This window comes from Pristis pectinata, chromosome 4 (assembly GCF_009764475.1).
Source record: "Pristis pectinata isolate sPriPec2 chromosome 4, sPriPec2.1.pri, whole genome shotgun sequence".
In the NCBI taxonomy this organism is placed as follows: Eukaryota; Metazoa; Chordata; class Chondrichthyes; order Rhinopristiformes; family Pristidae; genus Pristis; species Pristis pectinata.
This window is the reverse complement of record NC_067408.1, coordinates 24453598-24525686: the sequence shown is the minus strand read 5'-3', so window position 1 is coordinate 24525686 and position 72089 is coordinate 24453598. Positions and strand designations below refer to the sequence as shown.

Sequence of the window (72089 nt, the reverse complement as noted above, 5' to 3'; positions counted from 1 at the left end):
CAAGAAATTTCACGAATATGTAAGTGATAATAAACCTGGTTCTGATTCTGCTTTGTGGAGCAACAATGTTCAGTCTGCTGAGTGACTCAGATCTTCCTGATGCCTGCCATTTTAATGCTCCATCCCACTCCCAGCTAAACTACCTGTCTGTGGCCTCCTACACTCTAATAAGGAGGCCCAATGCAAGCTTGACGAACAGCACCTTATCATCTGTTTGGGCATGTTATGGCCCTCCAGATTGAACACTAAGCTCAACACCTTCATTTTGCCTGTTTGCATCTGAACTGACCAGTTCTGCTGTAGGTAATATAATTGTGAGATTGGTTCAAATTTTCTCTCTCCATTAGCACAGCTTGACCGGCAGAGCTTTCCCTATATCTCTGCAATTTGCAATTTCTATGTCCTTTATTCATGTTTTCTCTCTCTTTAGCTGTACTCATTAACTTATCAAATAAATAACAGGTTGTCCCCGTGGTAACCCTAACCTAAGCCTACCTGAGATATACCCTTTGTCCTAACCATCCCTCCCTCACCATCTCTACAACATTTTTTTGATTTCCCAGTTCTAATAAAAAGATTTCAACCTGAAACATTAACTGTTTCTCTTTCCACAGATATTGCCTGACCTGCCGAATGTTTCCAGCATTATCTGCTTTTATTTTATAATATACAACTTTGTTTGTGCCTTGTTAGTTTGTGTCAATTAATAATGTTAAAGTAAATGCATAGCTTATTATGTAATTAACTGCATGGGCATTCCAGCAGTAAACCTGGTGAATCTTCAGTAAATAGTTTCTTGTGTAATAACTGTTAATTCATTAGCACACTTACCAACTGTTTCTGATGCCATATGTGGAATGGCTAGTGGAACAACTGTGGTCATCCGCTGAACTTCCATTATTGTTGCTTCTGTGAATGGCATATGATGTCTGTCTTTGAAGGAAGGAGATCTGGACTCACCGATAACAGCCTTGATCTCTCTATGAACCTGTTCTGCAAAAAGAAGAATTTTTTTTACAGACTAATCCATCATGCCTTGTATGCTTAGAAATGGTCATGCTCAAAGGTTTGTCCCAGTTAATTATGAATATGATAAAATTGAGTAAAGGCTTGGAATTCATGTATGTTATGATGAATTAAGAGTCAAGTTCTGCCCAAAATGTAAACTTCTAATGAGGAGAAAGGCTCTGAAGTACAGTCATTAGGACTGTCTATGTTTGATCATTATCTTTTGGGCATATTTGATCTTGTATGGAAATTGACTAAGTTATGTTTGCTCTTTTCAAGAAGTAAACTCTAAACATGAATATTGTAATCGGTTGCATGAACTTACTTCATTCATTTCATTGACATGACAGTCAGCATTGTTCTGCCAATCTAAGTCTCCAAAACCTGCTGGCTTTCCTATCTATTCTCAATCATCAATTTACAACTCAGATTCACTTCTACAATCCCAACAAACACTAAACAAATTTTTGACCTAGTATTTTGAAAGAATAACTTAACTCAGCTACATTCTCAGCACAGCTTTAAAGTTAAACTTTAGATGACCTTCAGAGGTCAGTCAAACTTTCCTTTAGCAGTTTCACAAAACTTAAATTGAGTTCTCTCCTAACCCTTAATGATTTTTGTGCCCTCACTTCTTAAAATAATTCTTTTTCCATCTGTTTTGTAAGAGTCCCGTGCCATGCACCATTTCCTCATTAAAATACAGTAGCAACATTTGCTCTCTGTTTCTTTCAATTTCACGCAGTTTGAGAAGTAAGTATGACTCACTCTTTCAGTGTTCCTTTCTTCCTCTGAGAACCAAATCTCCACTTCAAAATCTATACTCCAGAGTCTGCAAACCATTTATGGGGAAAATAGTGAGTGAATCGTGTAATTCATGGCTGATGCATACTGGGGGCGTCAATGCACTGTCACCTTACTAATATTTAACACGTATCTATGTGGTGTCTTAAATATTGTAAATAAACCCGAACTGCCTTATAGAGGTATTAGCAAACAAAATTTGACACTTATTTATAACGTTAGGTCCGTTTGTTCAGAAATAAGGTGCATTTTAAAAGAAGGGAAAATAGATAGAAAGCTGAGGCTGAGAACTTTAGGGAGGGAATTCCAGCGCCCAAACCTTGGCAATTTAATTCAGTTGGCAATGAATGGGCAAATTAAATTGGAGGTGTTGCAGTGACCAGATGTAGAGGATTACAGATATCTCTGAGATGTAGAGCCGGAGAATATAAAAATAATGTTAGAAAATCTTTAGATGAAATTTGAAAACAAGGATGAGAATTTTAAAATCAAAGTATGGCCTAACTGTTTAATATCAAGTATAGGATTTAGGACAAAGGTAGCAGAGTACAGAGAACATCAAATGCACAGGATAGTACAAGGGAGATGGGAAGTGGAATTATTAAGTCTATACATAACAAAGACATGGTTGAGGGTTTCAGCTGCATGAAGTAAAGTAAGGGTGAGTCAATGTTTTGATTGCAGAAATGGATTGCCTTGGTAAATACATGGATAAGTGATTGAAGGATCTCTTGCTGTCAGATATAATACCAAGGCTGCAAACAGTCTGGGTCTGCCTTAGATAATCACCATAGTGAGGGATGGAGCCAATGGCTAAGAACAAGCATTGATTTCAGTTAATGGCCCAAACTTGCGAAGAGAAGCTCACTGCCCACATTTGCACTGAAGTCCTTCAAACTTAACTTATGTCGATCCAGCAATATAAGTTTACTAATATGTAAGTCTGGGTCCAAAACTATGAGGCTCTTCCCTTGTGTGATGTAATGCAGTCATGTGGTCATGCCAGAACGAGACCCAGTCATGAAATGTGCCACAAAAACTTTGAGTAAAAGCACAGCTTTGCGTTAGATGAAGGCTATCAAGTTTTTTTTAGAATGTTTCTAAATATTTATGATATTCAGAAACAATTGCAAATTAACTGCAATTAACAGTAATTTAAAACAAAATAAAAAATCACAACTCTTCAACCACTTTTACATTAATCAAAGAAAATTACTGAAAATGCACTTAGCTGAAAAAAAAGTAACTAATGCTATACTTCACTAGAGTATTATTTCAACCTATGGCAAAAGTAGGTCAGCGAGCTTTTATTTATTTAAACATGTAAATGTATCACTTGGTTTAGGTGTTATGATGCCACCATCATCCTTAATGAACCCTCCATGCTTAGCTATACCTTCCATCACTCTTATCATGGTGGAGATAACAGTTTTTGACACATGCACTTAATATCATCCTTCCAGCTAAATATATACAAACATTACCTTAATGAATCCCATTATTAAGTATGGCTAATCAGTACCTTGAACTTCTGGATACAATGCCATTATGAGAATAGCCCACAACAAAGTGTTGGATGTTGTATCTGTCCCTGCTACAAAGAGGTCACCAATTATGTAAAATAAATAATCTTCACTGAAGCTCGTATTTTGGTTTCTTTGTATCTCACGGTCTACCTCTTTTAGATAAAAATCAACAAAATCACGTGGGTTTTCAGGATTCATAGTTTCTCGGTGCTCAGCAATGATTTTTTTCAGGAATGAAGTTACATCCTTTACTGTTTGGGCAACCTCCTTGAAAGGGCCAAAAGGTAAATACCGAAGTAAAGGAAATACATTGATGAGCATTGCAGGGCTGTTTGATGCTAATTTCATTCCTCGGGCAATCAGATGCAAAATGGATCTAAATTCTTCATCATCATAGTCAAACCGTTTTCCAAGGCACATCGAGCAAATGATATTAGATACAGCATTATTAATGACATGAAAAGGAGAAAAGGCTGTTCCCACTGATTTCAAAAGCTCTGACTTCACAAGTTTCAGTTCCTCTAGGATTTTAGGCTCTAGATCAAGTTTCCCAAAACCGAAATGTCTCAGAGTTGAAAGGGAAAATCTTCTTTGCTCCTTCCAGACTAAACCATATGGCGCAAAGACTATTCCTGAAAATAAACACAGATGAGCATTTATTTATTACTTTAAAGAGCACTTGAATATTCCTAAATAGTTTACCATCCTAATTGATTTTATAATCATACATGTTCTAAAGCTGGAGGAAGTATGACCATGTACAAAAAATAAACAATCTTCTAGAGGAACTCAATGGGTCAATCAGCATTCCTGGGGAAAAGGAATTGTCAATGTCCTAGGTTGAGACCTTTCATCAGAAATCAGAGTGGAGAGGGAAGATAGTCAGATAGCCAGTATAAAGATGAGAGGGTGAGGGTCAAGACAGGGGCCATTAGGTGATAGGTGGGACCAAGAAGGGGTGATGGATGATGGGCAGATGGTGTCAAGTGAGGAAGGGGAGGAGTTGGGAGACAGAGGCACATGGATGACAGGTGGAAGCAGACAAGGAAAAGTAAGGCAGATGGAGTCAGGTGGAGGGAGGAGAGGGCGAAGGTGGAGACAGCTGCTGGAAGGTGATAAGAGGCTACTAGTGCTGGAGTCAGAAGAGTGAGGATGATAATGATGAAATATCAGGGGAGAAATGAAGGACAGATTGAACCAGATGGGGGAGGGGATCCAGTGGGTGAAATGTGTGGATATTGGGTGGATGGAACCAGAAGGGAGACAAAAATAAGTGATGGGGGGATGGGGGGGTGGGGCTGGAGGTTATGGGAAAGGGGAAACTCCTAATCTGGATGCAAGGTCTCGACGCAAATCATTGACGATTCCTTTCCTCCTACAGATGCTGCCTGATCCACTGACTTCCTCCAGCAGTTTGTTTTTTGCTCCAGATTCCAGCATCTGCAGTCTCTTGTGTCCCTGAAGTATCACCCCATTACATTTCATATCCTATTTTAAAACTGTTCTTTTAATGGGAATTTGTGAAATAAAATTCTTTTTAATTAGATTAGATTTAGTTCAGTGAATTGTTCTCAGCAATCAACAACTCAATCACAAGTGGGGCACATCACGTTACTGCATTAGGCCTAAATCCCTCTCCTCCTTCCCTATCCAAGTGCCCGTCCTTTTAAACATTGTAATAGCATCTGCCTCTACTGCCTCCTCCAGCAGCTCATTCCAAATATTCACCACCCTTTGTGTGAAAAACGTATCCCTCAGATCTCCTTTAAATTCCTCCCCTCTCACTTTACACCCATGCCCTTGAATTCTGGACTCCCCTGCCCTGGGAAAGGAGATTCTATTTATTCTATCCATGCCCGTCATAATTTTATAAACCTCCATAAGGTCAACACTCAGCCTCCAATGTTCCAGTGAGAATAAACCCAGCCCATCCAATCTCTCCTTGTAACTACAGCCCTCCATTCCTGGCAACATCCTGGCGAATCTCTTCTTCATTCTCTCTGATGCTACCACATCTTCCTGTAGGGTGGCAACCAGAACTGTACATAATACTCTATGTGCGGTCAAACCAATGTTTTGTACAACTGAAAAAGTCATCTTATAATCATTTATTCTTATACGGGAGTAGATATTATTTGTAGCTTCCATGTTGGGAATCAATAATGAAATTAGTCTTGTTGCATCATTTTGAATGAAAATTTCTCCTAGTCAAACCAGCACTTCAAATTATACAGTGTCTGCATGAATCAGGCAGTCAGTCCCGCTGGGAATACACAGACTGCTATTCTAATTTTTTATGTCACCATTCAAAATAAACTATCGTCTGGGGTCCCCAGAAGGCTGTAAAGTCATTGCTACAGTCTGTTTACAAAAGGTAAATAATTTCTTTGTATTTTTGTTTCTGTGGAACCACAGAAGAATACAGCACAATACAGGCCCTTCAGCCCACCATGTTGTGCCACCCTTCAAACCACACCTAAGACTATCTAACCCCTTCCTCCCACCTATCCCTCCATCTTAAATTCCTCCATATACTTATCTAACAATCTCTTGAACTTGTCCAATGTATCAGCCTCCACAACCACCCCAGGCAGCGCATTCCATGCACCAACCACTCCCTGGGTGAAAAACCTCCCTCCGACATCTCCCTTGAACTTCCCACCCATTACCTTAAAGCCATGTCCTCTTGTTGTGAGCATTGGTGCCCTGGGAAAGAGGCGCTGGCTGTCCACTCTATCTATTCCTCTCAATATCTTGTATACTTCTATCATGTCTCCCCTCATCCTCCTTCTCTCCAATGAGCTCCTTTAGTCTCTCCTCATAATCCATAGTCTCCAATCCAGGCAGAATCCTGGTAAATCTCCTCTGCACCCCCTCCAACACCTCCACATCCTTCCTAAACTGAGGCGACCAGAACTGGACACAGTACTCTAAGTGTGGCCTAACCAGAGTTTTGTAAAGCTGCACCATCACTTCGCGGCTCTTAAACTCGATCCCACAACTTATGAAAGCTAACATCCCATAAGCTTTCTTAACTACCCTATCTACCTGTGAGGCAACTTTCAGTGATCTGTGGATATGAACCCCCCGATCCCTCTGCTCCTCCACACGCCCAGAATCCTGCCATTTACCTTGTACTCCACCTTGGAGTTTGTCCTTCCAAAGTGTACAACCTCACACTTCTCTGGACTGAACTCCATCTGCCCCTTGTCAGCCCAGCTCTGCATCCTATCAATATCCCTCTGCAAGCTTCGACAGCCTTCCACACTATCCACAGCACGACCAATCTTTGTGTCATCTGCAAACTTGCTAACCCAGCCTTCCACCCCCTCATCTAAGTCGTTAATAAATATCACAAAAAGTAGAGGTCCCATCCCTGTGGGACACCACTAGTCACAGCCCTCCAATCTGAATGCACTCCCTCCACCACAACCCTCTGCTTTCTACAGGCAAGCCAATTCTGAATCCACACGGCCAAGCCTCCCTGGATCCCTTGGCCTCTGACCTTCTGAAGAAGCCTACCATGCAGAACCTTGTCAAACACCTTACTAAAATCCATGAAGACCACATCCACTGCACTACCCTCATCAATCTTCCTGGTCACCTCCTCAAAGAACCCTATCAGGCTTGTGAGGCAAGATCTTCCCTTCACAAAGCCATAAAGCCATGCTGGCTGTCCCTAATTGGTCCATGATTCTCTAAATGCTCATAGATCCTATCTCTTAGAATCCTTTCTAACAGCTTACCCACCACAGATGTAAGGCTCACTGGCCTGTAATTCCCTGGACTATCCCTACTACCTTTCTTGAATAAGGGGACAACATTCGCCACCCTCCAATCCTCCAGTACCATCCCTGTGGACAACGAGGACTCAAAGATCCTAACCAACGGTTCAGCAATCTCCTCCCTCACCTCACAAAGCAGCCTGGGGAATATTCCGTCATGCCCCGGGGACTTATCTGTCCTAATATTTTCTAACAACTCCAACACATCCTCTGAATATCTACATACTCTAGAACATTTCCCTCACCAACACTGTCCTCAGCATCATCACGACCCCTCTCCTTGGTGAATACTGAAGAGAAGTATTCATTGAGAACCTCACCCACTTCCACAGCTTCCAGGCACATCCTCCCACCTTTGTCTTTAATCGGACCTACCTTTACCTTAGCCATCCTTCTGCTCTTCACGTACGAGAAAAAAGCCTTGGGATTCTCCTTAACCCTACTCGCCAAAGCCTTTTTATGTCCCCTTCTCACTCTCCTCAGCCCTTTCTTGAGTTCCTTCCTTGCTACTCTATATTCCTCACTAGCCCTGTCCGATCCTTGCTGCTTACACCTTATGTATGCTGCCTTCCCCTTCCTAAGTAGTTGTTCCACCTCTCGCGTCACCCACGGTTCCTTCACCCTACCATTCCTTCTCTGCCTCACCAGGACAAATTTATCCCTAACATCCTGCAAAAGATCCCTGAACATCGACCACATCTCCATAGTACATTTCCCTTCAAAAATGCCACCCCAATTTATGCTCCCAAGTTCTCGCCTTATAGCCTCATAATTCGCCTTTCCCCAATTAAATATCTTCCCGTCCTCTTTTCTCCTATCCCTGTCCATGACAATTCTAAAGGTTATGAAGCAATGGTCACTGTCCCCCAAATGCTCACCCACCGATAGATCTATCACCTGTCCCGGTCCATTACCTAAAACTAATCTAATATGGCATTCCCTCTAGTTGGCCTGTCAACATACTGTGTCAGGAAGCCGTCCTGGACACACCTAACAAACTGCGCCCCATCTAAACCCTTGGCACTAAGTAGGTGCCAATCAATATTTGGAAAGTTGAAATCTCCCATTATAATAACCCTGTTATTTTTGCATCTTTCCAAAAACTGCCTCCCAATCTGCTCCTCAGTATCCCTACTGCTACCAGGGGGCCTACAGAATACTCCCAGGAGGGTAACTGCCCCTTTCTTGTTCCTAACTTCCACTCATATTGACTCTAGAGAGGATCCATCTACATTATCTACCCTTTCTGCAGCTGTAACAGTGTCCCTGACCAGTATCGCCACCCCTCCTCCTCTTCTCCCCCCCCCTCACTATCCCTTTTAAAACACTGAAAACCAGGAATATTCAATATCCATTCCTGCCCTGATGTCAGCCATGTCTCTGTAATAGCCACAATATCATAGAACCATGTACCAATCCAAGATCTCAGTTCATCTCCCTTATTCCGGATGCTTCTTGCATTTAAGTAAATGCACTTTAGCCCATCCACCTTACTACTTTCACAGCCTGTACTCTGCTTCTCCTTCCTCAAAGCCTCTCTACCTGTCAGATCTGACTTTTCCCTATCCCCCTTCTTCCTCTGACCTACTCCTCCGGTTCCCTTCCCCCTCGCAATCTAGTTTAAACCCTCCTGAACCACCCCAGCAAACCTGGCCGCAAGGATACTGGCCCCCCTCAGGTTCGGGTGTAACCCGTCCTCTCTGTACAGGTCCCACCTTCCCCAGAAGAGATCCCAATGATCCAAAAATCTAAAATCTTCCTTCCTGCACCAACTTCTCAGCCACGCATTTATCTGCCATCTCCTCCTATTCTTACCTTCTCTATCGCGTGGCACTGGCAGCAATCCCGAGATCACTGCCCTCGAGGTCCTGTTCTTCAGCCTTCTGCCTAGCTCGCTAAACTCACTTTTCAGGACCTCATCCCTCTTCCCACCGATGTCGTTGGTACCAACATGAACCACGACTTCTGGCTGTTCTCTCTCCCGCTCTAGAATCGTGTGGACCCGATCAGTGACATCCTGGACCCTGGCACCTGGGAGGCAACATACCATCCAGGATTCATGCTCACTGCCACAGAACCTCCTATCTGTTTCCCTGACTATCGAGTTCCCTATCACTACTGCCTTCCTCTTCTCCTCCCTTCCCTTCTGAGCAGCAGGACCGGTCCCAGTGCCATAGACCTGGCTACTGCTGCTAGGCCCTGGCAGGTCATCTCCCTCAACAGCCTCCAAAGCAGAAAACCTGTTACTGAGGGGAACAGCCTCTGGGGTCCTCTGTTCTATCTGCCTGTTTGTTTTCTTCTTCCTTTTCCCCGCCCTGACAGTCACCATTCCATCTACTTCCTGGACTCCAGTAGTACCTGCTCTAAGGGGGGGGGGGGGGGGGGGGAGGGGGGGGGGGTGACCGTCTCCTTATGTACAGTATCTACAAAACTCTCCCCCCTGATGCTGCACAGTGTTTGAAGCTGCAACTCCAGCTCATTGATTGTGAGCCGAAGTTCCTCCAGCCTCAAACACTTACTGCAGATGTGCCCATTGTGGACCGCAGCAAGGTCCCCGAGCTCCCACATCAAGCAGCTGCAGCACACCACCATGTCCTCCATCTGAACTAATTCTTTATTCCCCCTAGTTTTTCCACTTAAAAATTTAAAACAGATAGCAGGTAAATCTACCTACCAGCTACTCACCTGCCTTGCCCCTTTAGTGCCTAAGCCCCTTGAGCCAAAGCTCGACCACTCTGCTCCCTCTCACTCCGCTGCCCGCTCCGACGCTGCCCGCTGGATATGGCGGTTTACTTTTTAAACTGCCTGTGCCTTACCTGCCGATGTCACGTGCCTGCGCAGTCTAGCCTCACTATTCCCGATTAAAGACTTATAAAACAACTTAAAAAAGAACCTTATAAAATCTAACCCTTATAATAAAAACCCTTATATAATAAATAATATAAGAACAAGAAGTAATCTTCCACATTCCATGACTGCAAACTTATAAGATGCACCTCATGATAGGTCACAGACGTAAAATGTCAATTTTTTCGTCACAGATACTACCCAACTTGTTGAACTGCCCAGCATTTTTTGTCTATATTTCCACAGCAGTTTGGCTTGAGAAATATAGTCCTCAATCCCAAGAAAGATCAGTTTAACATTTTGGATGACAATATAGCATTCCCTTAGAAATGCACTGAAGTCTTAGCCAAAAGTATATAATCAAGCACCTGCCACACTCTCCACAAATAACAGCACGGACTTTGATTTGTAGGAAACATTGTACTTATGAAATGAATGTTTTCATCTGAAATACAAATTAAAAGAAACCTCAGGAAAGTTATAGAATTTTGACCACACTCCACATTGTTGGTGTACCAAATGCTGCCCCAATAACACAAAACAATTCTACAGAGCAACATCCATATTTCCAATATCTTTGAAAGAACACCACACCTTCAATCTCCCCAATTCTTTATTTGATTAGAGCTACATGCATACTTTCCACACTATTTTTCTAATCATGAAGGAGAACTAGCCTCTTTTGGAAACCACAGTATCTAAACAGTGACATTGCTCATGACTTGTATGTCTATTGCATGGAGCAATAGCTCTAGCTATGACTAGGATCTGCCCCCGCAGTACTGTGAAATGAAATGTCTTTAAACCATTATTACACCAAGTCATTACAGAATTGGTTTCACGAGAAATTGATTCTAATCTGCTCTGTAAATTACCCCGAAATTTTATACAACTCTAGCCTTTATCAATTTTGATTTTTTTATGGAACCAGTCAATGCTCTGAGGCAAGAAGTTTATGAGGGGAACATTTTTTTTCCCTTTAGGTATTTGTGGGAGGCCACTGGAGTTTTGATTTTCTTTTTTACATTTTGGATTTTTTTTGATTGGGTGAATGGGGTTTTTGCTTTTTTATTCTTTTGAGAGCCTTCCTTGATTTCTCCCCCTACCTCTCAGCTTCTTAAGTTGACGGTGCTCACTTTTGTTATACTTTATGGATTCAATTTATTTGAAGTAATTTATTCAAAGCATTGAATATCATTTGCTATAATCATTGATAATCTGGTCGGAATTGGCATGCTGACTACGTTCCTGGTATCTTTCACTTTGATTTCAGAGCTCCTCCATGGGAGTAGAGGTGCTAAAAAATGTTCATATGTGTATGACCTTTGAGTTTCAGTCTTTCAGTCAGTATTACTTTGGCCTTTCACTTAGTTTCTCCCTACAATGGTTTAACTGTGATTGGAACTAAAGACTCCAATAAAAATTAAGTAATAAAATATTTATGACTTATTATTTCTCCTCAAATCTTTTGCTGCAACTTTCAGTTGAATTTCTTTTCTGTTTTATTCTTTCCTTTTTATCTCAAAAATACTTCTTGAAGACCAATAATCTGGAAAAAGACAAATGCACAATCAACTGGAAGGATTGTTCAAAAATCATTTACTTTTTGGAATCTCCAGCAGCCTAACCAGTAAACTATGGTCATTGCTACAAACTGTTCAAAAGATGTACTAAATGCCTTTATACCGTTGTTTTTGATAATAAATCCCTTGTTTGTATTTGGAATGTGGATTGACGTACATTCATTTTATTAAAATGGTAACAAATGACAGTAAGATTAAATTTTCCAAGGAAAAATTAGATTGGTTTTCTCTGATTATAGACGTACTAACTAAATCATGAGAATGTGCAGATTTAAAAGCAAAAAGGATAAATAGATTTTTGCTGAGAAATTTCACCTCTTTATGTCATATGCATATTATAGTCTAACGCATTTTGTCTGCATGTAATGTTAAGGATTTAGCATACTCTCATTAGGGGGAGCAACGACATCTGATAAACACACCTTGATGCGTGGTATCCAACTTTGCAGGCATCCTGATGCCTTTTATAGGCCATCTACAGGAACTCAATTCTGTCATTTGTGCAGAACTAGTATGTGGTCAATTTAAAAATCAAGATATCCAAAGATACAAAAGTTGTTTCGTTAAGTCACCTGAACCAAAGAATACCTGAACTACATTCTCAATGTAGCCAGTTGTGCTTTATCCACTAAACTTTCTCTATTTATTCACATTGTATACTGTTATCTGTCAGTACTCCCTTTAACTTGATTAAAATCCTATACACTACTCTCACTCATCTATTTTACCATCTACACATTGTTGCTGCAGCATAAATCATCTACAAGATACATTCCAGCAACTTACCAATGCTTTTTTTTAAATACAGGAGTTCCCAAAACACACACCTTTTCTCATTTGGAAGGTCAATGAAAACAGGCATTCAGGAAGGCTAACACCTGCAATATTCCCTGCAAGTCTCACATAATTCTAATGTGCAAAGATATCGCTATTCCTTCACTGCCACCAGTGCAAACTTCCCCAATGTGTAACAGCATCTTGGAAGTAACTTCAATGACTCGTACTGCAGGAGTTCCAGAAATTTGCTCACCAGTACCTTCTCAGGGTAATTAGGGATGATATTAAATGGTAGCCTTGCCAGTGACTCACACATCCTGTAGATGATTTAAACAAAACTGCTGACACAGTTATTCCCTGGCATACCCTTTTCTTAACTGGTTAGTATACTGTCAACCTCTAGCACTGTAATTAACCAGTTGGTACAGTCATACACTCCCTCTACTTGGTTGACACTGTGACATCCCTATACTCTCTGTTATACACTCTCCCTTAACCTTTCAATACAATGACATCCATTAACATTACCTTTAACCACCTGGTAATCTCCCTTGCACTAGCACTTTCTTCAACTGAATATGTCAACCACTGATGCTGTATCTAGTTTTTTGGCACACTGCAATAGATTAACACTAACTTCCTGGTACAGTTTAATCCATTGCACATCCTTTCTATAACCAGTTAGTCCACTGCATACAAATTAAGAACCAGAGTAGCCACCTGCCCATTCAATAAGAACATAGCTGCTGTGATTTTAACCTCAAGTCAGCAATCTCTCAGCCCCTTGTTTATCAACTACTTTTCCACTGCTGGCTTAGAATATTCAAAGACGTGCCCTTTGAGGAAGAGAGGTCCAACTACTCACAACCCTCTTTAACCATTTAGAACCCTGACGTGAACCAGTACTTTGTTTCTTTAACTATCATCCAGTGATGCATTATTTGATTGGTACTATGTAATCTACTGGCTCTCTTAAACTGATCAGTATTCTGACATCCACTAGCATTCTCTTTAAACAATAATCCACTCTCACTCACTGAAACTCTCTTTAACTAGAGTATACTGTGACATCCAATACTTCTCTCAATTTTTACCTATTTGCACACCATTGGCACTCTCTTTAGCCAGTTGTTACCACTGACACAAACCAGACAATATTGTTACCCACTGGTGTGCTCTTTAAGACTCTAATTGTCACCTGCTGACACAATTGAATGATAAAGCGTCACTTGTTTTGTTTTAGTGATGGTACTCCATTACCCACTGATACTCTCCTTTAATAAGAAACTATAATGTCACTCACATATACTAGTTTTAACCAGAAGGGATACTATCTCTGACTGGTGTTATTTTTAACCAGAAAGGATACTGTCTCTGACTGGTGCTATTTCTAATCAGTAGCATACTGTCACCCACAGGTGCTGATTTCAACAACAACCCATTGATTGCTCTTAAATTGGATGATTATCAACCACTGGCACCAGGACTCTTTAATCATTTGGTACTCTGGCAGACATTGGCATATCTTTTGAGCAGTGGGCACGTTGACTTTTGTGGCCACTGATCAGATAGTACACTGTCACCTCACTGACATCCTTCTTAATCGGTTGGTAATCTGACATTTACTAGCATCTCCTCCACACTCCCTCTAACCTTTGCGCTGGGTTATGATGGTTATCAGGGGAATGGTTGGCCTGTCGGAGAACACGTCGGCATTGCGCTGCAGTGCGTCTCTGACCACCTCGAACCCATTGAGAACCACCAGGAGCCGGCTGCCCAGGTACAGGCTGGAGACGCTGCCATACGCCTGTCCCAGGGCGGTGAGCAGCAGATGCGGAGGGAGCCCAGCCTCCGAGCCCAGGCCTGGCAGCGAGCCGACCAGGGGCCAGCGCCGCGGGCCGGCGGGAAGCCTGGAGCGGTCCCGAGTCCAGCGTTTCACCACGTAGTGGGTCAGCAGGAAAACAGCGGCCATCAAGAGGACGCCCGACCAGCAAACACCGACAACCGCCATCTCCCTCCTGCTGACGCGCCCGGCCGGTGACATCACCGGCCGGCCGGGGTCAAAGGGCGGGCGAGGCCTGGCCTTCGGCAGGCACAGCATTAAACGTTGACGAGGTACAGCAAATCGGGCAGTAGCTGTTGGAGGGGAAACAGGGTCAACGTTCAACTCGAAGATCCTTCACCAGAACAGGGAGAAAGAAAACATGTTAATTTTAATTTGCAGAGATGCTGAGGAAGGAATGGACAGGACGAAGGGAATATCTCTGATAGAATTGCTGTGGGGAGAAGTCTTCTGGTTTATGGGGCAGTTAGAGAGAGAGAGAATGAACCAAAAGTATGAGATGAGGGCATTTAGAGAGCAAGAATACAAACAAAGGAACAAGAAACTTAAGAAATGAGGGTTATGGGAATATGCCAGTGGGTCAGGGTGTGCTAATGAGGAGAGAAAAACTCAGCCAATGTCACAGATGGATCAGTTACAGCAGAAGTGGCTGGATCTGATGTGGATAGAGAAAGAGGTTATCTAAAGTTATAGAATTTGACATTGAATTTGGAAGGCTGCAATGTGCCCGGATAGAAGATGAGGTCTTGTTCTTTACATCCATGCAGAGTGTGTGTAGGTGTTCTGCAAAGTAGTCATCCAATCAGTGATTGGTTTTTGCAATGTATAGGAGACCATGTTGTAAATCTAGCAGATTGGAGGAAGTGCAAGTAAATTGCTGCTTTATTTGGAAGAACAGTTTGGGTTCCTGAATAATGGAAAGAGAAAAGGACAGGTGTTGTATACCTGCAGTTATAGAGCTGAACAGCACAGAAACAGGTCCTTTGGCCCAACTGGTCCATCCCGACCAAGATTCCCATCTAAGCGAGATCTATTTGCCTGCGTTTGGCCCATATCCCTCTAAACCTTACCTATCCATGTATCTGACAAGTATCTTTTAAAAAGACTGTGTGCATTCACCCTATCTATGCCCCTCATAATTTTATACACCTCTAAGATCACCCCTCATGCTTTTAAGCTCCAATGAGAAGTCCCAACCTGTTCAACATCCCTCCATAACTTAGTCCTTTGAGTCCCAGCAACATCCTCATAAATCTCCTCTGCATTCTTTCCAGCTTAATGGCATCTTTCCTATAGCAGGCGACCAAACTAAACACAATATTACAAAATGCAGCCTCATGAATGTCTTGTACAACTACAACATAATATCACAACTTCTATACTCTATGCCCTGACTGATGAAGGCCAGCATGCCAAAAGCCCTCTTCACCATCCTGTCTGCCTGTGACACCATTTTCAGAGAACCAAGTACTTGTACTCCTAGGTCCCTCTGTTCTGCAACAATTGCATGGGAAAGCGCTGTGAAAGCTTGGTGGAGAAATAAGAGCGGACAAAGCATGTGTGAAGGGAATATGATCTTTCAAATTTGTAAAGGGAAGATGTGTCTGGTGGTGGAATCTTGAACCTGGTGGAAATTCTGAAGGATGATCCATTGACAATGGAGGCTGGTATGATGGAAGTGAGGAGAATGCTATGACTCTGTCCTTGTTCTGTTCATGAGGAGAGAAGGTGAGAGCAATGGTGCAAAAAAAAGAGATGTGTTCAAGAGGACTGTCAACCATGGACTTTAAATGTGTGGTAGCCCTTGCACACCAGCTACCAAGTATGCTTGACAAAGGGAGGACTTGGCTCAAGGCGATTGGAGATCAAGCTCTGCTGTGCACACTTAACACACATGCATGCAGTGACACATAATCTCACTCACATTCTACCGTGCCCCTCTCCCATTCCTGTTTTTATCATGATATACTCAGTGACCAAGCCTCCACAGCTCTCTTTTGCTAGAGAATTCCAAAAATTCACTACCCTCTAAAGGAAGAAGCTTATGCTAGCCTCTGTCCTGAATTGTCAACCCCTTATTTTGACCCCTGGCTCCAGACAGTTCAGCCTGGAGAAACATTATTCCTTCATCTACCCTGTCAACCCTTTGAGAATTTTGTATGTTTCATTCTTCTGAACTCCAGGAAGCAGTCTGCTTAAGCACTCCTCATAGTAAAATCTACCCAAATCTGGAATCAATGTGGTGAGCCTTCGCTGCACTCCCTCTATTATGTATATTCTTCGTTAGGAGGGGGCGGCTAGACCTGTACACAGTATTCTAGATGCAGTCTCACCAGGGCCTTTATAATTGCAGTAAGCTGTCTTTACTCTTGTACTCAAATCCTTTTGCAATAATGGCCAACACACTGTTGATCTTCCTGCATCCGCTTGTTCTCCTTTACCCTTAGTTTTGAACTTCTTTCAGTTACTGATATAAACATATCCTCTCCCCTTCTCCCCCTCAGTTCACTCTGAAGCTACTCTCCCCCTGGGGCTTTCCAAATCACTTGGGTAAAGTACAAAACTTGGTGACCTGTTTAAGCAGATATGACACTCTGCATACTACAAAACCCACCCACTCTCAGGAGTTAAATTTTCTCCAGCATAGAAACAGGCCATACAGCCCTGCTTGCTAAATCAAGTGTTCAAGCTCAACAGTGCTATCTTTTCGCATTCGATTATCCTTCTATTCCTTTCTCTGTTTTGTGCTTTTCCAGATTTCCTTTAAAAGTAGATGTGCTGTTTGCCACACCTACTCCTTGAGTTGGCAAGTTCTATATTCTTACGATTTCTTAGATTAAAAAAAATGATTACTGCCTATATTTGCATTCATGTGTTTTGAACATTCCAGCAACCAAAAACATTCTTTTATATCTACCTTTATCAAACAAACCTTTCCATCACCTCAAAGACCTCTTTAAATTTTCTCTTTTTTTGAGTTAAGAGCCTTGGTCTCTTCAGTCTTTCCTGATGATTAAATATTTTCATTTCTGCTAACATCCTTGTAAATCTTTTTACTGCATTCTTCTCCAATATATACTTTTTATAATATGGAGAATAGAACTACTCCAAAGGTGGTCCAACCAATATTTTGTAACATCTTAATGCAGGTTTCCTTGGCTTACCTTTTCAATGGTCCCATTGATCTACTTCTTGTGATTTGTTTGCCTCTTTTCTAGAGCATTTTGCATCATTGTCATTTGGATTCTTGTTATTCCAATTAATATGTGGCCTCTTTATTCTTCCTTACAATTACATTCATTGAAATTAATTCTCAGTTGCATGCTGATTCTTCAAAATTATTAATATCTTCCTGTATTTTGTTGCATTCTTCTTTTCTATTAACTCATATTCCCAAAATGGATGCCACCTGTAGATTTTGAAGTTGAACTTCCGATTATGATTATGAAACATACTGTTAAAATACAGTTTGCTTTTGTTTATCTTCAAAGAATCATGTATATTTGGAGAAAGTCATCCTCAATCTGCAGTCACTCTGAGTTCCTTGCAAAATTCTGTGCGGATATGTAAACTGAAGTCAAGAAGGGTTATGTCATAGCTACAACCCTCTTTTCAATCACCCTTAACTGAATATTTAATGCTACCTCCTACAACCTTCCCACTGGAGAGTTGTTAATGCGCAAGACAAACTGGAAACTATTCAACCTTCATTGCCTCCACTTCAGAACCTATTTCAGAACTCTGTCATCGATATAGCACACGCAGACAACACATGCACATGTGTACACTCAGAGGCCAAGTTCCAAGTAATTGTTGACTTCTTTATTTCGCTGTATGTCCTACTCCTACTTCTTATGATCTTATCTCCATCAATCCAACCACGTACTCTTATCCTAATGCAATATCATGTCTACCCTCATAGTCACCCTCAACAAATGCTCTCCGTCCACCAAATGAACATTGAGAACATAATATTGTATCCTTTTTGAAAAAGTGTATTCCTCTCGGATGATAGAATTTTAATTAACACCCATTCCTCATTTTACACATTACAACATTTCTGATGATATTTAAAAGTAGATACACTGGGTTAGACTTCTTTATTAACGGCATATGTTTTCTCTTCAGTAATGACATAAACGTCTGGACTTCCCTTAATTCTATATGCACTGCAAAGATACTACCTCACAAAGGACTGCTTCTGGACTGTTTAACATAAAAAAGATCAGAGTAAGGATATTACATGAGAGATTAGAGGTTGTAAGGAATATCATAGTTTAAAAATGAAATGGATTATTTACTTTAAACACTGAGCAAAGATTTCAAACTTAATCGTCAAATAATAGTGCAGAGTGCAATCAAATTTCCAAAATGTACTCAAATTGAGTAAAGACTGGAGATCAAAATTGCAAAGTTAGCATTAGCAAATGCATACTTAACAATCAACAAGCAAAATTATAGTTAACTTGATGCTGTTTTCTTTGATAGATTGGTGAACATAGATAGATATCTAAGAATAGCATTAAAATATACCAGATTGGTACAAATACATGTGTACCTGTAAATAGTACAAACTGCTTCTATCCTGCAGTTACAAGACTATTGAATGGTCCCATAGTACTATAATATGGACTCTTGACCTCACAGTCTACCTCATTATGACCTTGCACCTTATTGCCTGCCTGCACTGCACTTTCTGTGTAACTGTTACACTTTATTCTACATTCTGTTATTGTTTTGCCTTGTACTTCCACAATGCACTGATGTGATGAAATGATCTGTATGGATTGCATGCAAAACAAAGTTTTTCACTGTACCTTGGTACATGTGACAATCATAAACCAATTTAATTTAAATGGGGCATTGAATGCAGTGTAGCACATGATGGACCCCAAGATGTTGAATCCTTGGAAATGTGTGTCAAGGGATGGAACTGTACTACAAGTCATGAGACTATATCTTTTCATTTATTTTTGAAGGAAAAGACAACTTCTTAAAATGTTTCTAAGCAATCTGAATGCATGAAGCATTGGATTGTACGAGATCAACAGAAAGAGATTGAATTGTTCAACATCCACAAAAGGATCAGGTTTAATAATATGTGATGTTTCTGAGATTCACATTGAAAATGAGAAAAAGTCCTATTATGGTCAAGACCTCAGGCAGCTGTCTGGATTTTTTTAACAATGGAAAAAGATTTATGCCTCTGGACCTCCCAGTGTGAAATAACTAGGTGAAGTGGTTTGCATTTTAATTGAATTTTATCTTAAGATGGTGTGTTCAGTATCAGTGTGAGCCAGTAGTATTGAAATTGTGATTTGTCCCAAACTCCCTGAGTCTCCCACCACCACTGAAGCCATTATTCAGCTAATTTGATTCAATCTTCGTGATATCAAGAAATGGTTTAATGTATTGGATAGAGAAAAGGCATTGCAAACAGACAACTTTTCAGCTGTAGGACGTAAGAGTTCTGCTAAAGAGCTAGCAGTTCTTCTGGTCAACACTTGTACTTATCTGACAAAGTGGAAAATTGCCTAGGTATGTCCTCTCTGAAAAAAATATCTAACCCAGCCAGTTATTGGCCTGTCAGTCTGCTGGGCCTGTTTTCATTCTGTATGACTCTATGACTCTAAGTAGCAAGCAAAGACCATCTCCAAGAAGAGGAAGTCTAACCACCTCTTTACTATGGATGAATTGATTATCATTAAAACCCTGGAAGGGGGGTGAGGGAGTGGGTAGGGGGTCACCATCAACAAGAAACTTAAATGGCAAGCCTCATAACTTTGTGACTATAGCAGCAGTAGGGAAACTACACACTATATTTTGCAGTAAACAACTCATCTACTCCTACCCCTAATTTGTATAATCTACAAGGTAATCAAAAGGTTCCATTAGATTGGAAAGTAGCGCATGTATGTCCTTTATTCAAAAAGGGAGGGGATAGAATGCAGGAAACTACAGAGCTTTAGTTTAACATCTGTCACAGGGAAAATATTAATGCTTTTATTAATGATGTTATAGAAGGTCACTTGCAAAAGAAAATAAGGTAATGATCCAAAATCAACATGGTTTCATTAAAAAGAAATTATTTTTGACCTATTTATTGGAATTCTTTGATAAAGTCTCATGTGCTGTGGATAAAGGGGGATGGGTAGATGTATCATACTTAGACTTCCAGAATGAATTTGATAAGGTACTGTATCAACGGTTAATGAGGGCAGTAAAAGCCTTGGTGGAGGATTGCCTTGGAACATATTTGTGTAGATAGAAGATTGACTGGTTCACAGGAAACAGAGAGTAGGCATGAACTGGTCTTTTCTAGGTTGGCAAGATTTGACGAATGGTATGCTGCAGGGGTCAGTGCTTGATACTTAACATTTTACAGTTTAAATAAATTAATTGGATGAAGGCACCAAAAGCCTGGTTGCTAAATCTGATGATAACACAAAGATAGGAAGGGAAATAGGTTGTGAAGAGGACATAAGGAGTTAATGCATTGAAAACAGATCAGAGAAGGCTTACTGGACTAATGACTGAAATGGATTCTCCTATGAGGAAAGGTTGGACAGGCTAGACTTGTATCCACTGGAGCTCAGAAGAGTGAGAGATGTCTTAATTGAAACATGTAAGATCCCAAGAGGTCGGACAGGATAGATGTGAAGGTTTCTTCTTGTGGGAGAATCTCAAATTAGGATGTCACTATTTAAAAAAGCAACAGTTGCCCATTTAATATGGAGGTGATGCTCATCTGGAGATACGTGCTCAAATCTTGTGCTGTTCAGCTGGCAGAAGTATTTGCAGACATATTCAACCTCTCCCTGCTTCAATCTCAGGTTCCCTCCTGTTTTAAGAAGACCACGATCATCCCGGTACCAAAGAAAAGCAAGGTAACATGCCTCAATGACTATCGACCAGTGGCTCTGACATCCACCATCATGAAGTGCTTTGAGAGGTTGGTCATGGCACGCATCAACTCCAGCCTACCAGACAACCTGGACCCATTGCAATTCGCCTATCAGCGAAACAGATCTACAGCAGATGCCATTTCCCTGGCCCTACACTCAGCTCTGGAGCATCTGGACAGTAAAGACACATACGTTATACTATTGTTTATTGACTACAGCTCTGCCTTCAATACAATAATTCCAAGCAAGCTTGTCACCAAACTCCGAGACCTAGGACTCAACACCTCCCTCTGTAACTGGATCCTTGACTTTCTAACAAACAGACCACAATCAGTGAGGATAGGCAGCAATACCTCCGACACGATTATTCTCAAAACTGGTGCCCCATAAGGCTGCGTCCTCAGCCCTCTACTCTACTCCCTATACACTCATGACTGTGTGGCCAGATTCTGCTCTAACTCCATCTACAAGTTTGCAGATGATACCACTGTTGTAGGCCGTATCTCAGACAGCGATGAGTTGGAGTACAGGAAGGAGATAGAGAGCTTAGTGGAATGGTGTCGTGACAACAACCTTTCCCTCAATGTCAACAAAAGAGCTGGTCATTGACTTCAGGAAAGGGGGCAGTGTACATGCACCTGTCTACATCAATGGTGCTGAGGTCGAGAGGGTTGACAGCTTCAAGTTCCTGGGTGTGAACATCACCAACAGCCTGTCCTGGTCAAATCACGTAGATGCCACGGCCAAGAAAGCTCACCAGCGCCTCTACTTCCTCAGGAGGCTAAAGAAATTTGGTTTGTCCCCTTTGACTCTCACCAACTTTTACCGATGCACCATAGAAAGCAGCTTATCTGGATGTATCATGGCTTGGTACAGCAACTGCTCTGCCCAGGACCGCAAGAAGCTGCAGAGAGTTGGGGACACAGCCTAGCGTATCACAGACACCAGCCTCCCCTCCTTGGACTCTGTCTTTACCTCTCATTGTTTTGGTGTAGCAGCCAGCATAATCAAAGACCCCACCCACCCGGGACATTCTCTCTTCTCTCCTCTTCCATTGGGTAGAAGATACAGGTGCCTGAGGGCACGTACCACCAGACTTAAGGACAGCTTCTACCCCACTGTGATAAGACTATTCAACGGTTCCCTTATACAATAAGATGGACTATGACCTCACGATCTACCTTGTTGTGACCTCGCACCTTATTGCACTGCACTTTCTCTGTAGCTGTGACACTTTACTTTGTACTGTTACTGTTTTTACCTGTACTGCATCAATGCACTTTGTACTAACTCAATGTAACTGCACTGTGTAATGAATTGACCTGTACGATCGGTTTGTAAGACAAGCTTTTCACTGTACCTCAGTACAAGTGACAATAATAAACCAATACCAATAGCAATGAGATGAATTTCTTTTTCCTTCAAAAAGTTGTACGTCTTTGGAACTCTTCCTCAGGGGGCAGTGGAGGTAGAGTTTTGAGTATTTTTAAGGCAGGTGTAGATTGATAATTGATAAGCAAAGGGGTGAAGAGGAGAATGCAGAATTGAGATTACAATCAGATCAGCCATGATCGTATTCAAGGCAGATCTAGCTTAAGGGTCTGAGTGGCCTACTCCTACCCTTACCCCTAATTTGTATCCTCGTGCAGCATAGTCTCACATTCTGCAGCTCTAACAACACTCAAGCAGCCAGAACATCATTCAGGGCAAAGAGCTCACTTGATGGTCGCCCATTCACCATCCTAAAGACTCATTCCTTCTATCCCAGGCAAACCATGGCTCCACTGTGTACAACTGACAAAATGTACTGCTGCAACTTCTTCCACAGAACCTCCCAAGCCTGCAAAACCTACTGCCTAAAAGGACAAGGAGAAAAGGGATATGGGAATGCAACACCACAAGTTCCTCTACATCGAGGACATCTTCGGGAGCCGGTGCTTCAAGAAGGTGGCATCCATCATTAAGGACCCTCATCGTCTGGAATATGCCTTCTTCTCGTTACTACCATCAGGGAGGAGGTACAGGAACCTGAAGACCCAAACTCAATGATTCAGGAACAACTCCTTCCCCTCCACCATCGGATTTCTGAGCGATCCGTGAACCCATGAACAATTCCTTTTTTGTTGCACTATTTATTTATTTTTGTACTTTATAGATTTTTATGTCTTGCACTGTACTGCTGCCACAAAACAACAAATTTCACGTTATGTGTCAGTGATAATAAATCTGATTCGGATGTCACATCCCATTCTGACTGGAAATAGATGACCATTCTTTTAACCTTTCATGGTAAAAATTTGACAACTCCTACCTAAAAGCACCACAGAAGTATGACCAAATGGATTTCAGGGATTTTACATGGCAGCTTACCATTACCCTCCCATGGGCATTACGGAATGGGCAGTAAAACTGGTTTTCTCAAATGTCGCTTATATCCTGTGCATGAATAAAGAAAAATTACTTTTGAAAACCAAATGAAAGGCATGATGCCACAGTGAGGTAAGGTGATATGTAAAATTCAAAACTCAATTCTATGCATCTTTAATTACTGGCCTCAACGTTGCTGAGGGGGGTGCAGTGGATGGAATGCCAGAAGATATATATTTCTCCACAGACAAAAAGGAAGATGGTTTTAAGAAAGTAACCTATTACTGCAGATTAGTTTATTGCCATATACACCAATGAAATTCCTTGCTCACGTGAATGTAAGAGTAAACAGTATACATGGTAATAATAAGTACAACAATAAATACAGCAACAAGCGAAAAACAACAGAGTGGTGCAAAGTATGGAAGTGCAAACTGAGGTAGTGCAAAAAGAAATGCTAAAGTGAGAATAAAGGAAGAGGTAGATTAAGGGTTCAAGAACGTGGCAGCACCATTGGGAAGGGGATTTCACTTCCTGGAATTTACAAACATGTAAAGACATTTCAAAACTTTATAATTAATAATAAAAATGTACATAAAATTTTGAGCATTTAAAATTAAATATATTTTTAACTAAATTAATTAAAAGAAAATACCTCACACATCTCTCCCCTGCAGCTCTTTCTTTCCATTGAAATAAATGGAGTCACTGAACTTGAGGTAGGTCTAACCTTGGGCAGGTGTTAAGGTCTAACCTTAACATAACTGTTAAGATGCTGCTGGCTGCTGGACTCCAATGAAGAGTCTATTGTCAAAGAACAGCTGGGAAATCACTGGCAAGCACCCGTAAGGAAGTTCACGACACATTTCCAGGGTGTCCAGAGTTTCCTGACAGCTATAAAAGGAAATGCCAGCAAATCCATGATTTTCTCATGAAAATCCAAGCGATTAACTTGGCTCCTCTCTCTATTGATGCTGTTCGAACTGAGAATATCCATCATCTCCTATTCTTATGTTAGTTGAGCATTGACTCTCCATCACCAGCAGATAGCAGCTTTGCATATGAATAGTCACGAAATATGAAGGGGTAATAAAGTTACAATGATCAAAAGACAGAAACCAAAGCTTATAGGCAACTATATATATGTATATATATATAAGTATAGAAAATATAGATACAATATAGGACTGATGAAGCCATTAAACAATTTCTCAAGATTGGTTTGGTGTTGTATCAGAGCGCCATCAAGTGGAATAATGCGTTAATACAGTACCTAATTTTAACCTTACTTGAGAGGAACTGAAGCATTGCTACACTTTCCAAGTCATTCATATTGCCATGGGGAAAACCCATGCATATACTTACAAACAGAGGAACAAACTGGGTGAAAAATAACTCATAGTAGTTGTCTGAAAATTCACTATTTTCCCATAACCCAAAGGTCACCAAGACTGTTTATGAAATTCATACTGTTATTTTGGCTAAAATCAGGTTACTCAGAACAGATCAGAGCTGTAACTTAGAGAGAGATCCTAGCTTCATTGATAAACTTACTGACCCATTGGAGTGGTCAAATAGTGCTCTGCTAATAATATAACTAAAACTGATTTCTATAGTTATGATTTAGTTAAGCTGTTCAGTGGCTAGGCACAGCTCAAATGCCATCTATAAATTCGCCGATGACACCACTGTTGTTGGCAGAATCTCAGATGGCGATGAGGAGGCTTACAGGAGTGAGATAGATCAGCTGGTTGAGTGGTGTCGCAACAACAACCTCGCACTCAATGTCAGCAAGACCAAGAAATTGATTGTGGACTTCAGGAAGGGGAAGTCTGGCGAACACACATCAGTCCTCATTGAGGGGTCAGTGGTGGAAAGGGTGAGCAGCTTCAAGTTCCTGGGCATCAACATCTCAGAGGATCTATCCTGGGCCCAAAACATTGATGTAATCATGAAGAAGGCATGCCAGCAGCTCTACTTCATTAGGAGTTTAAAGAGATTTGGTACTTCACCAAAGACTCTTGGAAATTTCTATAGATGTATGGTGGAGAGCATTCTGACTGATTGCATCACAGCTTGGTATGGAGGCTCCAATGCACAGGATCGCAAGAGGCTGCAGAGGGTTGTAGACTCAGCCAGTTCCATCATGGGGCAGAACCCTCTCCGCCATCAAGGATATTTTCAAGAGGCAGTGCCTCAAGAAGGTGGCACCCATCATTAAGGACCCTCACCATCCAGGACATGCCCTCTTCCCATTACTACCATCAGGGAGGAGGTACAGGAGCCTGAAAACCCACACTCAATGTTTTGGGAACAGCTTCTTCCCCTCCGCCATCAGATTTCTGAACGGTCCATGAACTCCACCTCATTATTTCTCTTATGCACTATTCATTTATTTATTTATTTTTGGGGTAACTTATTCTCATTTTTATGTCTTGCACTGTACTGCTACCGCAAAACAACAAATTTCACGTCATATGTCTGTGATAATAAACCTGACTCAGATTCTGATTCTGATTCTGGAGGTTTAATGTTGAGGGTGCAGTGAGAAACAATGGTTGACTGAGATGAAGGTGATCTCCAGAAAAGATTACTAGGAGGGCAGAAGAACCAATTTAAGCATGTTTCAAAGCCTACTTGCAAATTGTAACATACACATTGAGATGTGGGAATCCTTGACCCAAGAATTGTCAAAATTGATAAAGAGCAACTGAGGTCGCAGAGAGAACCTTGAATCTCTTTGTGGGAACCATGCAGAAGCCCAGTGAAAACAGTGGAAGGATTCAACATTGAATTCCATGATTGCAGATAAAGTGTCATTTCAGCCATTTATTTCACATTTTCAGCATTCCGCTTTTTTTCTCTCTCTTTGTTTGGAAATTCCGAGTAGCAAACCTCCCTGTGGGGATATTGGTGCTCCTCCAGTTTAGGTGCAACCCATCCTTCTTGTACAGGTTCCACCTGCCCTGGAAGAGAGCCCAATGATCCAAGCTCCTTAACCACGCATTTAACAGTACTATCTTCCTATTTTTTGCCTTGCTAGCACATGGCACAGGGAGTAATCCTGAGATTATAACCCTACAGGACCTGCTTTTTAACTTACTACCTAACTCCCTAAATTCTCTTTACAGGATTTCATCTCCCTTCCTGCCTATATCATTAGTACCAATATGGACCATGACCATGCACACCCTCCCCTTTCAGAAAGTCCTGTGCCCACTCAGAGATATCCTTGACCCTGGCACCAGAGAAGCAACACACCCTCCTGGAGTCTCACTCATGGCCTATCTGTGTCCCTGATTAAAGAGTCCCATAACTCTATTGCTCATCTAGTCCTTGACCTACCTTGCTGTACAACAGAGCCAGTCATGGTGTCACTGACCTGACTGCTGCTATCATTTTCTCTTGAGAGGTTATCCCCCTCAAGTAAGTCCATTTAGACAACATTTGAAACAGGCACCACCTATCCAGTATGTAACTCCCCAAAAGTGTAACTAGTTCTTGCAGACTTGACCTCCCCTGCACCAATCAAGTGATTTTCTTTCATCAGCACATTGCTTCTTTAAGTGTTCCAGTAGCTTCTCACAGTTGTCAGGTATATACAGGTTTCCCTCCTTCCCTCTTTCCTTAAGTGATAGAATGATATTTTCAATTTTCAAATCTAGATACATATTCTGAATCTATAGAGATTTGAATAAGTAGTGCAGCTGCATTTTCCTCAACTAATTTTTAGGTTTACTTGTTCCATTGATACCTCATCATCTTCGCCTCCAGTAAAAATGAAAACAGTGCACTCAGTTAACAAGTTGGCCAGTTCCATTTTGGCAATTGTAGTCTCTGGTGCATTTCACTTTAATGGATCTAAATTCATACTGCCTCCTCCTTAACAAGTAATCTGATCCATTAGATGATGCCTTAAGTAGAAAGCAGAGTGCAGCTCGCATTCAGTCCCAACTGAACAGCTTGATTATCTGTTTAAAAAAAATGTGAAGATGATTGTGAGAGAACATTATAGAACACATATTTCAGATTTTAAAACTGAATATTATAATTTTAGTTTAACTAAAACCAAAGAAGCTGGAAATACTCAGCAGGTTAGGCTGCATCTGAAATATTGATTCTGTTTCTCTTCTCACAGATGTGGCCTGACCTGCTGAGTATTTCCAGTATTTTCTGTTTTTATTGTAGATTGCCAGCATCTGCAGTTCTTTTTAGTATCATAATTTTAGCATTCCTCATTGCAAAATATTAATGATTTTTGGCTCAGGGGTTTTGGTAGATTGTGCCTTGTGAATGGAGGAGCAAAGGAAATATTAATCGTTATAAAGAGTGAATTTAGTTTTCCAGCAAAAGACAGAAAATCCATCCTATTACAAGGCTAGCTGAATGTTATAACCAAATCACAGTTAATGAGTTTGAAATGTGTCTGATTTCTGGCAATATCCGAGCAACTGGGAGCAACCATGATCCATGGTTGCATTGTGCACAAGGGCTCAAAATCAAACCAATTCACAATCTTTAGTGAACAGTATTTATTTTGTGTGACAAAGAATCTGACAGAATCAATGCAGAAAAAAGCTCATATAAATTGGACGCTTGAACTTTGTATCCAAAGACTGGGATTTAAGAGCATTTATACCCTGGGTATATATGCCTATGACAAATTTGATAATAAACTTGAACTTGATTGATGTTACAAAAGCATTTTGAAATAATCAAAGTTATTTGGACTTTTTTGTATTACCCCTCTCCTAAAGCAGTAAGAAAATAATCACAGTTCTTTATTTTCCCCGAAATGCAGGTACAAGCAATTTGTAAGATGGCATTTGCTGTAAAACGAGAAGTAGATACCAGTGTGAACATTATTTTAGACAACATAGACTTTGAAGATAGGTGCTTCAGAGGGATGGAATTGAAACCTGCAAAGAAAGAAAAAAAAATCATGATAATCTTTTCCTTTGGGAATTGCCAAAAGAAATGTTGCAGTACTTTGATGATGAGCTCCTGCAATGGAAAGGTAAACTATTGCTCCATATCACACCAAAGAAGACAGGTATGTCTTTTATGCAGAAAGTAAAATAAACATTAACACAGAATTAGGATCTGCTCTCCTGGAAATCACTGCATTTACTGTTGGAGTTATACACAAGAGGAAGGCATGTCCATTGCATTTTCCGTGTAGTGACATTTCTTTATAAAACTGTTTATGATTTCACTACACACAGGTCATTGACTAAACATTCAAGATCTTTATGTATTATGTAGAAACATTTGGGAGTGGAAGGATGAGAACTAAACAGATTTTTTATTGATCTTATATTGATTTAACTTTTTATGCCATTATGCTAAGCTAAAATTAATCACTTCCTAATCACTATTTAACAAGTAAAATAATCATCATATATTGCCTGAATGGAGTATTCTAGCTATTGATATTTGCCTTAAAACCTATCATGTAAATAACAAAACTTCCAGAAGAAAATGCTGAGAATACTTATTTTGTCATTCTCAATAAAATGCTATTTTCATAAGCAATTCCATTTACTTATAGTTCTGCATATGAGCCCACATTCCAATTGTCATAGAACTTGAATTGTAATAACATAGTAATGATATTTCACCTAATGACTTAACTATTAAGCTAGTGAGCGAGATTTTCAGTGACATTGCAGCATTGTGAGACTCTGAATAAACAATTGTGGAAGCTCTGAACTCCAATGGTTGAAGCAGTGAGTAGCAACCAGTGTCTGCTGGTTTCATAACAGGTTTTGAGGTAATGTGAGATGTGTGAAAGATGACTTTTTGCAGTCCAGTAATGCATATGAAGTACTTTGTGGCCCAATAAACCAACAACAAATGTCATTCACTAACAGTAGATCTTCTTGGATTCTTACAGAATATATGAGGCATCAGTAATTGGTTGCAGTTTGCCATCCCTATCCTGACTCAAGACCACAGGTAGGCTTTTCCCCGTGGTGTGCATATCTAGATAGAGTGGTCAAGAGAGGTCAAATGTGATCAGATTGTTACTTGCACCATGGTTTTCTTTATCTTGTCCACAAACTCGGAGTGTTCCAATGTTCATTGACCTCTGACATCCTCAACTGCCCCTTTACAAATATCATACAGGGGTTTGGCCATTTCAGCAAATCTGGAAATAAAGTTCTGATGGTATCCAACCAATCTCAGGAAGGGCAGCAGAGCCATCATGAAGCTATAGCAGCAGACGCCATATGATCACACCTTATGGTCATTCAGATTCAGGCCTGTCCTTGCAATCTGAAGTTGCAGGCATGTATCCACTATAGGCTATATTAACTGAGCCTCATTCAGATTAATCTTCAAACTGCTTGCATTACTGATTTTAAGAGTTAATTGAATAGATACAGATTCTATCCCCTGGTTGAAGTGGATAGCAGCAAACTGTCCATGTATTGCAGACAATGATGGGCAGAGGGAAAGGTTTTAGGGCAGCCTCCATTTCAACATGGATGAGTAGTGAAATCCTTGCAGTAGACACATTCAGGTGTGCTGTTGCCTTTCAGTCATAAGGGCAAAATTATCCCGATAGAAATGCTCCAAAATCCATTTGGAATCTACAGTGGAATATTACGTGTGGAGTGAAAATAATATGCACCCAAAATGTTGACTATGCCTTTGCCTCTACAGATGCTACCTGACCCACTAAGTTCCTCCAGCATATTGTTTTTTTTGCTCTAGATTACAGTGATCTGCAGTCTCTATTATTTTATTGACTGCTCTTCCCATATCTGAGGAAACCTGATCAATGGTATTGCCTCAAGTGGCCCATTTTCCCACAACAAAAGCAGGTCCCATCCCTTGCTAGGTTGAGGGGATACACTTCCTTCCGAGGCATGAATGGGCTCTTGCTTAGATGGATGGTAATGGACAGAATCTCAGGCTTTTTGGAAGCTTGGATTTGTGGCTGTCCACTACAGGGTGGGACTGACAGATTGCCAGAAACCTGCTGAAGGTGGTTTTATAAACTTGTAGCGACTCACCGTCCGGTCAGGTGAACCGGCTCAGCAGTCGGGTCACACGGCGTCGGAGCGACGAGGCCCAAGATGGCGGCGGGCCTCGTCTTCCCCGAGCGACGGGGAGAACCCGTGCGCGGGAAAGACTTGATGACGTAGTACTTATGTCATTGCCGGTTGCATTGGGCGGGAACAGTCTCCCTTAAAAGGCCCGCGCAAGGCGGGAAAATAAACCAGTTCTTGTTTGACAATCCTTCAACTAGCGTCTTGTTTTATTTTGCGGTAGCAACCGCTACATTGGTGACCCTGACGGTCCAAACGGATTTTGGACCTGCGCAATGGATGACAATGCAGCAGCCAACACAGTGGCCCTCAAGCTGCCCACCTTTTGGACACTTTGTCCCAGCATCTGGTTTGACCAGGCTGAAGCGCAATTCCACCTTCGGCAGGTCACCTCCGACTCCATAAAGTACTACCATGTGGTTAGCTCTCTGGACCAAGAGACAGCCACCCAAGTTGGAGACTTCATCCAGTCGCCTCTGGAGGAAGATAAGTACCCAGCTTTCAAAGACCTTCTGATTCGGACCTTCGGCCTCTCCCGTCGGGAGCGCGCTGCCCGCCTGCTTCATCTGGACGGCCTGAGGGACAGATCCCCATCCGCCCTAATGAATGAGATGCTGGCATTGGCCGAGGGACACAAGCCATGCCTGATGTTCGAACAGGCCTTCCTCAAACAGCTCCCCGATGACATCCACCTGCTGTTAGCTGACGCCGACTTCAGCAACCCCCTTGAGGTAGCCACCTGGGCAGATGTCCTGTGGAAGGCCAAACGCGAGAACGGTTCATCCGTCAGCCAAATCACCAAGCTGTGAGCCCAACGCCCGCCTCGTCCAGTCCCAGCAACCAAGCAGCCACACCCCAGGAACACAGACGACGACACGGGCGACCAGCTATGTTTCTACCATCAGAGGTGGGGCGTGGAGGCCCGTCGATGCCGCCCACCCTGCAAGTTTCAGGGAAACGCCAGGGCCAGCCGCCGCTGATGGCTACGGCGGCTGGCTGCCGACAGAGCCTTCTATTCGTTCAGGACAAGAAATCTGGACGGCGTTTCCTCGTTGATACTGGAGCAGAGGTCAGTATCTTGCCCCCAACCGGCCGCGACACTCGTAACAGGCCACCAGGTCCTGTACTCAATGCCGCCAATGGTACGACGATACGGTCTTTCGGTACCCGTACACTTCAATTACAATTCGGCGGCAGCCGTTTTACCTGGACCTTAACCCTTGCCACTGTCGCCTGACCACTCCTAGGAGCCGATTTCCTTCGGGCCCACAACCTGTTAGTCGACCTGCGAGGGAAGCGGTTAGTCCACTCTAGCACTTTCCAGACCTATCCCCTGGGAGAAATCAGCCTACCAGCCCCGCGCCTGGACTCCATTTCCCTTTCTGGCGACAATTTCACCAAGCTCCTAGCCAAATTCCCATCAATTTTGGCACCTCAGTTTACAAATTCTAGGCCCAAACACGGGGTACGACACCACATCATTACCCCAGGGCCACCCCTTCATGCCCGAGCACGACGACTACCTCCAGACAAGCTCCGCCTGGCAGAGTTCCGTCACATGGAGGAGCTGGGGATTGTTCGCAGGTCAGACAGCCCCTGGGCCTCCCCCCTGCACATGGTCCCCAAAGCCACCGGAGGGTGGAGGCCCTGCGGCGACTACCGCAGGCTGAATGACGCCACCACCCCGGACCGCTATCCCATCCCTCACATCCAGGACTTCGCAGCGAACTTACATGGGGCCCGCATCTTTTCCAAAGTGGACCTCGTTCGGGGATACCACCAAATCCCGGTCCATCCGGATGACATCCCCAAAACTGCGATTATCACCCCATTCGGCCTGTTCAAATTCCTTCGAATGCCGTTCGGCCTTAAGAACGCCGCACAGACCTTCCAGCGGCTGATGAACGCGGTAGGCCGAGACCTGGACTTCGTGTTCATTTACTTAGATGACATACTGATCACCAGCCGTAACCGCCAAGAACACCTTTCCCACCTCCGCCAGCTGTATTCCCGTTCCACGATTTCGGCCTCACGATCAACCCGTCCAAGTGCCAATTTGGACTTGACTCTATCGATTTCCTCGGCCACAAAATCACCAGCGACGGGGCAACACCCCTACCCGCCAAGGTAGACGCTATCCGCCATTTTGCCCGCCCCGACACGGTCAAAGGCCTACAGGAATTCCTTGGGATGGTCAACTTTTACCATCGGTTCATCCCTGCAGCAGCCCGTATAATGTGCTCTCTGTTCTCACTGATGGCTGGTAAGGGCAAGGACATCACCTGGAATGACGAGGCTGCGGCTGCCTTCGTTAAGGCCAAGGACGCCCTGGCAGACGCCACGATGCTTGTACACCCTAGGACAGACGTCCCAACCACCCTCACAGTGGATGCGTCCAACAGCTAATCGAAGGCCGTTGGCAACCCTTGGCATTTTTCAGCAAGCACCTCAGACCACCCGAACTGAAATACAGCGCTTTTGATCGGGAACTTCTAGTGCTGTATCTGGCAGTTCGGCATTTCTGGTACTTTCTAGAAGGCAGGCCTTTCACCGATCATAAGCCTTTGTCCTTTGCCTTCTCCAAAGTCTCCAATCCCTGGTCAGCTTGTCAGCAGAGACATTTATCCTACATTTCCGAATTCACAACAGATATCCAACATATCTCCGGAAAGGATAATGTCGTTGCTGATGCACTTTCCAGACCGACCATCCACAACCTGTCCTTGGGTGTCGACTACACGGCCCTAGCTGACGCACAGCAAGCCGATGACGAGCTGCCCAGCTACAGAACTGCAGTCTCGGGCCTGCAGCTCCGAGATTTCTTGGTTGGTCCAGGTCAGCAGACCCTACTTTGCGACATCGCGACAGGTCAGCCCCGCCCTATAGTCCCTGCAGCCTGGCGGAGACGCATTTTCAACTCGGTACATGGGTTGGCGCACCCGTCCATCAGATCAACTGTCCGACTGGTCGCCAGCAAGTTTGTCTGGCATGGCCTGTGCAAACAGGTCAGTGAGTGGGCCAGGACTTGTCCGCACTGCCAGACATTGAAGATCCAACGACACACCAAAGTCCCGCCACAGCAGTTTGAGCCTACCTGTAGGAGGTTCGACCACATACATGTCAACCTCGTGAGCCCTCTGCAGGTTTCAAGAGGAGCCCGGTACCTCCTTACCATCGTGGACCGGTTCACGAGGTGGCCAGAGGCAACCCCCCTGACTGACATCACAACTGATTCCTGAGCCCGGGCACTGCTCACAACTTGGGTCTCACATTTTGGTGTTCCGGCACACATCACTTCAGACAGAGGCACCCAATTCACTTCCGGTCTCTGGTCTGCATTAGCGAACCTGCTAGGGACGCAGCTGCACACCGCCACGGCCTACCATCCTCAATCAAACGGGTTGGTGGAACGTTTTCACCGCCATCTGAAATCAGCCTTGATGGCTCGCCTGAAGGGTCCTAACTGGGTTGACGAGCTGCCTTGGGTCCTGCTCGGCATACGCACTGCCCCCAAAGAAGACCTCCACGCTTCGTCAGCTGAGCTTGTGTACGGGGCGCCCCTAGTTGTCCCAGGGGATTTCATACCTGCCCTTCGAGACCAAGGGGAACAACCCCCAGCAGTCCTACAAAGACTGCGCGAGAAGCTTGGCAACTTGGCCCCGATTCCCACCTCGCAGCACGGTCAAGCCCCATCCTGCCAGCCCAAAGAACTACGAGACTGTAAGTTTGTTTTTGTTCGCAGGGGCACACCTCGGGCGCCGTTGCAACGACCATATGAGGGACCGTTCTGAGTCAACAGGAATAATGGATCCACCTTTATTTTGGATGTTGGGGGCAGGGAACAGGTTTTCACGATGGACCGCCTCAAACCGGCCCATTTAGATCTGCAACAACCAGTCGAGGTTTCAACGCCGCGACGCAGAGGCCGACCCCCTAAGCGGCAGCTGGCACAGCCCGCGGACCTTGGGGACTGTATCGCCGGTTCTGGGGGGGGTTGTGTAGCAACTCACCGTCCGGTCAGGTGAACCGGCTCGGCAGTCGGGTGGCGCAATGTCGGAGCGACAAGGCCCAAGATGGCGGCGGGCCTCGTCTTCCCCGAGTGACGGGGAGAACCCGCGCGCGGGAAAGACTTGATGATGTAGTACTTACGTCATTGCCAGTTGCATTGGGCAGGAACAGTCTCCCTTAAAAGGCCCGCGCAAGGCGGGAAAATAAACCAGTTCTTGTTTGACAATCCTTCGAGTAGCGTCTTGTTTTATTTCGCGGTAGCAACCGCTACAAATTATTCAAAAACGGTTTCATATGTGTCCCTTTATCCACACCACCTGTTTTATTTGCTTGAGGAACCCTCTGGGTAATGCAACAGTGCCAATACTATCAATCCCTGAACAGAGTGGGTATTTCCATCACTCCATATTTACACTGAGCAATTAGTGCTCATGTGCTCCATTCCTTGAGCCAATTGGATGGAATGTTTATACTGGGCCTTTACACTGTGATCCCAGCGGTTGTGGGTAAAATAGACCTGACTGAGGGGTTAATACAGAGACAAATATGGAGCTTGTGCATTTCTTTCAGGTCAGGATGGAATTGCTTAGACTTGGCACACTCAGTGTCAAATTCAAAAGGGCAATCTTTAAATAGGGCCAAACTAATAACTGCTGGCCTTAAAGTTAACTTGATCCACGGGACCAGCTACTTGCTATATAGAGGGAACATCACTCTGGGCATTGTGCCTAGTAGTGGTGGTTTTTACTGCAATAAGGTGGCAAGGAAGCAAAGGTTTTATAGGGTCCATTCTCTACCATCACAGGGTCAGGGTTAGAGACTGGCAGGCTCCAGATCATGGCATACTCCAGATCATGGCACATACCACCACTTCTCACCTTCCAAATTTTCCCTGGAGTTCTAATATTGGTAATTGGCACTGGCTGTGGTCTGTTTGTTGATAGGTTGGCTTAGTATTTCCCTTAATGGCCCACGGACATTGTACAACAGCTCCTCTATCTGTTGAATATGTGACTATGTTTTTAATTGAGCCATCATATTACACGTGCTCCCAACTTCTGTAGCTTGGACAGGTTGTTGCTGTGCTACAGATTACATTGTGGCCAGCTGGTCTCTGAGTTTCTGAACGGTTTTCCCTCATCTGTCATCTAGCTTTTCCTGATTCTTATAGGCATCAGTACATTGTTGCACAGAGTTCATTATTTTTAGTGTTTGTTTAATTGATTTTTTTTCTCCTGTCTCTGTTTTTCAATTAGCATCACCACCTCTTCCAATGAATATCTTACCTTGCACTAATATTTCATGCCTCATCGCTTTTTTCCTTCTGTGGTATTTCCATCCTCTGCTTAAACCAATCATAAAAGTTCCCCCACCATAATTGTTATATTCATAATATTAGACATTTAACAAACTGGTGGGCTCTTCTTGGGCTGTCCACTCCCCAAAAGTGTGGATTGTCTCTTTCTGACCAAAAGACTTGTTTTCCAAATAATCAATCTCAAGTCTCATCCTAATGGAACTATGATCTGTTTGGTCAACCACCTTACTTCCAGAGGAGAAGATCACAGTCCCATCTGGGGTGCCAACTATAACCAACTGGGTTCTTATCACCTTACACTTTATAGGTACAGACTTAAGTTTCACATGAGTATTATTAAGTTTCTCAAATGTATATGAAGAAAATACCAATGGCACTAGGTTATTAACTAAAGTTGTGCACCTGAACTTCCAAATTCCTCCGGGACACTGCTTCTCTCTGTTCTTGCTGTGGTGTCTTGACTGTGGCCTATCTTCTCAGATGTATTTAACCATGTCCTAATTCCATTCAGTTTAAATTCCCCTTGGTAACCAAACTGGTCTTTATGTAGAATTCAGGTAACAACTTTTCTTTGCATTCCCCACTCTCTGTTCAATTGTTTCAGCTTTTACAATGCTACATTCATATCTCATTCCCATCCCATTGTCTTTGTCTTGCTCCTGTTTATAATTATTCTATAAAACAAACAAGCGGCTAATTGCTTAATGGTTATTGCATGGAACTGCCACTTTAATGAAAAGGTATTTACACATTTTCTTAGTTCTGTAGCATCTCCTTAGATAATTAGAAAACCAATGATCCTTACTGCAGTTAACAGAAACACCAACAATATCGTTTACATATTAACCATACAATTCTTTAACCTTCAATTTATTTAGCCCAGCTTCCCATTATATCTGATGATTACAATTTTATAATAAATTTATAACTGTTCACAGATAAAAGATCAAGATGGGTTTCTTTGATACACAGCCCTCATAGGCCTCTGGGATGAAGAATTGCAAAGATTCATACACTTCGAGTTAAAATAAATGTTTTCCTCATCCCTCAATTAAATGAAACTATTCCTGCTATTTCTAAATTCCCTCATGAGGGGAAATCCTCTCAGCTTCTACCCTATCAAGCCACCTCAAAATCTTCCATGTTTTATTAAGATCACCTCTCAATTTTCTAAAGTCCAATGAGTATAGGCTCAGTCTTCTATCACAATACAACCATTTTTTTAAACCAGGAATCAGCCTAATGAACTTTCTTTGAACTGCCTCCAAAGCACATCTATCTTTCCTTAAATAAGAAGCCCCAAACTATATGCAGTACTCCAGATGTAGTTTCAGATTTGTGGCAAAACTTCCTGACTTTTATTTTCTATCCCTTTTGCAATAAAGGCTAACATTTCATTTGCCAATAAAGGCTAACGTTTTATTTGCCTTTCTAATTATTTGCTGTACTTAAATGTTAATTTCTTGTGTTTCATGTGCAAAGACATTTCAATCCCTCTCTAGAGCAGAATTCTCTCTTCATCTAAACTGTATTCTGCTTCCCTATGCTTCCTAGTGAATGAATAACCTCACATTTCCCCAGCTAATTTAGTATGACATAGTGGCGTAGCTAGTGGATCCACCACCCCACAGTGCCAGAGACTGAAGTTCAATCCTGACCTTGGGTGCTGTCTGTGTGGAGTTTGCACATTCTCCCTGTGACCACATGGGTTTCCTTTGGGTGCTTTCCTCCCACGTCCCAAACATGTGGGTTGGTCGTTAATTGGCCAATGTGAATTGCCAACTGCCTTGTCTGTGAGTGGTAGAGTCTTGGGGGATGTGAGTTTATGAGAATGTAGGGTGAGCGTAAATGGGTGATTGATGGTTGGTATGAACTTGGTGGCCAAAGGGCCTGTTTATGTGCTGTATCGCTCTATGACTCAATGAAATTATAGTCCGTGTGCCAAACTCTTCTCCACAAACTTAACTATCCTTTCCAGAATCCTTGTGCCCTCCTTTCTTTCCTAACTGAAAAGCAAAAAGAAAACAGCAGATGCTGGAAATCTGAAATAAAAATGGAAAATGCTGAATTTTCTCAGTAGGTCAGGTTTGCAATGTGTATTAAGAGAAACAGAGTTAACGTTTCAAGTCAAAGGCCCTTCATTAGGCAATAAGGTTTTCAGCTACTTCCAAACAATGCTTGAAGCCCAGTTATGCATATGACAACAATTTGTAACAGTGATACAAGTTAGCAACTGCAATAATACTTCACCTCTGTCAGTCCATTGGTTTATCTCTGGATCTCCTCGGAATTTTCTGTGATTTGCCACTATTCCACATGTGAAAATTTTAAAATATTAACTCTGTTTCTATCTCTTTAGAAACAGCCTGCCCTGCTGAGAATTATTAGCATTTTCTGGTTTTGTTTCCCCATCTGTTCCTGGGACACAAAGAACAGCCGTCCATCTCTGCCTTACCCACCCACTCACCTTCACTAAGGTCCATATCTGCAGGACCCGTACAAATGTCTATGTACAACTTTATCTCTATGCAATTGGAAGTAGTTAATACTGATGAATGTAATATATGTGTTACAGGTATTTGTACAATAGAGATTCAAATAAAACAAAAATGACCAAAATCGTTTCAAAGCCACAAGGGAGGTTGGCAGCCATTCAGCTCTGCCTGCTGGGAGGAAGAACACTACCAGTTTGCATATAGGAACCTTAGCCTGAACCAGTAACTGACCTTTATGGTGAAAGGTTATTGACTTGAAACGTAAACTTTGTTTCTTTCTCCACAAATGCTGCTGGACCTGCTGGTGAGAATGATTACCATTAACTATCTTTTAGAAGTCCTGATATTAACTATAACAAGCAGTGAAATAAATTATGATAGTATCTTTAATCTGAATCTGCAATACATAAGCAGGAGCCAACCATCTGTTGCTGTCTGACATTATACTCTCACCGAAATAACAAATAAAGAAAATCCTTCCTATGGTGTAAACTCATTCAAAAGCAGTAACTATTCTCAGCCTGAAGGGACGTTGACGTATCAGGCAGTCTTCATTTTTATGTTTTACAATGTCACCTTAAACTCCCAATGAATGGCCTCTAATTGTTTTAACACAAACTCCTCTTCTGTGTTATTGCTTTGTCAACACAATTCATACTGTACATTTTCCAGAGGCAATATAAATTGCCCTGACTGCTCAATTGCTAATCAACAGCTGATTTATCACATAATACATTTCCAATGGATTATCTTATACTGGATGAGTATTAAATACAAACATCATCATACCTTACTCACAAAGGATACACAAGGTAGCAGGATCCATCACAATAGCTGCTATTAAGAAGAAAATGCTACTTCTCATAGGAAAACATGTTATACATATCATTGCAATGAATGTAATTAGTGTAGATGGATGTTTGATGGTCCACACGGACTCAGTGGCCCAAAGGGTCTGTTCATCGAATGTATAACTCTTTGACTTTGATCCCCCGGGCAGCAGCATGGACATGAAAGTTCAAATGACCTCCTTGTTTCACAGTAAGATCATCAAAGATCATCAAAGATCCACTATAATATTGTCTTATGTTGTTTTACCTTACTATGTTATATTCCCTTTTTCTGTTGCCAGACAGATTTTGAGGAATCTTTGTGGCAATTGCTCTGTTTCCATTAGATAGCAGCTATTCCCAGCTTTTAAGAGGAAGAGATGAAAGTGGAGCAAAATGATGTTGTGCAGGTTAGTCTGCACCAGAAATATTTTCAAATGGAAATCCAAGAAGAACATAAACGTAAATTACTTTAACTGATAGTGTCCACAGAGACATCAAATTGCAAAATAGGCTGTGACAGCAGACCCCTGTTAAACTAATATAATATATATACTGAGTAACCTAACAGCTTGATATTATTTTTCAGATCAGCTGAAACTACAGTATATGTGCTTTCATTGCAAAAGAGGCATTCCAGGGGCATCAGAAAATAATGTGCTAATTGGATGCTCCTATCAAAATTCCACTAAATCAGGGTCAGAAATGTTAGTCAGTTGTAATTATAGCTTAACTGTTAAACTTAAACTTAACCATTAAACTTAACTGTTCCTGGTCAAAACAATTGTGTTTGGTCTTGATTTGATATATAAAAATGGGTTGAATGATCATTTGTTTAGCTCATATGCATGAATTATAATCAGGCAAATGCATGATCTCTATCTTTGGAGACATGGATAAGGCACTGGAGAAGTATCACAAACACTATAAAAAAAACTCTCCAAATCTATTGGCAGAATAGGCAAACCAATATCAACATTCCCTCCCAGGCCAACAAACCCAGCATCAAGGCTCTGATCACGCACAACCAGATCCAGCAGGTGGGACATATTATCTGCATGCCATTTCAGCACAATGTACAGGCTACTGTATAACCTAATCTGCTAAATAGCATGCTTGGCAATAAAAACATGCTCCTGTGATGCATGCAAGAAACTGAAAGCAAATTTTCACCCAGGGTGCCAACAAAAATGGCACTTTGCAGCCCAGATTCATACCCAGGGAAAAATACATTGCCATCTCAATCTTGTTAACTAATAAATGTTGTCTTTTTCACAGCTGGTTCCCTTGTTCACTGAATGCTTTCAAATTCTACATGACCAATTGGTCCTGAGTTTCATTTCTAGCATCAAGTTTATTCTGGAAGAATATAACTTTACTGGTTGTAAATATGCTGCCATAAAACAAGTTGTTCAATGACAATGGAAAAAGAGATCATGTTTGCACCTTGTTTCATTTTTCATTCTTCTCAAGAATACAAACAAATAATATGGCATAGTCAGGAAGAAAGCTATTGATCTGCAATAAATCTGCCTTTTCCCCAAGGGATCACAACATTTCACTAACAGCTGTGCCTTCTTTTTGAACATAAAAGCTCCTTCAATGTTTTAAGGGCGCCATCCCTTTGGGCTTTGCTTTGCCTTTTTGTGCATAACCTATCTCAGTTTTCTCAGCTGCCAAGTCACCTATCAGTTTTCTTCCAGCTTATTAAGATGTACTTCTTTTCCAGTTCCTTTTGGTTAAAGTATTCATGTGCGAGGACACATGTGATAGGCTGCAGGAATCAAAATTTATATTGCATACGCAAGGTTGAGCCCATAGCATTTTATGATCAATTTCATAAATGAACAATTACTTGAGCATAATCAAGTTGTTATGGAGGTATTATTTCAGACTTAACTATTATATTTGTTTTTAAAATATTAAGGAGTATCTACAATGAAACTGAAAACCTATTAAGCAATTCAAATTAGATTAAAAAATAAGAAAAGCCAGTCCCAGTACAGAAACTCTAGACACCAGAATGAGCTGCATAGACAATTTGTCCTCAGATTCTTCTGTTCCAACAATCAATCCAAAAGAGACTAATTCCTCTAAAATCTAATCAGTCCGTATGGTTACTTTTCTCACACTTTCAGTATAGCATACCGGCAATTGGGTAACAAAGTCACCAACATCCACTCAAATAAAAAAAACACAGCAAAAATTATCATTTTACCGGAAGTAGGATTTCAGAAACCAATAAAATCTTACTCTTTCATACCCCAAAACATATTTTCAGATTACATCATGAACAGCTTTATTTCAAATTACAATAATGAAAGTTATTATCTTTACTAAAAATCAGAATCAATATATGTTTAGATTTGGTTCCTTTCATGATTAATGATTTTTGTGATAAACTGATCATTTGCAAGAGATCACAGATCATTACAAATAAGGAAGGCCATTTGACATATCTTAGTTCATTCATCTAGATAGATCCTTGCATATATTAATTGATTCTTAAATGATTCTCAGGATTCTGCTCTACAACTATTGAAACTTTTATTAACTTGCCTTTGAGCCTTTTTTTTAAAATCCCTTTCATATCCTGAATATTAGGTGCATTTAATTTAATGAATGTATGTATTAATTTAATGAATATAGTGTCATATGTATGTGGACCATATTTTCCAAGAGAAAGATCAGTGTGGTAATTTCATATGTAAATAAGTCATGTGAGTAAGTAAAGGCAAGTCCTCATAATATGTGACATAATCACAAGTGCTAGTAGTTTGTCTGCAGTAAAATAGTTGCCCTTGTTTGAACACTTCTGGTGTCTCCTGGAGATTATTATAATCAAAACACAGCAGCATTACTGGTATGACTCAGGAATAACCTCCAACGCACTTCATTATCATATTGACTATTACTTTCAGAACCACACTAACCTTATACCTAACTGATGAGCTATTTCGTGTGAAAGAATGAGTAATTGACTGAACTGATTCACAGCTTGAAAATTTTACTTGAATTACAATCCATCTCGCCCTTATGTGACACAAAAAGGAGAAAATATAGATGTGATCCAGATGAATATCATTTGACCATTTTTTACTATGATAGTTATCACTGTAAATATCAGTTAAGGTGTCATCAAAAGACCTTTCACCTTTGCGACACGTTAATCTTTTCTCTGCCACTATCATGGAAGCATGCTGTGCTTAAAGCAAATATTTCATTTGTACAATTTCATTAAGACCTCATAGAAGTGATGAAAATTATTAGCTTGCAAGGCTCTGAAAATACAACTAAGAACAAAGATTCATGTCTTTTGTAATAGAATGAAACACATTTGCATTTAATATGGGTTCTGTATCATGAAATGTTATAATGTTTACAATGAAGTAACTAGCATGACATAGATTATCTGGGGAGATTCCAAATTATTCCACTGTTCCAAATTATCCCTTTAGCCTTGACTAAAATTTAAAGAAAAGCATATTCAGAAATAACAAAATTTAACTTGTGACCCTGTGAACTCGACATTGCATTAGAACAGAATTTGGGTGTGATCAGGGTGCAGTGCCCACTGTACTTCCTAATGAACGTGGCAGGAGGAGCACAATTAATTACATTAAATGAAAGTACAGTTTTGTGTGAATTAAAATGTGTTGCTGATTTCCATGGTTTATAGCACAGCATTGCATTGAATCAAAATTCACCATATGTCCTAGAATGAAAAAAAATGAACTGAAGGAATGCTGTTAAAAACATTGGATCACTGTATAAATGAAATGAAAATGAACTGTCGTGCTTTTAAAAGCTCCTAAGAAACAAAGGAATAGTTGACATAAGGCTTTTGTCCTTATGCAGTGTCCTCTGAAATTTGCATGTGAAAAATGCTGACTGCACATTACCAACTGTCAAGGCCATTCACTCAGCTCAGAATGATGTTGTTCATACAAATGAAACACTTACCTATATAGAATTAACTGGATCTGTCATGAGATTCATATGCATAGACTCAACTTAAACAGGAAAGAAAAGATTCTGCGAACATTGACTTTCCTGAGTCCAGTCATTTTATTTCTTCCCACCCAGCACTGTTCTCATTGGAATGTGGACATGTGCAGATGACAGCAAATAACTGGATTACTTTTGGATGTTTGCATTTACAAACAACCTGATTGAGTTTCATTGTCCAGGGTCATACTTGAAGAATGACAATTTGCACAACATACGACAGAGCTTAATTGCTCAAAGAACTCTACCTTACATTTGTTACTACACGTAGGATACCAGAGGAGAAAGACAGAGTTAATGTTTCAGGTCGATGACCCTTCATTAGCTTCTGATGGAAGTTCATTGACCCGAAACATAAGCTATGCTTCTCATTCCACAGAAGCTGCTCGACCTGCTGAGTATTTCGAGCATTTTCTGCTCAGTTTCCAGAATCTGCAGTTCTTTTTCTGTTTTTGGGGGCAGTAGTCTATCTGATCAGTTTGAAATCTTTTGATTGATAGAAAAATTCAGTTACAATTTAATTTCCCTTTCTCTCTTATATTTCCTCTTGAGTTGGAAGGCAAACATCTGGGCATACTAAAGTGTGAATCAGCAATAGGAAGTTTGCTTAACCATTTCAGATAAGTAGTCAAATATCTGGTCATTAAAAACAAATTTTATTTGGTTGATTTCTTTTCTGCTGCCAAAACATTCAACAAGGAGAGGAGAAGTGGCAAGATAGATTTCAGAAATGACTGTGCATTACTTTTTTTTAGAGACTCAAAAACATTTAGAATAGATTAATGGAAGGGGATGTGTTGGAGTGGATTCATATAAGAATTAGAGAATGTTATGGCATGGAATGAAGCCATTTGGGTCATAAAGTTTGTACCAGCCCAATGCAAGAGCAATCCAACTAGACCCATTCTCATGTCCTATTTCCCGTAGTTTTGTAAGTTATTTCTTTTCAGATACTTAGCCAGTTTCCTTCTACTAGTAAATCTGCCTTCATTATTATCTTATGCAGCACATTCCAGGACCTAATCACTCACTGGGTAAAAAGGTTTTCCTCATGTCACTTTTGGTTCTTTAACCTATCACCTTCAATCTATGTTCCCAAGTTCTTGATTCCTCTTGATTCCTTACTGATGGATCATAGAAAGCCTCCTATCCGGATGCCTCACAGCTTGGTATGGCAATTGCTCTGCCCAAGACCGGAAGAAATTGCAGGGAATTGTAGACATAGCTCAGTCCATCACGAAAACCAGCCTCCCCTCCATGGACTCTGTCTACACTTTTCGCTGCCTCAGAAAAGCAGCCAACATAATCAAAGACTCCACCCACCTCAGACACGCTCTCTTTTCCTCACTTCCATCAGGTAGAATATACAAAAGCTCAAAAATACACACCTGCAAGCTCAAGGACAGCTTCTATTCCACTGTAATAAGACTCTTGAATGGACCTCTTGTACGATAAAGATGAACTCTTGACCTCACAATCTACCTTAGTCATGGCCCTTGAACCTTATTGTCTACCTGCACTGCACATTGTCTGTAACTGTAACACTATATTCTGCATTCTGTTATTGCTTTTCCCTTATACTACCTTGCTGTACTTATGTTGTGAAATGATCTGTACGGATGGCATGCAAAACAAAGTCTTTCACTGTATCTCAGTATATGTGACAATAATAAACTAACTACCGATGAGAACATTTTTTCATTATCTACTCTGTCTCCATCCTTCATGATTTGAAATATTTCCATCAGACCTGCTCCCATCCTAAGGGGAATAACCCCTATTACTTTATTTTATCCACATTACTAACATCCTTCATTTCTGGAATCATTTTGCTAAATCTCTTCTGTACTCTCTCCAAAACCTTTACATGTTTGCTAAAGTGTGATGCCTAGAACTGGACACAATTCTCCAATTGTGGCTAAACCAGTATTTTATAATAGTTGATAATCACTCATTTGCTCACGTGCTCTCTGCCACTATCATCAAAGCCTGGAATGTTGCATGCTTTTTAACCAATTCCTTAATCAGACCTGATAAATTCAACAAATTATATGTTCTTGTATCCCTTTTGGAATTGTGCCCTCTAGTTTATATTGCTTCTTCTCATTCTATCTTCTAAAATGTAATAGTTCACATTTATCAGCATTAGGTAGTGTATATTTAATCCTTGACATCTACCACTATCCTTGACATCTACCACTATCTTCACACTTCATTGTGCTTCCAAATTTTTTGTTGTTTTGGAAATTAAGCTCTGTACATCCAAGTCTAAGTCATTCACATAATGTATACAGGGGCTCCCCAGATTATGAATAACCTGACATATGGAAATCTGACTTTACTCAAATTTTTCCCCATACATTTTTAAAGCATTTTCTAAATTAGTAACAACAAAATGTTTATCCTATTTATTAATGACTGGATACAGAAATATATTCTATTAGTTTAACTATGGGTTGCGTTAGGGCGATTATTCAATGAAATGAAATGAATTATAGCAAGTGTCTGTAGATCAATACAGTATGTGTTATTATAACAAACATTTCTGACTTACAGAGAAATCTGCTTACGGACAGTTCTCAGGAATGGAACCCTTATGTAACCCAAGAATTGCTTATATATTGAGAAATGAAGTGATGCTTGTACTGAAAGCTGGGACACTCTTTTGTATACTTTCCTCCAATCTGTAAAACATTTTACTACTACTTTCTGTTTCTTGTTGCTTGGTCAGTTTTCTACCTATGCTGCTTCAGACCCTTTATTCAATAGCCTTCAATCTTGATGATAAGCCTATTATGTATTCCTTACCAAATGCCTTTTGGAAGTCCATTTATTTCATATCAAACATACTTCTCTCTTTGATCCTCTCTGTCACTTCACCAAAAAGCTATCAAGTTGGTTTGGCATGACTTAACATCAGCAAAACCATCCTCGTTTTCTCTAATCAATCCATTATTAGCCAAGTGACTGCAAATTCTGTCTCTGTTTAGAGAGCTTTCCTCACCACACTGTAAACTGACTGGTCTGTAGTTACTGCATTTATTCTCACACACTTTTTGAACAAAGGTGTAATATTTAATATTTTTCATTCCTCAGGTACCACCATGGAATCTATGAATGTTTGAAGATTTTGGCCAGAGCTTCTCTAATTTCCTCCCTTTGCAACCTAGATGCATCTCATCTCGACCAGGTGATTCATCCGGTTCAAATGTAACCTTCCTTTCCAGTACCCACTTTTTAGCCTATCCAGAATCTCAATAATATTTTCCCTTGGTGAAAGCTCATGTAAAGTACCTCAGTCGGGCCCTTTGCCTCCAGGAATAAATTTCTTTGCTGGCCTTCACTGGCAATACTCTCACAGCTTTTTATTCTGCTTGCATGCTCATAGAATATTTTGGAGTCCCTTTTATGTTTGCTGCCAATCTTTCCTCATGCTTCCTATTATTTTCTCCTTTACTTCACTTTTGAATTTCCTGCAACCAACCTTATTCTCACGTGTTAATCATCAAGGACCCATTCGTCATCTTCTGTGTGTCAAAGACTACGTGCTCTGCCGGGGGACTCACTCAGCGGCCACGTCACTCTCCCGGCGTGAGCCTGCGCGCAGTCGCCGCCCTTCATCTTCCTGCGCTTGTGCACGCCTCGGAATGTCTCTCCGCGCATGCGCCGTTGCCGTCTCTGCCGGTGTGTGCTGCTGAGCGTCGGTCGGTGGGAGGGAGATTGCCGTCTGCTGGATTCTGCAGTCGGTGTGTTCAGTTGAGTGGTAGGTACCCTCCCCCTTGTGCAGCACTGCCTAGCCTCTAGAGTGGCCAACGGTCAAAACGGACAAAATTTCAGGGTGCGCGGGGAAGGCGGTGCAGCCCTGGAGCTTGCGATTAGATTTTTTTTTAAAGGCCAGAACCATGAGTAAGGAGAAGACAACGTGTCTGAGCACTGGCCCCGGTTACTAATTTCCCTGTACTTTGGCTCCGTGTCCAATCTATCGAGGAGGAAGGCTGCTGAAAGCTCTGACCATACATGTTAGAGTAGGGTCCGGCCCAGTGAGGTGGATAGTATGGCGGCTAGTGAATGACCTTTCAGAAGGGAAGTTGGGACGCTGGCAGCTATTGCAGGTTTCCCGACGAGGGGTTTGTAACGTCGTGGATGTTTTGTTTTAAGTCCTGTCGAATTTGTGGGAACGCATCCTTCATACTTTTTAGTTTAACAATTTAAAATGTGTCTTCCTTTACCCTTTGTTCTTTTTCAACCCGTGTGGAGCTCTGAAGATCATGTGTGAAAGTTAAGCCATTCCAGCTTGGAATAGGCAAGTAATTCCTAGATTTGTAGGGTTAGTCTGATATTTATAGCATTAGAGGTTGAAGTTTTCAATTTTTTAACATAAAGAACACTTTCCTAAGTGTCCCTTTGTACGTGGGTGAAGAATCCTGTGGCTATTCTATTACAATTGGAGAACTTGCTTTGATTAGTCATTAAAGTCATAATCTTGATGACTTCATGACAAGCTTTATGATAAGCTCGTCATAAAGTCATAGAGACAGCACAGAAGCAGGCCCTGTAGCCCTCCAAATCCACCCATTTTAACTAATCTTACATTAACCCCATTTTATGCTCCTCATGTTCTCATCAACCCCAGGTTCTTCCACTCAGCTACACTGTCAACTAATCTACTAACCTGCACGTCTTTGGACAGTGGGAGGAAACTGGGCGAATCCCATGCAGTCAAAGAGAGAATTTGCAAACTCTGTGTAACAGTCAATGTCAGGATTGAACCAGGGTCTGTGGTGTTCTGAGGCAATGGCTCTATTAGCTGTGCCACTGTGCTGCCCCATGGCATGTCTATGTTAATGATTTAAGACAAGGTCTCCCAATTTCTCACTGCTAAACATTTCATTTAGAACTTATTCTTGGTATGATAAGATGGCTCTATTTGTAATATTACTGAATAGGAGCTTTGTTTTGTGTCATGTGAGTGGGTAAAAGAATCCTGCAGATGACTTGAACATGAAATTTTTAAATAGTGAATCTAAGCAGAAGTAAAACTGGTCCACATTGTTTTGGGCTTATTTAACATCAGAGAACATTAGGACGTGAAACCTACATTTTGTTTATTTGCAACGTTGGAGTGTTCTTTATTCTAAAATCATAGATTAAATTAGAGTGGTTTGCTGGTTCAGTGCCCAGTATAAAATCATTATTCATGAATATATTAAAATATTAGTTTTGTGTATTTGTATCCTTCAATATATTTCATCTGCAGTAAAACTAGATTAGTAAGACATTGCAGGGCTATTTGAATTTTTTTTTATAGGTTTAATTACATGTGCCCTGTCACAAGTGTTTTTTTTTTCACCCAGTTAGAATACTCTCACCCTGAGTTATCCTTATGGTGCCACATTTACTTTGGTAGAGGATAGTCGTGATCAAGTGTATTTCAAGCTGTGCCTAATCACATCATAATATTTAGTTTTTATTTCCGTCCTTGAGTGTGGCTGTTCCTGATTAGGTTGGCATTAATTTGCCATTCTTAGTTGGCCTGAAGGTGATGGTGTGCATTTTTGAACTATTGAATGTATTTTGATTCAACTGAATAACTTGCTTGGCCAGTTTAAGAAGGCAATCATGTTTGTGAGAGTCTGGAATTCAATAAAACAGACCAGGTGAGAACAGCAAATTTTCTTCAGTAAATTACATGACTGAACCAGTCAGATTTTAATAAAATCTAAAATTATGTTCTCAAATTGCTTCAAGTGTTATTTGAATTTGTATTCTCTTTGGATTATTAATCCCGGATTCTGTATTACTATTGTAGTTAACATAATCAGAGTACTATACAAGCTTATTGTGATAACAATTTCAGGGTTTATAGGAGAATGAAATTATAGTGTATATGCAACTTAACAGCTTTTCTGAGAAACATTATTGACTTTCCTCTCTGAAACTGCTTTTCTTTCTACTTCTTACATGCCCATAAAGAGCTCAGGGAGATAATTTGCTTTCTGGTCTGTGTCAGAATTATAACTTGTTGCAAGCTGTTTAGAAGTGTTGTGAAATATATGATGTCCACCAGAGGACAAGTAGAACCTTGGTTTAATGTCTCGTCTGAGAATGGCACCTCCAAGATTGCATCAGTATATATGCCAAGATTATGTGCACAAGTTTTTGGAATGCGAGAATATGGAATTAATAATTTGTAGGGTAATTAAGGGCTTTATGCAAGGCAATTGTTTAGTAGTAGGTTAATATTTTTGAAGTAATGTAATTGATTACATCTGGTGTTGCTTGGATATGCAATACTCTTAATTGTTATGCAAATTTAAGAGTATGGACAAAATGAGAAACACTGTACTATAACTGAATAAGTGAGAATGACATTAAGAACATTTGGAAAACATCAAAAAAAGTGACTGCTATGATATATTAAATCCTCTGTAATAATGGAAATGGAAAAAAACATAAAATTCTACTCCATTGTGCAAGTGTAATACACAAGTCGTTGGGACTTTGGCAGGAAGTGTCTAGTTGCTGACAGAAAGGAACCTAGAGGGATTAGGAAAGAAATTCCAATAACTTGGTTAAGACATATTCTAGTCTTTGGACTAATGCAAGAGGAATGCAAAATGATATTGTATGTAGATATAAGGGATTGAATGAAGGGGAAACTGAATACTCCATAGTTGTCTTTGTACATCTCATGACTACTTATAAATCTCATGACTACTTATAAATCAAGAGAGAATAAAAGTAAAAGATCACCGTTCCGTCATCTTGATCATAAGGAGTAAAATTAGAATTTGGGAAATAGGAACGAATGATAAATGGCTTGTTGCACAGCTGTGCAATGAAAATCTCCTGAAGTTAATTTCTCAATCCAGAAAATACCCATATTTGCAATTTGCATTTTGTCATTATTCATTTTTCTAAATTATTAATCAAACTGAGAAATTAGGGAACACTTACTGGGGAGGATCCCTCTGTTATGCTGGACAGTGGAATTTAAAATTGTCATGGATGAATAAATTAATTGATGCTGCTAGTTTGTTATTGACAGTTATGCCTGGAGTTGTAATTATCACATGCTGGTGATTAGGGTGTGTTGGTTTACAATGTGGTTGTTATATTTTTGTCAAATACTTAAACATTTTTGGGAAGAAAAACTTTTCATGCATGAGATTGTTTGCTCAGAAGATCTCCAGTTCATTAGTCCCATCATGAAAAGCTTGGGTTTTGTTAACGATGTTTCTATACGGTTTTGTTTATGCTCAGCTTGCATTCTGCCGTTTGAATTTCAGTAGCATCTTGGAGATATCCTAAAATTCTCTCTTGTATATAGGCATGGTCTTTGGGAGGCACGAGCAAATTTGCTGAATGGAGTGATCAATGGAAGCCCTTTGTGAATGTTCAGAAAAATGTGTCAGTTCTGGATTGTGAGAGTGCCAGATGATGTGGACACAATGGCAAAAGTTGTAACCATTAGCAGACAGTGGAGGGTAGGGAACAAATAGGTAGTTAATGGAGTGTCCATGTAAGAATGCACAAATGAAAGATGTGGCTATAATTGGGTGATGCAAAGCCATGGATAGAATTGAAGGAAAGGATGAAAACCTTTATTTAGGTTCTAAAGAGCTAGTGGAGTTTTTGAAACCATGGGGGGAGGTGGAGTGAGAAGGTTGTCTTCAATGGGGATGGGAATGTGAACTGAGGTTTTTGGATGACTAGTGGCTTGTGGAGATAGGGAAGAGGATTTTGGAGAATTTGAGTTGAAAAGTATTGTCAATGATTAGGGACTAATGCAAATTACATGGAAAATAAAGTGCTTTTGATTGCATGTGGGGACAAGATGATTAACACACTGTAATTAAGCTTGGCCAGTTCACTCAACTATAGATGCCTGTAATGCTTTTGAAATTTGAATTCTAGGATCTATCTTTTCACATTGGCCACAGCCCAGAGGTAGACTCAAAACTAGTTAGAATTTGATCTGTAAATCTGCCATTGGCTAATAGCTTTAATGGAGTAAACTGTCCCGGAATTCAAATTAAGAGAAGTGTCCAACTAAAAAAAATTAGTTAAAGCTTTGACTTTTTTATGGTCATTTGCAGCATACAGTCCTGAAGTTCATTAGTTTTTCTGTTTGGCCTTTGGTTCTTCAAATTCAGCAAAATTGCCATCTCTAAATCCAGATACCCAGCATTCCAACTCTGCCACATCTTCCTCCCTGACTAATATCTTAATGATTAGAGGGAGAGTGGTTATTATTGACCAGGAGGTTACCTGGACCAGCTACGTAAAATTTTAGCACCTTGAGCATTCCTGAGGCTGTGTATTCTATGGCATATTGCTCAATTCCTGTCCATCACTTACAAACTACTAATTTAGGAGTATGCTGAAGTGTTTCTATGAATGCAGCTCCAATGACACTCAAGAATCCAGGATAAAACAACCTACTAGTTGGCATGCCATACCCTAATCCGAACAATTACCCCAACCACCAATGGTCTCCCTGGCTGAAGTGTGCAGTATTTACAATGGCACCTACTTGTCAAGCTTTTGAAACTTGGGGCCACCACCATCTTGAAGGACAAAGGCAGCAAGAATATGGAAACCACACTACCTGTAATTTCATCTTCAAGTGGGCACTATTCTGACTTGGACACTATCTCTGCTCCTTTGTCTCTGGGTCTGAATCCTGGAATGTACTCCACAACACCTTGGAGTACCTTCATCCTGAAAACTGCAGTCATTCAAGAAGCTGGAACACAATCAACTCAAGGGTAATTGGGGAAGAACAGTATATTGCCACCATTTGTATCCCATGAGTGAATTTAATAAATGTACTTTTCATTTGGAATTGTTCATTTTTTTAAAAAAATGTGCTTTTTCATGGATTAAATCTCAATGTTATTCTTCAAAATGGTGCTGTTTCAAAAATTGCAATGAATTTCATGTTCACAGAGATCAGAATTAAAGGCTTAACTGAAATTGGCACATTTAACTTGGCCTCCGGGGGGGAAAAAAAACACTCAGTTTCACAGGGAGGGGCTGTAATAGATTTGCTGAAACAAGCATTATGAGATAATAAGGTTGAGCAACAAGTGCTGGGATGTCAGTGACGCCCACATTTTTTAAAATCCCATTTCTGTTGGGAGTTAATGCAATGTGTAGTTAAGATGCATGCATTATAAACGAGAATTGTAGACTGAGTTGCTGATTTGAACCTAATATAACAGTAGGGATTCTGTAGATCACTTTGGTACTCCTAGGCTAAATGAACATTGTTGTATATGTTGCTCCATTTTCATTGTTGTAGTACTCTCTGTTACATATTACATGAATGACTTTGCAGCTATCAAAGTTGGGTGAAGCTTGCCAAGACTTAGAGCAACATAACTCAGGACTCTTGGAAATTAAATTGCCACAGTTAATATAAGAGTACAAGAAATTGCAGAAGAACTATGATATTTTCTTATAGCAATGTTATAAGCCATAATAAAATACCATGCATTGCTACAGCATTCGTGGTCTTACAGTCTTGCACAGCTTTTAACTCTTAACAGTAACTTCATCTCCCACTCCAACTCTAGGCACAACTCACTGTTGTTTTCACCCTTCTCTATGGAGTGATTTGTAGCTTTTCAAAGCTGCAACATCTGTCCTTAAACTGCCTACTTTTTGTAATACAAAAAAATAAGCCCTCCATGATACTTGATTGACTCAAGGCCCTTCCTTTAAGATTGACCTCTTTGTGTCCAGTTTATTTCTTAAATCCATGCACCATAACCGAACTTGTCCAATTAAACCTGTGTCATCAGTTTTTCACCGAGTTGTTGTGGGGAAGAGCTCTGAGCTTATAGGCACCTAAAGACAGTCAGACTGCAAAACCTTTGTGGTAAAAATGGACGAGATGAATTAGTAATCTGATTTATTACTTACATTGAACATGGTAATGTAATGATTCTGTAATAATCATAAAATAACCACTTACAAAATATATTTGTTAAATTTTATAATACACTAACTGGCCAACCATGGGAACACTCAAATAGGACACTTCGTCACTTTACAAATAAAAATGCATTATGCTGTTTAAAAATGTTGACTGAAATCTTAGGGTTACCATCTTTTAATGGTTAAAGTTATTGGGTATTTTTTATTCCAGGAGTAGTTGGTGAGTAGGTGGTTTAATGATTAAGGAAGTGCCTCAGTTGTGATTGATGGCTAATCGTAAATAACAGTTGATTGTAAGTTAACAGCAAATTGAAGTTCTGGTCAAAAAAGGGCATAAAACATCTGATTGTTAAAAGTGGTAATTGAGATGAGCATCACTGTGTTCCTTCTCCAGATAAAATGGCAGTTCCACCAGCTTATGCAGATCTTGGAAAAGCAGCCAGAGATGTTTTCACCAAAGGCTATGGTAAGAAATTCAATATTGCAGTTTTTGGTAGAAACTAGAAACAGTTGCTGTGGGCACAGTTCACATGTGGACTATTATAATGTCAAAGTTGGGCGTTTACCATATGTCACTGCTAAATTTTTAGCAGCATACTGAGACACCATTTATATTGGTAGCATTGTTCAGATTTTTTTCACGAGGATGGGATTGGTCAGAAGGTCACTTATTGTGATAAATGGCTGAAATCTAGTTTTTTTTGATGCTGTACTTGGGGAGGGGAGAACCCTGATGTATTTTTTGCCTATGTTGCAAACTTGTCTGGTGAGGCTTCAGTTAAAGTTTGTGATTTAGATTAAGTACGTATACAGGAAGTCCCCGGATTACGAACAAGTTCCGTTTTTGAGTCTGTTCGTAAGGTGAATTTGTGTGCAAGTCAGAACAGTTACGTACAGTTCACATCTAGTGTCAATTAGTCCTAAATCACTACAAGCTTCAGTTATTTATTGCTATATATTAAGATCCAAATGGAATTTTGATTCCAGTTTCATTGTAATTCCACACATAATGTGAAGCAATCTAAAATACAGCATAACTTGTTATCACCGGGACATGTGAAGACTGTAATCAGTCTTGTGTGTTTGGTGTCATTCATTACAGTACGGTACTGTGGAGGTACAGTTACCACATTGAGTGAATTTTGTGTATTTTCCGACTGATGGACAAAATCGACTTAAGGACATCTGTAGAAACGGACCTCAGTCATTACCCGGGGACGACCTGTCGGGGGAGAGTGAGTGCTGGATAGATAGAGGGGGAGATAGATATGGTGGGTGGGGGCAGCAGGAGAGGGGGCTGGTGGAGGCATGTTTACTGACCATTCATGGTGTCCCTCATCATTCGGAACTTGAACATCCCTGTCCCGAAATAGTGGTACAGACTGTAACACATGAAATCCACAATCCAGCCATTCACCACCACTATCACCTGGAAAAAGTCAACACTGACAGGCAAACCGTTCTGCGCCCAATTCCGCGCCTTCTTCCTGCTGTTCGTAAGTACGGGCATTCATAAGTTGGGCGTTCGTGACCTGGGGACTTCCTGTACTTTGATTTTTTTTTAAATTGCTAAATGTTCTGCATTAATGTGGGTGACTAAATGACATTAAGTTTTGCATTAGAAAAAAAATGAGCATCCTAAATCTAAAATGTATTTTTGATCTCTTGATAGGATTCGGTTTAGTAAAGCTGGACTTAAAAACAAAGTCAGAAAATGGACTGGTAAGTGCTGTTATAAGAAAGGTCACTGGAATTTGGTTGCTTCCTAACGTTATGCTATTATCTTTTAACATTTCAGGTGTACGTGTAGTCTGTAGTACAAGGTTGTGTTTTTAACAATACATTTTTCACTTGCAGGATGTAGGCAGTTAGACTTGTTGGCTACAGAGGAGAGCGAAAAATATTTTCCACTGTTTGAGTCATAAGAATATAATATAATTATTTTGTTTAGGAAATAGCAGGATTATTGGAGAGAGAAACAGATGTTGCCTCTCATTCCACTTTACAGCAATTTCCCTTTACTGCAATGCTGAAAATAAAAATATTTTACTCTTATGCCTGCCTTCATGCTAAATTTAGTTAATAATCTAAAATTTAAAAAATATACTAGTTTTAGTAATAATGACCTTGAAACTATAGGACTGTTATTAAACGTATCTATTCAATAATCTATCATTCTTAGCTAGACTGGTCTCAATGTGCAGACCATGGCAATGGTAGTAAGCCATTCTGTTGCATTATAGTTGCTTCAGTCAACAGAAAAAGCTTAAAACTGCACAGACCACTCAATGCCTTTAGACGCGTGATTCAGATGTGGCACAGTTGCTCCCAGCCCATTTGACCTTGTAAAGTCCTTGCAAGCATCTGGTGTCTAAACTGGGAGAGTTGTCACATGAACTGTTCAAGCAACAGCCTGAACTGGCTGTAGTTGCATCATACTTTATTGACAACATTGCCAGGCTCCATTACAGTATCTGAGTACATTTTGGACCCACTGGTAGGACACAGTTGAAGGGGCATTTTAATTCTATGTAGGCAAGAGAACATCCCAGATAGTCCCTCTGAAATCTCTTGGCATCTGGAGAGAAGTAGATAACAAAAACCCTTCTGTCCTCTCTCAGGTGATGAACTGGTACTCTTCCATGTTGAACAAAACTTGGAAGAAGCTCTAAAGGTAGCACGGAATGTATTCTGGTGGGGGAACTCTAATGTCCATCTCCAGGTGTGGCTTGGCAGCACCACCACTGACTGGACTGGCCAAATCCTGAGCATGCTGTAGGTAGTGACTGAACCTACCTTGTCCTTGCTACCCTACCTGTTGCAGATGCATCTGTCGATGACAGCATTGGCAGAAGTAACCAGTGCATGGCCATTGTGGTAATAAACTTCGGTCTTTACACCAAAGAAATACATAACGGCACTGTTCGGAGCTGCATCATGCTAAATGGGATAGCCTTAGAAAAGATCTGGCAATTCTAAACTGAATGTATGGGTTGCTGTGAGCAATCAGAGGCTGCAGAAATATTCGCCACAATCCATAACCCAATGGCTCATCGTATCGCTCAATATCATTTGGTGATAACTTGTAGCTGCAGCACCTGCCAACCTGTACCAAACAGCAAAAACAACATGCAATAAATGCACTTAAACAATCCCATAACCACTAGATCTGATCAAAACTCTGCAGTCTGCCATATTTGGTTGTGATGACAATGGGCAATTAAACAGGTGAAGGAGGAGGAAGTTGTAAGATGCTGGGGTCCAGTGTATGAATGCTAAAGACAGGACTGAATCATTAGCAGCCATGTTTATCCAAAAGTGCCGAGCTGCTATCTATCTTGGCTTCCTCCTGAGATCATCACCATTACAAAATCCAGCCTTCAACTACATGATCTCAAAAAAACTGAGAGTACTGGTACAGTAAAGGCCATGAACAACATCCTAATCGTGGAACTGAAAACTTGCACCCTAGAACTAGCTGCACCTTTACATGAGTTGTTCCAGTAAACTTATGACACTTGGGTTCCTACCCAATGATGAATTGAAGTGTGTATCGTTCACAGAAAACAGGATAAATCCATTCAGCTAAATATTGCGAAACAATGGAAGGTGTCGTGACAGTACTATCAAGTGGGATTTGCTCACCAATGCCCAGTTTGGGGTTCTTCAGGACTACTGACAGGATAAATCCATTCAGCTAAATATTGCGAAACAATGGAAGGTGTCGTGACAGTGCTATCAAGTGGGATTTGCTCACCAATGCCCACTTTGGGGTTCTTCAGGACTACTGAGCTTTAGACCTCATCCATGGCCTTGGACCATGATAGAAACTGCCCTTGAGACCAAGGCAGGATTTGACTGAGTATGGTGACAGTGAGTTCTGGTAAAGGGGTAATGGGCAACAAGGGGTAATTATTCCAAAGATTATAGTCACATCTTGCAAAAAGGAAGATGGTTGTGGTTGTTGGAGGTCAATCATCCAGACACCAGACATCACTAGAGTTTCTCGGCAGTATCTTCAGTTTGTTCATCATAACCTGCCTACAAGGCGAAAAGAGGGCTCTTTTCATCATGTTTGCACAATGTTCAATTTAATTTGCTACAGCTCTGTGAATAAAGCAGTTCATGCCTGCATTCAGCAATTCCTAGACAACGTGAAAATAACATTCATGTCACAAATGTTCCAGGCAATAGTAAGAGAAAACTTAACCATCAATTTGTGATATTCAGTGACATTACTTTTGCTGTGTTCCCCATTATCAGCAGATTGAGGGATCACCACTGACCAGAAAGTCAACCAGACTGGCCAGAAAAATACTCTCTCCAAGAGAGACTGGGGATCTTGCCTCGACTAACTTGCATCTTTGTGCCCCAAACCCTTACCACTGTTACGGACTCAGTGAAAGTCCCTTTAAGATAGTGTGTATGTGTGTGTGGGGCGTGCTTACGTCAATAGAAGATAAAGGACGTAATGATGTTGTTGAAGAAGTCAGAAGAAGAAGGAGAGAGAGAAGGGAGAGAGACACCAGCCTGCTTGTTTTCTCTATCGATGGATGAGAAACAATAACTGTGTTTGCCACTGAAATCCATGTATGGAAGTTGGAAGTAATCCGGTGGAGTTCACTTTGTTGCTGACCTGTAGAAGGAAACAGGTATTTGTGTGCGGACGACCACGATTCGGATGCTTTTCGGGGTGAGGAAGTCACTACCGAGTAAACACTGGAGTGTCGTTTGGGTTCCATCATGGAACATTTGGATTTCATATGTACTCTCCCTATGTTCTCTACATCTACGTCTTATCTTCTGACAACAGTGGTTGTTGAAGAAGCCCTTGCTCATGTTTCACCTTATGGCTTGCGGAACTGAACTTTAAGAACCATTCCAGAACTGGGAGGTTTGGACTTTGTCACACACACACGACAAGTTTAGTTTTGGGGTTAACGTTCGAGGTTTAACACTTCTGAATTCTAACATACTAACATTTTTACTTTTATTTTACGTATTATCATAAGTAGTAATTAATAAAATAGTTTTTAACACTGAATCATGCTCGGTGTGTTTCTTTTGTTGCTGGTTCGTGACACCACCATCTATGGGAGCATGGTGGAGTGCTTTCTACTTGCCTGGAGCAGTGCCACTATGAGCTCAACCATTCTAAGACAAAGCAACCTGCTTAATTGGCATTTCATTCATGACATTAATCATACAGTTAGTCCACTGGTGCACTGTACGATTTATAAAAATGTACACCTAGCCAACTCTAACAGCATCTCCCAAACTCATGACCTTTGTCACCAAGAATATGAGTAGTGGTTCAAAAAGGTGATTCAGCAACATCCTTTCATGACCAATTAGGAATTGCAAACTGACTGGCCTTGCCAGTAACGCGCACATCCTGAGAAAGGAATAAATAGGGGAAAAAAAATAAGAAAATCAGAATCTGGTTTATTAACACTAACTTGTATGATGTGAAATTTGTTGTTTTATGGCAGCAGTAAAGTGCAAAGACATAAAAGTTGCTATAAATTACAAAATAGTGTTTTAAAAAAAAGGAATAATGAGATTGGTTCGTGAACCCGTGAACAATTCCAGAAATCTGATGGTGGATGTGAAGAAGCTGTACCTAAATCATTGAGTGTGGGTCTTCAGGCTCCTGTACCACCTCCCTGATGGTAGTAATGAGAAGAGGACATGTCTTGGATGGTGAGGGTCCTTAGTGATGGATGGCACTGCCTCTTGAAGATGTCCTCGATGCCAGGGAGGGTTGTGCCTGTGATGTAGCTGGCCGAGTCTACAACCCTCTGCAGCCTCTTGCGATCCTGCGCATAGGAGCCTCCGTACTGGGCTATGATGCAACCAGTGAGAATGCTCTCCACTGTACATCTATAGAAATTGGTAAGAGTCTTTGGTGACACACCAAATCTCTTCAAACTCCTAACAAAGTAGAGCTGCTGGCATGCCTCCATCATGATTGCATCAATGTGTTGGGCCCAGGATAGATCCTGCGAGATGTTGCTGCCCAGGAACTTGAAGCTGCTCACCCTTTCCACCTCCAAAAATCAAAATTTCACAAGTGATATTTTAGTTTGGATGATGCCATTGCGAGATGAACCCCTAAGACAGGTAGGAGTTGAGGTACAGATCAGCCAGAATCTAATTGATTGTAAGCCTAGGCTTGTAGCCTACTTTTCCCAATTTCCTTTGTATGGAGCAATTATGACAATTTTCCATTTTGCATTTGTCAGTGGGTGTGTCTCTTACAAACCATCTTCCTTGTTCTGAACGAAGCTTGAACAAAATGGCATGGAGATGACTCATTTCAGCTCCTCAAGCATGTTTCAGTGTAAAAGGACATAAAGTCACTTTGAATGTTCGGACTATCCAGTCTCTCATCATTTAAGATAAAATATCCATTGTTTTTTCTACCAAAGTGAACAACCTCATATTTTACAACACTGTTCTCCATCTGCCATTTGTTTTCCACTCACTTAGCTTGTCCATATCTCCTTGAAGCCTCTATGTATCGCCAGCACAATGTACAATCATACTTGTGTGTCATCGACAACTGTGGAAACGTTACACTAGACCCCTTGGCAAATCATTGAATAGCTGGGGTCCAAGCACTGACCCCTGTGGTACCCTGCTAATCACAACATGCCAACATGAGAAGGACCTATTTATTTCCTCTCCTTTTTCTCAGTTAACCAACTCTCAATCCATTCCATTATGTTAGCCCCCAATTCCATGTGCTCTAGTTTTGTCAGCAACTTCCTTAGAGGGCTTTATTGAAAGTTTTAAGAAAATTCAAATATATTACAACTACTTGTTCCTCCTCATCTACTCTACTGGATATATCATCAAAGAACTATAATGGAGTATTCAAATATACATTCCCTTTAATGAATTCACACTAACTGTGCTCAATCATTTTCTGATTTTTATTTCAGAATTTGTGCTCCAATCAGCAGATGATTAAAATTACATAAGAATATAATTTGGTTTTTTTAAGGTGCAAGCTAGTTAAATAATATCAAAAATATTTTTGGAAATGGATCAATAACATTATAGAAATAATGTTTCATATTAGCAAAATAGAAGAAATGCATGGTGTCAATAAGCTCATGCTGAGACTTGATAGTTGCTTGGTACTCATATGTTGTGTGTGCACTTTATTAACAAGACTTTTGAGCCTCCTTTTGACTATATCTGATGAATCACATGAATCAAAGTTTTGGATTAATTTTTCAGGCTTGGTCGAGGTTTCAAGAAAAAGGCCTAAAATTTGCTTTGTAAGTTGTATGGCTAATGCCTGGAGTTGCAGAAAGGGCACTGCAAATGGCTCTGGTGCTCTAGATTGGGGAAGGTAAAATGAGCTTTTCTGCATCTCGTGGTTGTCCAAAAAGCCTATGACTGCTTTTGTGGAATGAACTTCAGATTGTGTTTAACTGTAATGAAAAGCCTACAGTCAGTCATGAAGCCACCTTGTACACTAAATTTGTTTCCTATTGTAGGAATTCACAAGTGCTGGGTCTGCCAACATGGATACTGCCAAAGTTGCTGGCAGCCTGGAAACAAAATACAAGTGGGTGGATTATGGACTGACATTCACAGAAAAATGGAACACAGATAATATTTTGGGAACTGAAATTACCATTGAAGATCAGGTAAATGAGTTTAAAAGAACAAACATTAAGCTTACTGTGTCTTTTCCAAGCCAAATTACAAACCACTTTTTTCTGTTTAGCTTCTGAAAGGGCTGAAGATTGGATTTGACTCTTCGTTTGCACCTAATACAGGGTGAGTTTAAAACAGTCAGTATAAAGAACAAAATATTTCTCAGTATTATTTTTGTCCTAAAGTAGTTTTCATAAATCTGGTATCATTTGATTATTTTTTTTAACTTGTAGTAGCTTGTAGTACCTTGTTGAGTATATAGGTAGTTAGCAACTTCTCAGGTTGTGCCAGTCATACAGTGTAGCCTGCAGATCAAAGATACATACTCAACCTGGGATGAGTTTTCATATCTGCTCAACAAAAAAGCATCTTTCTAAAACAAGATGGCTGGAATCTTGTCAATGAGTTTCACATCTTGTCATTTTGTAATGCAATGTTGTGAGTTTGAAGGTTCTGATATGAGTATTTTGTGTATTAAAAATTTTTGGCCCATTGGTAATACAATCTGAGTAGAAAATAAAATGTTATATTTATTTTAATTGTGCACTTCGAGTAAATAATGAAGCTACGTTTTAGAATGTGATGAAATTAATTCCAGTTAATTTTTTGCTATATTCCTAAAATAGGAAGAAAAGTGGAAAAATTAAGACCGGTTACAAAAGGGAACACATCAATTTGGGAATTGATGTTGACTTCGATGTTGCTGGCCCAGCTATACGTGGAGCCTTCGTCCTTGGTTTTGATGGATGGCTAGCAGGATATCAAATGACCTTTGAAACTGCAAAATCCAGAATCTCCCAGAGTAACTTTGCTGTGGGTTACAGGACAGATGACTTTCAGCTCCATACAAATGTGTAGGTACACATCTAGTGTATTTTTGTAGGGATTTGTCAAAATTTTGGTATGTGAATTGTCTTGGAAGAAAATGCATTTTGGATAATGAATTTCCAAACATAACAAAATTGTACTGATGCATGCAGGTTCTGATGCATTAAAATTCTTATAATGTAATGTTGGATAATTGGAATGAATGGTTGTTGGTCTTAGTCATACATCACAGAAACAGCCCACGTTGTCTTCTCCACCAATGGTACTCATCTAAACTAATTCCATCTAACCCACATTAGGTCCGTAGCCTTTAATGCCTTGGTGATTCAAGTTCGTGCCTAGATAAATATTCCTCCACCTCTTCAGGAAGCACATTCCACACTCCAGTCAACTTCTCTATGAAAAATTTCCCCATCAGATCCCCTATAAACCACCTACTTCTCACCTTAAACGTATGCCCTCTAATTTTGGACTCCCCAACCCTCGGAAAAAGACTCCGACTATCTACCCTATCTATGTCCCTCACAATTTTATGAACCTCAAGGTCACCCCTTAGTCTTCTATATTCTAGTGAGAATAAACCCAGCTTATCCAACCTCCTTTTATGAGTAGTGGCCCTAATTCCAGGCACCATCCTGGTGAATCTCTTCTGTACCCTTTAGAATGCTACCACATCTTATCTGTAGTGTAGCAACCAGAAATGTACACAGTCATGTACAATGAGGTGGTGATTACTTTATTACATGATTAGAATTAACTTCATTCCTTTTTGAGTAGCCCTATTCCTTTTCAATTATAATATTTTGATGAAGTTTGAAAAGTTGACTCAATGTAATTAAGTCTGAAGTGCTTAATACATGTTTAATAATCTAATGTAATTTATAATGGACAGTAGGAGTACTGAAATAAGGCTTGAGACACAATTATGAAAGGGGAAATGTTTCATTGCCCAACGGAGATTCTAAGTCAAGAATGTGTATTTTGAACAAACTGATCAAAGTAGAATATTGAACAGTACAGCATAGGAACATGATACCAAATTCAACTAAACCTGTCTGTCTGCACATGATTCATATCTCTACATTCCCTGCATGCTCATGGTGCGTTTCTAAATACCCCTTAAATGCCACTGTCACGGCTGCTTCCACCATCACCCCGGCAGCGTGTTCCAGGCATCTACCACTCTGTAAAAACAAAACTTACTCTGCACATCTTTAAATTCTTGCCCACCCCCCCCCCAGCTTAAAGCCATGTCCTCTAGTATTTGATATTTCTACCCCAGGAAAAAGAATCTGACCAGCTATGCCTCATAATTTTATAAACCTCTATCGAGTCTTCCCTCGGGCTCTGATGCTCCAGAGAAAACTATCCAAGTAGATTAAGTACTTTTTTGGTAACCAATCATAACAATTTGTTAAGAAATCGGGTATCTGTGTGATGCTTTGCTTCACTGAATCCAGGCTTGTAAATCTATTGTTGATGCATTTCACTGGAGTAAGGACTGTGCTGCAAGAGAAGCAGAAGAATGGAACCTTGTACTTCCAAATTTCTTTTGGCACAAGATAATGAATCACGTGCTTGCACACGGCATTGATCTCAGAACATCTCAAGCTGCCTGACAGCCAAAAAAGTAGTTTTGAAGTATAGTCATTGTTGTCTTGTAACAAAAACAGCAGACACAGTGTATACAACAAGCCCAGTTATACTTCTCAGTTTTGTTGAGAGGATTTAATATTGACCAAGACACCTTCAAAATAGGATTATTTACCTCTTCCTGCAAAGGTCAAATTATAACATCTCATTCCAAAGATGGCACCACTATCATTGCACTCCTCCCTTAGTAATGCAGCATTGAGTCAAGCTGGGGTTTCTGGGCTTGACTTCAAGCCCATAACACAATTGAAGTGAAAGTACTTGAATTGAAGTGAAAGTGGGCAGAGGGGGTGGGGTGGCCCTGTTGGTGAGGAATGAGATTCAGTCCTTTGCAAGGGTGGACATTGAATCAGGAGAAGTAGAGTCAGTGTGGATAGAACTGAGGAACTGTAAGGGCAAAAAGACCCTAATGGGTGTTATCTACAGGCCTCCGAACGGTGGCATGGATATTGGGTGCAAGCTGAATAGTGAGTTAATATTGGCATGTGGCAAGGGTAATGTCACAGTAGTTATGGGGGATTTCAATATGCAAGTGGACTGGGAAAATCAGGCTGGTACTGGACCCCAGGAAAGGGAGTTTATAGAGTGCCTCTGGGATGCATTCTTGGAGCAGCTGGTACGAGAGCTAACCAGGGAGAGGGCTATTCTGGATTTAGTGCTGTGTAATGAGCAGGATTTGATAAGAGAACTCGAAGTAAAGGAGCCATTGAGAGGTAGTGACCATAACATAAGTTTTTATCTGCAATTGGAGAGGGAAAAGGGCAAATCAGAAGGGTCAATTTTGCAGTTGAACAAAGGAGACTGTGGAGCCACGAGGGAGGAGCTGGCTAAAGTTAACTGGGCGGGCATCCTAGCAGAATTGTCAGTGGAACAGCAATGGCAGGTATTCTTGGGAATAATGCACAAGGTGCAGGATCAGTTTGTTTCCCAGAGAAGGAAAGACTCAAAGAGGGGAAAGGGGCCACCGTGGCTGACAAAGGAAGTCAGAGATAGCGTGTTAAAAAAGGAAGAAGTATGGCAGAGCCAAGCTGAGTGGGAAGATAGAAGATTGGGAAATTTTTAAGGTGCAGCAGAATTTAACTAAAAAGGTAATTCTGGAAGAAAAAATGAGGTACGAAGGCAAGCTAGCCAGGAATATTAAGGAGGATAGCAAAAGCTTTTTTAGGTATGTGAAGGGAAAGAAGTTAGTTAGGAACAATGTTGGGCCCTTGAAGACCGAATTGGGTGAAATTATTACAGGAAACATGGAGATGGCAGTAGAATTTAATGAGTACTTTGGATCTGTCTTCACGGGGGAAGACATAAGAAATCTCCCAGAGGTAAGGATGGACAAAAGGCAGAGGGTGACAGAGGAACTGAAGTGGATTGACGTTAGGAAAGAAATGGTGATGGGTAGACTAATGGGGCTGAAGACTGACAAATCCCCAGGTCCAGATGGTCTGCATCCCAGGGTACTAAAGGAGGTGGCTCTAGAAATTGTGGATGCATTGGTGATCATTTTCCAATGTTCCTTAGATTTGGGGTCAGTTCCTGAGGATTGGAGAATGGCTAATGTTATCCCACTTTTTAAGAAAGGAGGGAGGGAGAAAATGGGGAACTATCGTCCAGTTGGCCTAACATCTGTGGTGGGGAAGATGCTAGAGTCCATTATTAAGGATGAAATAACGGCATATTTGGATAGCAATGATAGGATTGGGTCGAGTCAACATGGATTTACTAAGGGCAAGTCATGCTTGACTAATCTACTGGAGTTTTTTGAGGGTGTAACCAGGAAAATTGATGAGGGAGATTCAGTGGATATTGTATACCTCGACTTTCAGAAGGCATTTGATAAAGTGCCGCACAGGAGATTGGTGGGTAAAATTAGGGCTCATGGAATTGGGGGGCGGGTATTAACATGGATAGAAAACTGGTTGGCGGATAGGAAACAAAGGGTAGGGGTGAATGGATGTTTCTCAGAATGGCAGGCCGTGACTAGTGGGGTGCCACGGGGCTCGGTGCTGGGACCGCAGCTGTTTACGATCTATGTTGATGATTTAGATGAAGGCATTGTGAATAACATTAGCAAGTTTGCTGATGATACAAAGTTGGGTGGCAGTGTGACATGTGAAGAGGAAGTTAGGAGAATTCAAGGTGATTTGGATAGGTTGGGTAAGTGGGCAGATACTTGGCAGATGAAGTTTAATGTGGATAAGTGTGAGGTTATCCACTTTGGGAGCAGGAACAGGAAGGCAGATTATTATCTGAATGGTGTGGAGTTAGGTAAGGGGAAAATACAAAGGGATCTAGGAGTCCTTGTTTATCAGTCACTGAAAGTGAATGAGCAAGTGCAGCAGGCAGTGATGAAGGCTAATGGAATGTTGGCCTGTATTACAAGAGGAATTGAGTACAAAGCAAGAGATTCTTTTGCATTTGTACAGGGGCCCTGGTGAGACCACTCCTGGAGTATTGTGTACAGTTTTGGTCTCCAGGGTTAAGGAAGGATATCCTGGCTATAGAGGGCGTGCAGTGTAGGTTTACGAGGTTAATTCCGGGGATGTTGGGACTCGTCTCATGCTGAGAGGTTGGAGAGGACTGGGATTGTACACCGCTGGAATTGAGAAGATTGAGAGGGGATCTGATTGAAACATACAGGATTATTAAGGGATTGGACAGGATAGAGACAGGAAATATGTTCCAGATGTTGGGGAAGTCCAGGACCAGGGGGCATGATTTAAGAATAAGGGCTAGGCCATTTAGGACAGAGGGGAGGAAAAACTTCTTTTCCCAGAGGGTTGTGAATTTGTGGAATGCACTGCCTCAGAGGGCAGCGGAGGCCAATTCTCTGGGCACTTTCAAGAAGGAGCTAGATAGGTTTCTTATAGATAGGGGAATCAAGGGATATGGGGACAAGGCAGGAACAGGATATTGATTGTTGAGGATCAGCCATGATCTCAAAATGGCGGTGCAGACTCGAAGGGCCGAATGGTCTACTTCTGCTCCTATTGTCTACTATCAACTTAAGTTGCAGCTGAGAACAAATTGGGTAGCAAGTTGGCATTAATGGAGGATGAATCATTTTGGTTTTATAATATACAGTGTTAGGTTGCCTAAATGTACAGCTGGAGAAAAATAATAGGTTATAATGTTGTTGCAGTAAATTTCACGTGAACCGTAAAATCAGTGCTTCTCCAAAATGATGTGTGTGTTCCGTGCTACAGGAATGATGGTACAGAATTTGGTGGCTCCATTTATCAAAAAATCAGTGAAAATCTTGAAACAGGCATCAATCTCGCTTGGACAGCTGGGAATAGCAATACCCGATTTGGAATTGCAGCAAAATACAAGATTGATGATGATGCAACATGCTCGGTTTGTATACATCTATTTATTTATTGGGATTGTATTTTTTATATAATGCAGGCGAGGGGAAGCATGAATGTACATGTGTTTCAAACAGCATTAACAGTTGTAATTTCAGGGAGAACTGCTTTATAAGGAATTTATTTTCTTTTTCAGATTAAAGTGAACAATTCAAGTCTCATTGGACTTGGATACTCTCAAATGTTAAAACCAGGTGAGCCACGTTTGGTCTTAACTAATTCAGTCTTGTACAAAAAAAGCCTAAATATTGTAACATGATATTGATAAAATAGGACTATACTGATTTCCATTGTGGATCTATTTTGCTTCCCCCCCCCCCCCCCCCCCCCCCCCCCCCCCCCGAATGGAATAGCACAAATGAGTAATTCAACAAGTTCTGATATCCTCATGATATTCTTCATGTGTCCTTGAGTCATCCTTGTCAGGTTTACCCAAACTTGTGCTAAATTGTCATTCATTAGTGTATATTGATAGCCATTACATGAAGTGTTGATGGCCAGTGATACTGACGCAATTTTTTGTTCTTGGCCATCCAGCTGATATAATGAAACAACAGAATGGATCTGATGTCTCTCTGGTCTGTTTGGGGCATTACTGTTATCCACTTTTAAAACTCTTTCATTTTTCACCTAATCTTTCCAGAATTATAACATTCTGGATTGATCAAATACAATATTGCAAATAACTTGACTCCATACATAACATCCCCTTTATCCAGTCTATTTTTAAACGGTTGGATGACCACTCTATACTCATTATATACATGAATTGAGGACCTGAGATATTACTTAAAAATGCTGTAATGGTGCTGGAATACTGAAGTTTACCTGACTGTAAACAAATTCTCATTTGCACCAGGAAGCCAAACTGGCATCGACCCAGTTCTAACTTGAACAAATAGTTTTATGAATGTACTTGTATATATGAACATATAATCACACTTTTTAACGTGAAGTACCTGGACTCAGCGTTATGTGATCATTTTTTTTTCCTCTAGGTATTAAACTAAGCCTGTCAGCGCTGCTGGATGGCAAGAATATTAATGGCGGTGGTCATAAACTTGGCCTTGGATTTGAATTTGAAGCATAAACCTAGAAATGGAAAGAATCTACAATCAGTAAATTCCCAAATATTTTCCACTGTAGCAATTTGAAGATCCTGGTGTTTTTTTTTTGTTGAGCCATGTGTCCAAACGTTGTAAAATCAAATCATCATCTTTGGGGATTGTCTTCTGAAGAACAGAATGCATTTTCAAAATGTCATTATATTTATTGTATTCCTTAGACATTTGCAATTCACCCTTACATGTCTATTTTCCCTTCATGGTGAAGACTGTTTGTATGTGGTGTAAAAACAAAACACTTATTGTTGGTTGAAATTGTGGTCCTTTATCCCTGCACCTTCTGAAAAGGTTGATGCGACACAGCCATATGGAGAGATTTGTATGTTTACAGCAAGTATTTGTGATGGTTGGGCTTAATAGAAAGTTTAAAAAAAACACACAAAAGAAATTTAGTGTCCCATCTTTTTGAAAACTTCCCTGTTGTGCTGTTGATTTAAAGTATTGTCTTCCATGTTCTGGAAATAGTTAGGGAAATTTGTTTATCAACCTTGAATTGAAACATATTTAGTATTATCTTGTGTGTATGGTCTTATTGAAGGCTACAAAAAAACTACAAAAGTAGAAAATGGTGAAGGGTCATATACAGATGACAGCCATACTAAATTACCTTGTACATGCCTTGAGAATCCTGAATCATTTATAAATGTGGGCCAAAATTATTTGAGGCCTGCAGAATGGCTTCTCAGTCTATCATAAATATCCATGCCTAAAGTAAGTAATGTCTAGTGAGTGAATCTTGGGCATTCGCTTAGACGAATGTGGGACAGGAGAAGAACACTGGGAAGGAACTCACTGGTAGGTTTGTATGATTGACAGGTCCCTTTATTTCTCTGCCAGTCAGTTTCTTTTCCAGGGCCAGTACTGTTTGTCTGTAGTCGTCTATGGTGGGAAGCACTTCCATCTGATTTAAAAAGTCTGTGTGTCAGAGCTTTTGGACTAGCTGAAACTAAGGAAATTTCTAGAGTGGGACATCCTGGGCTTGTTGCTTTTGAAGTAAGAGGCCATGTTTGGGTGGATATCCAGTGCTTTTATATATTTGTCATAAGATGGATTCTGTATGAAGAATCAGCTGTATTGAATTTGAATTACCAAAGTGTTGAAGTGGAGAAATTTTGATACCTGCATCTCTTCAGGATAAAGTTTTTTTTAAAAAGTCAGTCCAAGCAGGAGTTCTCCTTATCTGAAGTTAGCTGTTCCTTTTATTTGAGTTTATATATTTGCAGTGCTTGTAATGTGTGAAAATAATTCAAGAAATATGAAAGTATAGTAAGGAATAATGAATTCATAAATAAAAACAATGCTGGAAATTTTCAAGTCAGGCAGCATCTGTGTAGAATGAATCAGTTAACTTTTCAGGTTGATGACTTTATTATGAATTAATTCACAAGCATTTTAATTGAAGCAGGTTATTTAAACTTGGGTATTTTCAAACATTAATTTTGTTGTCCATCATAATGCAGCACATATGTTGATCATTCTGATATATTTCTACCACAACTCACTACTACCCTGTTCTTCAAGATGAACACTTTTTAATTTGCCTCTAGGTTTAAACCATGACATCACCATGCATTAACTCTCATTTTATTACACTTGAGTGGAGGAAAGTGTTAAATGTGCCATTGTGGTTGCTTAAACTATTTAAAAATGAAAACTTTTTTGCGCAAGTTAAGTCATGTATGGTTCCAAAAGTATTATTTGGAATGGGCAACCAGCATTCTGGATTACCTACTTATAAGTTAGCTTTTCTCTTTGAAGCATTTTGTAAAAATGACTCTTTAAAATTCTTGTAAAATAATTTAAAATTATATACAGCTTTATTTGGAAACCATTTGAATTACTGCATTATCTCCATTGTAATGTATAATTTGGAGACCTTGAAAAGCTTTGGTTCTTTGTTAAACCTTTCCATTGGTTAAAATTGCAGTAATTTTTCAGGCTCTGAATCTCTGTGGTGTGCAACCAAAAGGTAAATTAAAATTCATCTCAGTTGTATCTATTATTCGGGCACTTGGAAGTGCCTTGGTACAAATGATGTGCCATTGAACATTCTTCCTGGTAAGTGGAGATGGTTCCAGTCAGGTATTTGATAACTTAAATATTTAATTATTTAGTAAACTCAATTATAGTTCCTGCTTTATAGGAATTAATGGATTGTCCCAGTTTCAGGACCTACTATGCAAGATCACTTATCTCCTGCCCACTCTGAAACTAATAAAAATGTTTAAATATATAAATGTAACATTATGCAGTTGTAGGAAATCTAATTTAAGGTTAGAAAAAAAATTCTGCAAATACTCTGCTGGTACCATCAGTAACAAAGATTTTAGCTAATGCTGTCTGATCTGTTAAGTTTTTCAATTTCCTGTTTTTATTTCCAACTTTGTAATGTTATCCTAAAGTTGTTGAAAATAATGTTGGTATAAATGTAGAATTTCACAAAGGGAATTGATGTCACTTTTGAAAATTTTGACCAGATTTCAAGAGATTTTAAAGAATGTATTTATTCTTTTCAACATTTAGGCCTTTCAAAACTCAGTAACTTCTCCAGAAAGTAAATTGCAGAACATTTCTTGATCCTCAAATTCAAATGTATAAATTTTGAACCCAAGTTGTATTAAAATAATCCTGTCACCTTTTTTTTGCCATAAATGAGCACTGTGATTCATGGCATGATGTATGTGGCCCTTCCCCATGAAAAAAATACATATTCACTTCATTGACCATAGTTTTATTGAGCGCACATTTTTTTTGCTTTGTGACTACCCATGAAATCTAGAGCTTTCTCACCAAACCTATTGGGTTAGAAATTTGTCCTTCATTGCATATACTAACTGCACAGAATGTTATTGGTTGGGGATTATACTCCATTTCCAAGATGTGATTCCATTGAGGTCAATAGAACCAAATTTTGAATGTAGTGTACAACAAGCAGCTGATTGCACATTTAGTACATGAGGATGAATTTCTGCTCACTTTTTGATTTATTTTCCTGAGAAAATGCTTGTATCTTCACTCTTTTTCTCCTGAGTTTAAAAGTATTAAATGTTATAGACAGTGTAATCTTAGCCTCCAAACAATGGTATTTGATTTTTCTCTTGCTTTCATAGGTCTCCATGCAACTTGTGCTTTGGCACAGTCTTTCAGTGTTTCAGTACTACACCTGTATATTATTAACTGTTATTCAAAGTTTATTTAATAAGCGGGTGTCTAGTTGCATCTCAGTTTCAAGCCTGATTTGATCGATATGTAGGTGCAACTTTTGATTTAAAGTTTCCCAATACTGACTTGTTTTGCTTTATTTCACTTTTTTTAAGAAAAGATTGAGTAGTGAAGTATTTATTACAGTACAGTGCTGTTCACAAGTGTGTGCTTTCTCTGAGATCAGCAGTTCTAGTTTGCAATACCTCTGGAATAATAGCTCCTCAGTCAGTATTGGTTGTTCCCACTCGTTTCTGCTATTTTAGTTTTATATAACTAATTTTAATGCAACACTAGTCATACTCTACAAAATGTAGCTGAATTATGAGCTTTTATACACTGTATTTCACCCCCAATGTCATTCTGGCAATTGCCATATATGTAGAAAATTTTCAGTTCTAATGCAAAAAAAGAACTAAAGGTTGTTATGGGCGTATTATCTTTGTTACAATTTTTGATGCACAACAGCTAACGTATTGAGAACAATAAATCTTCTTTTGTGTGCATACTGTTGCCTTCCCCAAAATTATTTTTATTTTCCTCTCCCAAAATTCTCCTTCTCTCTATCACCCCCCCCCCCCCCCCCAAAATAAGGCCGTTGATTAGCTTGTTCACCTAGACTATGAACTTCAGTAAGTTACTTGACTATAATCTGAAGAATTTGCTCACGATCTGGATTGGAGTGCTTGGTAAATTGTAGTATTATTGTCAGATGTACTGAGGTATAGTGAAAAACTTTGTTTTGCATGCCATCCATACAGATCATTTCATCACAGTAGTGCATTGAGGTAGTACAAGGGAAAACAATAACAATGCAGAATAGTATTACAGTTACAGAGTGCAGTGCAGGCAGACAAGGGTGCAAGGCCATAACGAGGCAGATGGTGAGGTCGAGTCCATCTTATCGTACTAGGGGACTGTTCAATAGTCTTATAACAGTAGGAGAGAAGCTGTTCTTGAGCTTGGTGGTATGTGCTTTCAGGCTTCTGTATCTTCTGTCTGATGGGAGAGGAGAGAATGTTCGGGGTGGGTGGGGTCTTAGTCTATACTTCGCTGCCTTGGTAAAGCAGCCAGCGTAATCAGAGTCCATAAGAGTGGGAGGCTGTGCTGAGCTGTGTTCGCAACTCTGCAGTTTCTTGC

General features: G+C 40.6%; 2 protein-coding genes across 3 annotated transcripts in view; one reads left to right on the top strand and one right to left on the bottom strand.

Moving 5' to 3' along the window:
* Positions 1 to 14403, bottom strand: part of LOC127569053 (cytochrome P450 2U1) — a 22281-nt gene extending 7878 nt beyond the window's left edge. For both annotated transcript variants that reach the window (XR_007956137.1, XM_052013332.1), the window contains exons 1-3: positions 13984 to 14403; positions 3335 to 3970; positions 832 to 993 (exon numbers count right to left, since the gene is read on the bottom strand). Coding sequence is in view for 1 of the 2 variants with exons in the window: in XM_052013332.1 (XP_051869292.1) it covers positions 832 to 993; positions 3335 to 3970; positions 13984 to 14374 (1189 nt within the window). In the remaining variant the exon portion in view is untranslated. The remainder of the gene's footprint in view (positions 1 to 831; positions 994 to 3334; positions 3971 to 13983) is intronic.
* A 32294-nt stretch (positions 14404 to 46697) lies between these two features.
* vdac1 (voltage-dependent anion channel 1) lies at positions 46698 to 71455 on the top strand. The gene is made up of 9 exons (XM_052013333.1): positions 46698 to 46925; positions 53502 to 53573; positions 54780 to 54829; positions 60619 to 60771; positions 60852 to 60904; positions 61408 to 61635; positions 66463 to 66613; positions 66761 to 66818; positions 67623 to 71455. Exons 2-9 carry the CDS (start codon positions 53507 to 53509, stop codon positions 67712 to 67714), a joined length of 852 nt encoding a protein of 283 aa, XP_051869293.1. The 5' UTR covers positions 46698 to 46925; positions 53502 to 53506; the 3' UTR covers positions 67715 to 71455.
* The last annotated feature ends 634 nt before the right edge of the window (positions 71456 to 72089 follow it).

Bases quoted from the DNA above. Each gene is read 5' to 3' on its own strand.
- vdac1 (XM_052013333.1), top strand. From the start codon at position 53,507: ATGGCAGTTCCACCAGCTTATGCAGATCTTGGAAAAGCAGCCAGAGAT. The intron at 60,772-60,851 runs GTAAATGAGTTT...TTTTCTGTTTAG, and splicing joins AAATTACCATTGAAGATCAG to CTTCTGAAAGGGCTGAAGAT. The intron at 66,614-66,760 runs GTTTGTATACAT...TTTCTTTTTCAG, and splicing joins ATGATGATGCAACATGCTCG to ATTAAAGTGAACAATTCAAG.